The 72089-nt window shown below is 38.9% G+C and overlaps 3 protein-coding genes and 1 long non-coding RNA gene across 4 annotated transcripts in view; 1 reads left to right on the top strand and 3 right to left on the bottom strand.

Moving 5' to 3' along the window:
- Window positions 1–8420, top strand: part of NKAIN3 (sodium/potassium transporting ATPase interacting 3) — a 329017-nt gene extending 320597 nt beyond the window's left edge. The window contains exons 6-7 of the mRNA XM_042835619.1: window positions 5520–5603; window positions 8407–8420. Coding sequence (XP_042691553.1) covers window positions 5520–5603; window positions 8407–8420 — 98 coding nt within the window. The remainder of the gene's footprint in view (window positions 1–5519; window positions 5604–8406) is intronic.
- Window positions 8421–17497: 9077 nt separating this feature from the next.
- Window positions 17498–26460, bottom strand: LOC122171386. Its single transcript, XR_006171992.1, has 3 exons — window positions 23606–26460; window positions 22093–22229; window positions 17498–19371 (listed from the first exon to the last, which is right to left on the bottom strand). It is a non-coding gene; the product is annotated as an uncharacterized LOC122171386 (long non-coding RNA).
- Window positions 26461–30538: 4078 nt separating this feature from the next.
- Window positions 30539–46737, bottom strand: GGH (gamma-glutamyl hydrolase). The gene is given in 14 exon segments (XM_042835606.1): window positions 30539–33038; window positions 34703–34840; window positions 35879–35969; window positions 36074–36180; window positions 36514–36652; window positions 38359–38443; window positions 41949–41999; window positions 43247–43361; window positions 43804–43960; window positions 43963–44021; window positions 44024–44103; window positions 44105–44214; window positions 44217–44459; window positions 46681–46737. Coding segments are annotated over 14 exon segments (1554 nt in total). The 3' UTR covers window positions 30539–32916.
- Window positions 44794–61292, bottom strand: TTPA (alpha tocopherol transfer protein). Its single transcript, XM_042840092.1, has 5 exons — window positions 61083–61292; window positions 53244–53397; window positions 51774–51967; window positions 49179–49289; window positions 44794–47544 (listed from the first exon to the last, which is right to left on the bottom strand). Exons 1-5 carry the CDS (start codon window positions 61275–61277, stop codon window positions 47365–47367), a joined length of 834 nt encoding a protein of 277 aa, XP_042696026.1. The 5' UTR covers window positions 61278–61292; the 3' UTR covers window positions 44794–47364.
- Window positions 61293–72089: the final 10797 nt, after the last annotated feature.

Raw genomic sequence — 72089 nt, 5'->3', positions numbered from 1 at the left:
AGGAAATTCAGCTCCGCCCCCCCACCCTCCCCCCCTGGTCCTTAGCTGTGCCTGCTCTCTATTGCCTCTCAGGCCTGGCTGATTGATGCTCTCCTCTGCAGCCTTGGCTTGAGGAGCTGGTTGCTAGCATCTAGTGATGCCTCTCGCTTGTGTCCTGTGCTGTGCTGTACACAGATAGACACTTAGATATTGTCTTCAAAATAAATAATTGGATCACATACCTGAAGCAAATAGCACCTTGTGAATTAGCAATCAACTGTAAGTGAAATAGATCAATTCCAGTTGGTCCTAGCATCTGTGTTAAATATTTTTTAAATAACTGTGTAGTTTATAGCATCAAACTAAGCAGTAATATAATGGCACACTAATGCATTGCATATATCTTTGAATCATACAACTGAAAAAGATCAGAAACCAGATTCTGACTTCCGTCTCTTCTGAAGCTATTTTAGACACATTTATGTGATCATGTGCTTGAAGAGGGGACTGAAGATGTAGCAGCCTTGTACAGCAGTTTTTATTCTTGACTACTTGATCTGCCATTTCTGTGAACTGGTTGGGTATGAATTGTGAAAAATCACTGGCATTGGTTTTGTTTCAGTGCTATACATACTTAATTGCTAGATGTGATAGTGCTAGAGCTCAGTTGCTAGAATGTGAAGAACTGTCCCTGAAGAATAATCACGAGTGAGTCAAAAGCCTATGAGTGAGAGTTAGAGACTGGGGCAACAAAGGAAGCCTTGTGGTTGGGGTCTCCTACAGGTGTCCTGATCAAGCAGAGCCTGTTGATGAAGCCTTCTTCCTTCAGCTACAAAAGGCATTATGATCGCTACTTTTGTCCTTTAAACAACCTTTCAGCAATCCTGACATCTGCAGGAAAAGTAGCACAGCAAGGTGTAGGTGATCCAAGAGGCTCCTAGAGTGTATCAAGGATGACTTTCTCAACCAGGTAATAGACAACCCCCCCTCCCCCCCACCAGGGGGATGCAGTGCTGGACTTGTTGATCACCACTGATCAGTGACATCAGGATTGTAGGCTGCATGGGCTGTAGTTACCAGGCAGTGGTGGAGTTCTAACTCTTGAGGGATATCAGACAGGCAAAGAGTAAACTCAGGAAAGCCAAATTCCAACTCTTCAGGGAGTTAGTCAACGAATCCCCTGGGAATCTGTCCTCAAGGACAAGGGAGTGCAGCAGAGCTGGCAGATCATTAAGGAAGTGCCCTTTCTTTAGGGCACGAGAGTTCTCCATCCCCAGAATACATTTTCCCCCCTTTAGTCCTCTAATAAATAAGAATCCATTCCTGGCGTCCTGCAATAGAACATGTGGCTCTTCTGCTGCATGACTAGAGCAGCCCAGCTACTCAGTGTGAAGTCTGATAGTACTGGCACCAGATAGCTGGAACAATCTGACTAGTTCAGATAAGGATATAAGAGAAGCATGTTTCTTGACGCTGGAAGACAAATGAAAAAGAGACCTTAGGAAGAATCACAGAATCACCAAGGTTGGAAAAGACCTCCAACAACATCCGGCTACCACCAGTATTTTCCCACTAAAGCAAGTCTCTTCGTACAACATCTAAACAATTCATGAACACTTCCACATATGGTGATACCACCGCCATACTGGGCAGCCCATTCCAGCAGCTGACAACTCTTTTGGAGAATAAATTCTTAATATCCAACTTGAACCTCCTCTGGTGCAACTTGAGGCCATTCCCTCTAGTCCTGTTGCTATTTATGTGGGAGAAAAAAGCAACATTAAATGCTTATCTAAAAAGTTTATATAAAACCACAAGTGCGAATACTAGAAAGTCCAAAGTTTAAACTTCATGCATCTAAGCCTGACAGTTCCCCATTTTTGCTTCCTCTTTCTTGTTGAACTTGGCTCCTTGTCTTACTATCCATCACATACTTTAACTAACTGATTACTTCTGTTCATTTCCTTAATGACCGTGGTTACATTACTATATATGTTATTCACAAAGTCTTAGCACAATGGGAAAAATGCAGTGCAAAAGAGTATTTGGAGACCCATTAATTAAGATAATCTTCTGTACATAAAAAGATCCATGCAAGCAGCTTCTAGCCTTCCCCTGTCCTGGACAGGGGATAGCTGGAGGTGCCATCAATTCTAGCTGTCATTTTGAAGGCTTACCCCTCGTTTATAAAGAGGAGAGGCAAAAATCAAGACCTAAACTATTCTGGGACAAGAGACTGCAGGATTTGTTAGGCATTATACTGTTTCACTGCACTACTCATATTCTGCACTTCCCCCCAGACACACTTAGAATGTAACAGCTTTGAAAGGAGCCATCAGTAATATACCAATGGGCTTACAAGCTCTGGCAGCTGTTTGCACAGGGTTTGCAAGAAGGTCAGAGGAATATTGCCAGAGAAGCTGAATTCCAGATGAGAGGTTAGGATGGGAGGAAGGAATTTTTCAGATCTTTGATTCATCTCCGTCACCTTCAAAAAGAAAGGAAATTTCAACTGGCATATGGGTGAATGCACTGCATTAATAGTAGTAAGGCATTCCTAAATGTCATCTGTCTACAAAAGAATAGCCCTCAAAGTTATTGATGACTGTGGATACACCTTCTTCAGCTAGCAGCGTGTTGCACTTTTCTCACTCAGGGAGGTTATGACAGCTGCTCTTCTGATATGGCCCACGAGTGAATGAACACCATTTTAATGGACTACCCGCAGTGGACAACCAGCACAGATTTGCACTTCCAAGCCCAGCAGGTAGTGAACTCTAAAAAAACATTTCATACTGGCCATGAAGCATCCAGCACAGCTGCAAAGTTGAGGTGACGCAAGGAGAGAAAAATTCTCTGTGAATACAGATCATGTTATGCAGCCAGCTGCTGATAAAATGACGGGTTTCTGCTGTAGTCTGCTATTATCTGTGGGGTGCTAAAAAATCCTCCCCTCAGGATTTTAAGTTTCTCTCTGCATGACTGTAGTTAATGACTGGACTCTATGGGTGTTCCATGCTTAGTGATCGAATATCCCTGCTGATAACATGTTGGTCTTCTAATAAATAAATAAATAAATAAAGGCATAGAATTGTAGAACTCTATGGAAAAAAAAGAAGAAAAAAAAAAAAAGGATGTTTTTTCATTGAACTTACTTCCAGGCAGTTTCTGAAGTTAATTGTTGTAATCCTAGGACTATACAGCAGGTATTATCCATGATCCAGTAGTCAGAAAAGAGCAAAATCAATTATTCAATATCATCCTTGAATCAATGTTTTGCCCTTGGGAAACATATGCAAACATTGCTGCTAACTTTTGTGCTGTTAAACAGGAAGATGTGCACATCCTAAAAATTCAGTCAACATGAAGTTTTATTTAATGTTCTTTTGTGGCTTTAGTTCTAGGAGTCTGCTAGACATAAATGCTGAAAATATCTAGTAAAATCTGTCTGAATCCTTAAAATGAAAAGTATCATACAATTCTAATAACTGGTGATGAATCTTCATATTAAAGAGCTATCAGCCATAAAATAGAGTGCATAATGGAAAACGTCACATTCTGTTCCCATGTGTGATAGAGCAGCTCTTGCCTTGAGAATTATCTTCACATGAATTTCAAGTCAAACTTCAGCTCTTGGATTGCAAAAGAGAAAGTCTCAACTAAGCAGATTTGAACATCTTATCTCCAAACTTTTTTGATGGTGCTATAAAGTGTTTTCTTTGTCAAAAACACATCTATGTTTCCAATCATAAATACATTCTGACTTCATTTCTTTCTCCAGAAGATCTGTTGGTAGAAGAACCGGTTGCTTTAAATTCTCTCCACACTTACAGTTGTGGATTATTCTGGTGATTGCTGAGAGGAGTGATGTGTGATTCTGAAGTGCTGAATTATTTCAAAAACATACTTGCCAACTCCTTTTATCACTTTCTTAGAAAAAAAAAAAATAATAATCCTCAGTAGAGAGCTGGGAAAACTAAAGAATATAAAAAAAAAAAAAAAAAAAGCAAACAAACACAAAAAACCAAAAAAAAACCAAAAAAAAAAAAAAAATAACCCAACAGATTCTGTTACTCTGGAGGCGTGGTTTTTTTCCAAAAAAAAGAAGAATTAGCTGTGGTTTATGTTATACACATAGATATTTTATAAATCAGCTTTTACAAGAATATATCTGCAAACATAGTTCTTGGTCCCATTAGTGCTTAAGTCTTTTTTGATGTTTGGTGTTTTATTTTGTTATGTCATTCTGAAAGAGGGTTGCAACAAGTAAGAAATGCGGTTGAAGGGGTTGATGCAGAGAGGCTAGGGCTGCCACTCACCTAGGCAGACCCTGACCTGGGCTGACACCCAACTGGGCTGGCTGCTCAGCATTGTATCCCGCTCAGGCTGTTTTAAGAAAATAGTCTTGCAAACAAGTTCATGCTTCAAGATGCACTGAAGTGCATCAAGTTAGGTTTTCAGCTAAGCTTTCCCTACCATAGTCTCAAGAGGAGAGAAGATTAAAATGAACAGGAGCATTTTTGCAAATTTTAGAGGGTATTCCATCAGTCCTTCTGTCTCCAAGCCTCATTTCTCTGTCCCCTCTGGATGAGTTTTCTTTTTCTGTTTACCTTATACATATAATTCTCGGGAAGAGGCTATTCATTAGATGCCCATACAGTGATTAGCACGAGGAGTTACATAGGACTTTTATATATGTGTCTGTATATAAATAAGTAAGTAAGTAAGTAAGTAAGTAAGTAAGCCTTCCATGTGAGCAAAGAATCTTCATGTGAATTTGCCAGGTCTACATTGTTTCTGTAAGAAGCCATTCTAAATCAATAAAAATCATCTTCTCCCTGAACTTGATTTTAGATTTCTGGGGTAGCTTGAAAGTGTAGCTTCTGGAAGCTGTCAGAAATCTTAACAAAAATAGCAAGATACAAGACTTAGACTAAAATGTCATTATTTTAAAATCATTATGATCATGAAAGGAACTAAGAACATCTGAAGAGCAGACATCTTCACATTATTTCTAACAGAAATCTTGAGATAAATTGAGAGGATTCCGAAAACAATCCCTGCCCCCAGACGTTCATCCAGAGAAGATTCTGCTGCTTTTCCACATCCAGCTGCCACCTGCTTATTCTCAACTGGTTTTTATTGTTGCCTTACATTCCTGCTAGTCCTTTGGTTTGCAAAAGAAATTAAACACTTCAAAGGAAGTAGAATCTGAATTATGAAATATATGCTGAGATTGCCCTAAAACCAAGAAGCTACATTACTCCACAGCAGAGCTGTGAATTAGCATGCATGCTGACGGGAGCAAGCATGTCTGGTCGTTTCTTTGTCTGGTCAGGCACTGTGCTATGTGGATCTCAACGACAACAGAGCACAGAGCCTTCTGGAAGCCACAGTGTTTTTTGCCTACTTCTTATATTGCAAACCTGTGCATGTGCTTACTTTTATTTTATTTTTTTTTAATAATTTTTCCATACCTATTTTTCATTTGACGTATTTTCATTTCCATTTGTTCATTTCTGGCACTATTGTGTTTTCAGTTGATTTTATAGGCGGACTTGACACATACTCCTACCGACAGCCCCCCCAGGAACATGTTGAGTTAAAGCCTGTAAAGCCTGTAGGTAAGGTTCTGGTCCTGTGGACCACATTAATCCTTCTAACTGGACTGAAAGCTAACCTTCTCCTGACATAATTTTGGCATGAGGTTACTAATAATTTAATTATACTTAGAACTTAATCAAAAATTAATCCACATAAAACATGCTAGTAAGGTCACTATGTCATTGATGACATGTTTGCTAAGGAGAGGATTAAGTGATAGCACCGTGTCTGCCATGTTGTGTCTTGGCTTAACACAAGGAAAGGCTCACAGTGAAGGATGGCAGTGCTTCCCTGCTGACTTTTTAGCAAGAAGAGAGCTGATTTACAGCTGATGCTTCATAAATCTTAATGAGATTAACCCACTTATGGAAAAACAGAAGCTTTTTACATTTGGCCTGAGACTGAGAGAAAAATGTTTGCAGAAAAACTGTGTCAGCTTAAAATCTGTAGTTTCACAGCGACTTCATTATCTCTTTGTTGTCAGTTATTTGCTCCCACCATGGCAATCACAGTTTTCATAGGCATGTCCTACAAAATGTTCTTTGTTATCTGATGATAATTTTGGATACACTTATTTGCATTTTAGTTGGAGTAAATTAAAGGACAGGGAAGTATTATCAGTATTTGAAAGAAGATCTGATTGCCTCAAGTAGATGATATTTCATTACATTATTGTTAAAATAGAAGATACTTATTTGGAAATTCTTTGATGTATTTAAGTAGTTACATTGAAGCCTTCTATCTTTCCATTTACCTTTGGTCCTTTCAAGCTTCTTAAATGTAATACCAAATGATTGCAGATAAATGACTGAACTTGATTTAACAACTTTATTGGTATTTTATTTACCAATCAAGATAATTAGAGACTGAAGGTTTTTCCTCATGTATGCATATGTGCATGTATTTACTGGGAGTCAATCTAAAGAGGCCAATTGCTAACAAAGTGTTTTGAGTGTCCACTTGAACTTTGCTTGAGACTTCACTAATATTTGCATGCTTTTAAAATACATTTTACTCGTGCTGTAGCTTTCAGTTTATAGGAATAAACATGGACAAAATTTCATAAAATCGAGTGGATGAATATTGTAGGATTATGAATGCCCCAAAATGAGAAAAGCCTTATCTCAATGTGACAGTGCATGTTACAACAGTAAGAAATATCACATTAAGACATTAAGACAAAATAACAAGCTGTTTGAGGTGGCATTAAGTATATCACTATGTTGGAATCTGCATTTACATAATATTTCATTTGATGCTGATTTTAATGCATTTTCTTCGGGAAAAGTGACAGCAGAAGGAAGTTTTGACCATTCTTAAGAAGATGTTTGAGACTGGAAAGAGTAATTGTTATCTATGAAGAAGAAAGCCACAGATACAGTATTTACTCCTCTCCATCAAAAAATGTTAGTCTCTTTAATTTTAAAGCTGGTGTGAGGTTAGATATAAAACAGTATGTGAGCAAAATTACTGTAATTAATGGAGATAAAAAACATTTTGAGGAAAGATTTATGTATGCATTCCTTCAAAAGCCATTAGTTTTTGTACAAAAGTCACAGACTATGAGAATTTATTATTTGATAGCAGATTTAGGTTAAATAGCTCAAAGGATCTGGGGGATGCTGGTGAGCCTGCAATACTGGAAAATAAATAGCATCTTCCCATTTCCCACACATGGGACAAACAGAAGTGGAATCTTTTCCCTGAACCATGCAGTTTTCAATTAAAATATGTGGAAGGCAGAAGGGACAAAGGGAGTGGGAAAAATTGTTGTGTTCTTTTTGAGACACATGACACATAGGCTGTAAAGAAGAGTGTTGTGCCTTCAGTTTTGTTTGCTTCAAACACAATATCAACAACCAGGTAACTTGATACTAATTAAAGTTTTTTCTACGTACTGCTAAATGGAAAATAGAGAAGCATGGGAACAAGAAAAAAAAAAACACACAGAACGTTGTATTTTAATTTTGCTTGAGTTTCTTCATTATTACCACAATGTTTTGAAGAAGTTAAAAGTGTTGCGTTTCGGCTTTCACTTTTTTTTTCTTATTATTTTTTAATCTTTATTAGTGAGTTTTACTTTACATTACATTCACTTTACATTACAGTGAGTTACACTTTGCATTGCCATCATTTTTGCTAGGGTAAGTAGGTCTGATCCAGTGCTATTCTAGTTGTAGGCAACCCTGTCTGGACACACACTGAGTTCCCTAATTCCAAAGGAGAAATTGCATTACTAGAACTGTTACTAGCTTGTGAGATTCACAAAGTGTCTGAGAAACTGTCAATTGAGGGGTTACCACTCTGGTAGTTCTGTGTCCTGCCCAATTCACATTCTCTCTTGAGAGTCAGTCCACCAAGGCCATCACAGAATTTCCAAGCTTGCACAAGTGAACATGGCTTACAGGCAGATGTGAGAATACATAGATTCAGCAGGCACATGAATGTATGAGTCCAGCTCAAAAGTATGTTTGTCATCAGATAAAAATCTATAGCCTAATGAGCACATATCTTAGGCTGCTAAAATATATTATACTGAAAAGAGTCTATTATTGTGTGCACTTCCAGCATTTTTCATCAGCAGCAATATTGTTCCCCGCATTTTTTGCTTTCCGGTTATGCGTAATGCAAAGCTACCACTTTGTATCCAGCTACTCATTCGTGACCTTGTATATGAGTCTTACAGCTGAGGCAGCTAGTGATTGGACTTCTTGTTTCATTAGTTATTAACCTGTCAGCTGTTGTGAATTTACAGCTAAAAAATTAGAAGAGGCATAGAACAGGTTTTCATTTGTAACTAATTCATATGTTCTATTTTTTTAGGTCGAACTAAGTAATGAACGTTCAGTCAAGACTTCTGCTGTCGTAGCTGAAGAAACAGATGTCAGAAGACCAACCTTGTGACTCGTCGTTCTGGAAGAAACGCGCTGTCCGTTTCTCACGGCGCGTGGATTGTTCTTCCCACAGGCTCAGTGTCATTATCAGCGTTGTTATTTGGTAGATCCTTGTAGATGACTTGAATTTTTGAATGATTTACTTATATGGACACTTGTAAATTGTAAATTTTTTCTTTTTTAATTTTAATATTTTTACAGCATTTAATGTTAAGGCATGAAAACGAAACCTGTGAAAACTATGAGAAGGCTGCATCTTCCTCAAGGAAGTCAGTATTTTTAACTGATAGAATCATACTGTGCCTGGTAAAAATCATGTCAGTGATTTGGACTCCAAAAAATACAGCAGGAGTTAAATCCTAATGGTGCAAAGGAGCTCATTTCAGTGCTGTATTTTGAAATTCACAGTGTTCATTGCTTGTGTTTTTTTTTTTTTTTGAACTGCGGTATGCAGTAGGCGTAGGTCTATGACTCTACTTGACCAGATGTTCCAGTACAAACGTACTCATCTGATTATTGCAATTCATATATGGCTCCTTCTCCTTCTCTTATCTCTTAGTCTGAGCCCATCAACAGTAGCTGTCTCTGATTCAAAGAGAAATAGAATGACCATACAATCTGTGGATGTCAATCACTAGAAACCCTTAATTCCAGGGTTCTTTAGGTGTCTGTGATTTGCACACTTTTAAACTCTTTTCCTCCCTTCTCCCAGGAAGAAGCCAAGCATGAATGTACAGTATAAGGCACCACCTTCAGCCTTAGAAGCCTCTGGGAAATAATTTTGTTCCTTATTTAGAAGTAAACAAGCAAATCTGAATATGTGTACAAAAATTTGTAAAGTTATTTGTAAATACTTCTAGACAAAGAACATGTATGTAACTGTCGTATTTTGTTTTCTATTCTGTCACCACTAGCATAAAGTGATACACAAAAGCTACTTTCTTTGGGGAACTGGCAATCTTTTTACCAGAACTCTGTGTTTCTTTCTTCTTGATTACTGTTTAAAATACTGTGCACAGTTTTATACACCAGAGTTACATCTCTTCACATAATGTGCCTCAGCATCAGTATAAACTTCATCAGGACTTGGGGGCCATTTCCCTTTTTGTGGTTTCTCATTTTGTGTTTTCTTTGATGGGATTGTCATGAAAAGCATTCTTTCTGATATGCGTGTCTCTGTCTCTCCACTGGAAGCTGAACTAAGGTCCACTAAGTTCTTTCATAAATTTCCTGAATGGTCTTCAGCTAGTAAATTGCGTTCTAACAGCTTTCAGATTCTCAGTTTGCAGTCTTTTCTTGAAGCGTGTCTATCCTATCTTTTCCAGTCTGAGCAGATGTGAAATAGATGAAGACTTGCTTTGATTCTTTCCCTTAGATAGTCTATTTGAGTTAATTAGTGATATGAACCTAATGAGACAGTTAATACAATCTATCGTTTTTAGGTAGAAAGGCTTCTGTGGTTCATCCACCTGTTTTCCAGTTAGTTGAACCAAAAGCCTCACCATCTTTGGAGAAAACATAAACTGAATGTGGATTAACTTTCCCTTCCAGTATGAAGTGTTAAAACAAAATCAACAGAAACAACTGAATAGGACTTTTTCTTAGTATTCTTAGGGCTCAATATACCTCAAACAGTAAGTGTTTTTGTGTAAGGTCAGACTGTGCCAACACCAGGAATGCTGTACATGAAAATAATGCCATCTGTGATCATGTATTTGAATGTTTCTCATATGCTATTTTCTCGACTATTGCAACAGACTCGACATATTTTCTAGACTATTGCAAATTACCAGGTTTGTCCTATCTTGAAGACTTTATCTATGTGAAAAAAATAAATATTTGTCACAAAGCTAATATAAATGCTAACAGTTTAGAGGCTTCACGAAGAAGATTCAATGTGAATTTCTTTGTAGTTGCCATATTCTAATAAGGCAAAAAACATTTTTATCTACTTGTGTAAAGTTTTACTTTTGCTTAGATTATTTCATTTATTTGTATTGTATCTTGAACAACGACAGTGTCTATTCAGCCAGTGCCTACAGCCTTCTGAGTTTGAGATGGCTCCAGAATTTTGGAGACTGGCAAATCTGAGCGCTGTTCAGAACCAAATGGCTTTCAGGAGCTGCCTTGTTTCACCTTTCTCCATTTCAGAGAGTTCACAGTGTGGGCATATAGTACTGATTCCAATGATCAATGCAGTTTGCATATGGGCTTTGCATTTCAGCATTAACTTAATGGCATTAATTGTTATGGGTTGGTAGATAAGAAGCTTTTGACTGAATCCAGTTCTACCATGAGGACCAGAGAGGAGAAAAGGGAAGGAGTACTACATCCTCATCATTTGCACACATTCTCCTTCAGAGCAGAATGCACCCTATTCTGGCAGAGCTTTGGAAGCATCTATTTAATTTTCTACCAAGACAGACATATCTGCTGGATCATGTTTTACAAATTTGTCTGGATATACCTCTTTCTTGCCTTTCTGTTGAACTTCAGATTTTCAGCTTATTGATGAGGAACCATGGGCACACCACAAAAATTCTGCAAAGACAGAACCTGACTGCTTTTCTACCTATCTGATATATTGATCACTTTTTAGCTGGAGAACACTAACTAGCATATTACAAGTAAGCTTAAAATCTTGGAACCCTTACCAGTACAGCAAGTTTCCCATCTGTCTCATTTAGCGAACAGAACAACCCTAATTGAGTGGAATTTGTCTTCATTAGAACAAGTGAAAATGGACACTGCAATGCCAAGGAAAACTGTCTTTCTTTTCTAAATTGAGACACACAAAAAATAGTACCTAGAAATCTGTGAGTGCTGGGAAAAAAAAGATCTTGAGAATAATAAATGGATTTGAGTGTTAATTTCTGTGTCATCCAATGAAGTATACATACTGGCTAATGTTTTGGAAGTCTTGAGAAATAATGCTTTTCTAATACATATGCTTTCAGTAAGGTGATAGGTAACTCCCAGATCAACCAGCAACGTAAGAAATAAGTGCTGACTTTTTAAATAAGCTTGGATAGTTTTCTTAAATTTAACTGCAATTTGCAATTCAGGAAATGGCTGCATTTTTACTGCAAAAAAGAGTTTGCTCATAAAATTTCAGAGCAGATCATCAGTTGGTATAAGCTGTTCCTTGGTGGAATTTGTGTACCATACTATAGCAATTTATAACAGCTCTAAGATTTGCCCTTCAGACTTTTAGATCTTTTTCCCTCCTGGAAGTCTCTGGCTAATTCAAGTTTACAGATAATTAGATTTGCAGTGGTACTTTTTCTGATTACAAAACTGGACACATGACTGCAAAAAGATGGTGCTACATAATCAGTAAAGATTGAGCCAGGTACCAACAGACTTTTAAAAAGCAGCTGATGTTTTTAGCACCTGAGAACGGGAAATGTATGAAGAAGTGTTTGTGAACAGATTTTATCGTGACTGATAAGCCAAGAAGAAGCAGCCAACTATATGCTAGGCTGCATCAAAAGAGGGATGGCCAGAAAGGTGAGGTATGTGATTGATCCCCTCTACTCTGCCCTTGTGATGCCCCATCTAGAGTACTGTGTCTAGGCCTGGGACTGCTGCAACACCATAAAGATAAAGAGCTGTTGGAGTGGGTCTAGAGGACAGCCATAAAGATTATCAGAGGTCTGGAGCACTTCTCCTTTGAAGAAAGGCAGAGGGACCTGGGCTTGTTCAACTTGGAGAAGACTGCAGGGAGACCTCATTGTGGCCTTCCATTATGTGAAAAGAGCTTATATACAGGAGGGAGACTGAATTTTTACATGATGTGATAGTGATAGGACAAGGGGGAATGGCTTTAATCTAGAAGAGGAGAAATTTAATGTAGAAGTAAGGCTGAAATTCTTTATTCAGAGGAAGGTAAAGTTCTGGAAGAGGTTGCCCATAGTGATTGTGGATGCCCCATCCCCTAAGTTGCTCAAGGCCAGGTTGGATGGACCCTGGGCAGTCTGACCCAGTGTCTGTCAACCTTGACCACTGCAGGGAGATGGAACTGGTTGATTTTTTATATCCCTTCCAATACAAGCCATTCTGTGATTATATGATAGAGCGATGATATATTAGAATTGCTGGTGTTGCAGGAGACAACATGGTTGGGCTGTTGTCCACAGCTTTTTCTATCCGTGGAGATTTTTGACTCAAAAAACCCTGAACTTATTACATCTTTTGAAAATCAATCGTGATCTTAAGTTGCTCTCTAAAATACAATAGTTTATTGCCTGTATTTGATAAAGGGTCCTTACAGTGATAGAATATGATACTAACTACTCTAGATGATTTCCAGTAGAGCTGTATCAGTTAAAATCACAGGAATTTTACCTGGTTTTATGCAACGTCTGCTTTCTTTCAGTAGTGCAGCAAATTTCATTAAGAAGATGGTATTCACTATATATTGTTAAAATATTAGAGTTTGAACCTAGAGGTATGGGACTTTGTTAGCATGTCACAAAAATAACTGTTCATTATTAAAACCCTGGGGCAATGCATTTGGGCCACACAAAAGGATTTAGTCCTTCCCCAAGAGTGGCAGATTTTCCCAAAACTAATAGGGGCATCTTTTAGACAGCTTTTAGTGCAAGCTTTCGTTGTTCTTTGCAGCTTCTCAGGTATGAGTCTTCGGTTTCCTCTCTCCATCCAGTTGCCAACTCGAGCATAGCAAAACTTCCATCACCTCCATGCCCCACATGGCTGGTGTGGCCTTTTTCATACTGGCAACTGCTCTGTGCACCCAGCTGTCTGCCTGCCTTTCGTGTGGGGATTATCTGATTTTAGAAAAGCCAGTTCCTTTAACAGCCTTTGACAGCAGCAAACAAAAATTGACATCCCAAACTAATTGGCCTGCCTCCTTGTAGAATCAGTCTCATCTAGTTTAATTATAACAAATTACAACTTAGGAGCTCTTTTGTACACTGAAGAGGTTTCTTTTCAAATTGGTAAAATGTTTCTTCCATCCAAAACTTCCACATCTGCAAGCTGTTTTTTTGTTTTGTTTTGTTTTTCTGAAATAAATTCAGCTCCTACCCACTGTGCTAAATGTCTTGTTAGAATCTGGTTCTTTAGTGCCCTAAATGGTGATGATACCATGTCATTTCTGGCCAGAACTGCCGTTTTTACATCAGAGTGGCAGCACTGTCTCCTTAGGTACCATTTGAGGAATAGTGAGGTACAGCCACATCAGTTGGAGGATTCCCTCATCCATACAACTGTGAAGAAGTGCTCTTTGTCCTCTCTATTCAGGAAGCCAACTATCTCTAAAGCATAACTGGGGAAAAGCCTGAAAGATTAGTTAATTTACACCAAAAGAAGATCACAAATTTTGTGTATAATCAAGAAATTCAGATCTTTACTATTTCCTATCAAGTTCACTGCTGCAGGATTTGCCCCTTAGAATTGTGCTTGTATTATATTCTGGTGATCTGCTTGCAGTATGCCAGAACATCCCTGATCACCTTTGTGTACCAATAGCCTTCTGCTTCACTGTAATGGGTCACAAGGCTTTCCAGGTCTCTAAATACTTGCTTAGCAGCTGAGGACAGAAATCTAGCCTGTCCTGCTTGTTTTCAGCATCTGTGTGTCAGATGTACTTTTTTTTCCCCGGGTTGAAAGGTAATAGCAGATAAATGATGGTTTCTTGCCATAATTTCAATTTCTTTCATACAAATCATAATTCAAATGTTTTTCTTTGATTTTAAACAAATTAAGCATCTGGATTTATTCCTGTCTCTTCATAAGAGTCTGCTCATCAGCCATGCTACACAGCCTCATATATGATAATATTGTGGCGTAGCTGCTATGGCGCGGTCTATTGCCTTTCAATACCAGCAGCAGACTCTGGTGATAGTCTCCCTAAATGTCATCCATGCATAAACAACACTGGGAAAGCAAAAATCATTCTCCTTGTTCGGCTTATTCCCTTGGAACCTAATATCACAGCTTTAAACTTACTTTTTTTTTTTTCCTATTTATTTCACATGAGCCTTATAGCAAATGTTATCAAAATACTCAGGTGAGTCCATGCCAAGCAGACTCACTGAGGTTGAATTATAAGTTGACTGAACGTAACTCCAAGAATAATCTAAATTCTTTTTTTTCCACGGTATTGTGTATCTGCCCAATTAGTAGAGCATCATATTCAAGGAGGGATTACAGCATTTCCTAACACATCACATAACTGGAATGAGAACAGTACTACATGTGAGCAAACAAATCTGCTACCTGCATTGTCCCATATTGTTCAATAACAGGTCACTAGGGTGTATTTATCTCTCTTTATCTGTGTAGCCATAAACAGAACAACAAGCAGGTGTAAAGACCCAAGTGCTGGGGCAGATGAAAGCCAACAACATTGTTTAAATAACCTTGGTCTGATATTCATAAGCCACACACCAATATGTTGTATCTTCTTTGCAAGTAAAGCTGTCTGGCTTAAAGGTTGCAGAGAGATTCTCAGAGAGATTCCCAATCCTTCTGTACCACTCTTACACATACATATTCACATATTGTGTTTTGGTTTATGAAGGCTGTACAATTAAAATAAGTCTGTTTGATCTGAAGCTTTCACGAGCAGTTGTATCTACACTGCTGTAGGGAGTATTCCTCTGGGACACCAAAATTTCTCCTACAGAAACTGTCGCCTGCCCACACCTATGACTCATCCTGGCTAGCAGCTCTGGAGGGAGCCCACAGGAATCCAAAGCGTAGGGAGGAGAAATCAGTCCTGGCAGCCACAGCCAGATCCCAGCTCTAGGCTATATGGCCTGCACCAGCCTGCTGAGAAACAGCCCTGGGACCTCCACCAAATTCCTCCCTGTCTTTTCTGGGAGCTACGTTTAACTGCATATAAACCCAGGCCCTGAGCTGTGCTGTGCTTTTCCCTGGCCAGGGACCTGGCTGACCCTGACTGCTTCCTGGAGTGCTGAGTCCAGCCCTGGGCTCCCCAGTATGAGAGACATAGAGCTATTGGAAAGAGTCCAGTGAAGGTCCATGAAGATGATGAAGGAACAGGAGCATCTTTCCTGTGAGAAAAGTCTGAGAGAACTGGAACTGCTTAGCCTGTATTAGAGGGGTGTGAAGGGGATTTCATCAATGCCTGTAAGTACCCAAGGGGATGGTGCAAAGAGGACAGAGCCAGTCTTTAATCAATGGTGTCCAGTGCCAGGAGAAGAGGCAATGGGCACAAATTGCAACACAGGAGGTACTTTCTGAACACCGGGCAGCACTTCTGTGCTGTGCAGTTGATGGAGCACAGGCTGCCCAGAGGCTGTGTAGTTTCCTTCTTTGAGATCTTCAAAAGCTTCCTGTATGTGGGACTGGGCACCCTGTTCTGCTGCCCCTGTTTGGGCAAGGGTTGTGCCAGACCTCTTCCACCACCAGCCATTCTATGATTCTGTGATCTGAATCACTGTCTCCTAGCTCTGCCTCAGACCTGCCTCATCGTAATCATCTTTTCTGTTTCTCTCTGAATTGTACCACTGTTTTCATTGGACATTAGGGGTCAGGGCCCACCAACTGGTTTCCCCCCCCTCACTAATCATACTTCTCCTACTTCCCCTAACAGAGAATTATGTTACACCTTTGTTCTGACCCCAACTCTTCCACACTTCTCCTCACTCTCTAGGTTGGGAAGGGGACTCTTGTTATTCGACTATGTAAAGTATCCTCCTCTGACACGACAAGATGAACCAGAGAGAGATAGACTGTGTTAGCTGAGGACAAAGGATCTTGGCATGTAGTCCATTTGTTGATTTGTGATATGCCAGGATTTTCCCAAATTTGCCAAAAGCCTTTGCATGCTCTATTTTCACTGGTGACAGGAGACAGGACAAGGGGAAATGGCCTTGAGTTGCACCAGGCTAAGTTTAGGTTGGATATCAGGAAAAATGTATTTACAGAAAGGGTTGTTAAGCACTGGAATAGGCTCCTCAGTTGAGTCACCATCCCTGGATGTGTTTAAAAACCATTTGGATGTGGTGCTCAGGGACATGATTTAGCAGAGGGTTGTTAGTTAGAGTAGTATAGTTAAGTTGTGTTGGACTCGATGATCTTGAAAAGCTTTTCCAACTTGAGCGATTCTATGATTCCATGATTCTATGATTCTATAGATTTTATTTAGGATTAGAAAATATTTGGCCTTCTCAGGCAAGCAAATATGTAAAGCTGTGTTCAAGAGATGAGTTTATGATGCGCGTTTGATGACAAACCCATGTGCAAGAGCACATAAAGATATTATCTTTATCACAGATAAATATATTTATGTGCTCTTATAAAGATGTTACCATCCTAATTTAGATTTCATCTTGTTAAATATTTGATTCAGAAGCATGATTAACAGTTGTGTGAAAAGTATCTGATTTAAAAGACATTCCCCAGACTCTGTCCAGTCAGTAAGAAATTAAACCTCTGACTATTTTAACTTGTTTCTTATTGCAAGAATCTGAAAAGAAAATCAAAAATAGAGAAGGAAGAGAGATCTGGGAAAAGAAATAAATCAGTCTCACAAAAGGGAACTTGATAAAAGCAAACTAGGTAGTTGAAGTAGGAAAAAAAAAGAGAATTTTTTTTTTTTTTTTTTTTTTTTTAACATCACCAGGACTATTTGCTAGAATGAAAATCCCCATAGCACATATGCACACAGACAGGTACCTTTACCATTGCTTTTATCGTACTACAGGGTTTCAAAACCTCTGACTGGTTTTACAGTCTTTCATCATTAAAATTTAATATGCCAAGGACTATGGATTCAAAGGAGTATTAAAAGTTACGATTTAACTGTTGTTCTGCTGTGCACATCATGCCACCTCATGGATAGTGGTAGAAATACCGTGCTCAAGATTGGTATTTCAAAAATAAGCAGTAGAGAAAAAATAATAGCACATCTACATTATTAGTGAATTATCACAAGCCCCATTGGGACCAATCAATACAAAGTGCTAATATGCAATTGTTGAATTATATCTTATACGTAAGGACAAAACACCATAAAACACACCTCCTTTTAAGAGTTGAATATGTTTTATTGCAAACATATTACTAACATAACATTTAGCCCAGATCTGACTTAGTGCCCCAAAGAACTTGTCCTTTCAGACAATTCAGACATTCCCATGTCTGCCTGTTTTTGGTAGGTTAGCTGGAAACACATGGTTATCATCTCCAAAAAGCATCATTTCTTTGTTTCTGTCACTCCAGTAACAGGCAGTATTATTCATTTACAGTTGGATAACTAACACAAAATTCCAGTACTGGTTATGGGCAATATACACTTAAATGTCAGGAATGGATTTCAGAGTGACCTAAAAGCCTTACCTCTAAAAAATCCCAAAAGATGATTTACAATTTGTTCAGAAATTCATAATATACCAGTAACAACTGGATTATATTTTTTTATTGGAATGAATTACACACTGAAACAGCACTTAAAGCCAGGAGGATCGATGGGGCTGCAGCATACAATCCGTTAGATTGTGCCCAGCCTGTCAGCTACACTGAAATCATTTGTTTGTTAAAAGCCATCGGTTGGACTCAGGAATGTGTAGAAGTAGATTCTTTTCACTTAGGTTTATGGATTTTTTTATGAGGAACTTAGAAATTTGGAAGCCCAGTCACCTGACAGGTAATCAACTTCTATATTTGGGTATTCCAATCCCATCCAGGAACAAGCCTGAGAAACATGAAACAAATGTAGTTCTAAATCTTTCCTTTCTTCTTTTGTGATCTTCCAATTCAGCTTCAGGCTGTTCAGAGAATGGTCAACTCCTGAATACCTGAGGAAATCTAAATAGACCAAAAACATATTTAAATGAAAACATTTATTAGTCAGGCATGCATGTTCCTCCCTGATAACTGGAAATGAGGTGTCAAAAATGTAAATCTCTTTTCTATGACCTAGTTAAGTAAAAACCAGATACCCAGTCCAAGACACTTGAGAAATGACTATGCAAAGCTGCAAATAATTCTTCCTTTTTCCTTCATGACAAAGGAGAGAGAAACCTTACTTGGTTTTATCTCTTTTTTTTATAAAGGGAACTAGTAGGTTAACATTGCAAAAGTGAACGTCGACATGAGGAACCTTTTGCACTTTGAAATCCAGCTTTTGTTCTTAGCTGTTAGAAAAAGGGTGTGTGCCTTGCTTTTGATTCAATTTGATCCAGATAGTTTTTCATTCTATCAGTTTTCTTATATCTAGAAAGCCTGCAGATGGGTTCTTTCTCCTTTTTGCTGTGAATGCACTTGGAGCAGTGATCAGCTGTACAAAATTATTGATGCATTTATAGATTGTCTTCATTTTTTTAGCTTGCCAAATTTTATATTTCCAAAAGATTACTTACTGTTCAAATACATTAAAATGTTACTGTCATCAGAAAAAAAAAAAAAAAAGAAAAAAGAAAAAAAAAAAAAGCTGTTTACAGTTATTGGTAAACAAAATGCAGAAAGGCCAGTTTTTATCTTTGCAATGCAAAAACATCTGACCACCCTTAAAGCTCTTTCTGGGGACTATTTAAACAACATTGCAGTAATTACTCCCTACCTTTGAGATGCTTTCTTTCCATCCAGTAGAACTATTACAACTCTGTTCTGTATGATGGATAATTATGCATACAATTACTCAGAATGTTGAATGTGAGGGATCCTTAACAAACAGAGTTTCTGCTTCCAAAATTGCATATAGATGACTTCCTGGCACTGGCTGAAATATCCACCCAAAAGCTGTCTTCTGTTAGCACTCACCTCTTATATAATGGTCTTCAGAATGACTGATGAAAACTTGCCTGGAGCAACACGTTAGTAAATAAATAGTGTGTAGATGCGTCTTTGTCCTCTTGCAGAAGAATGAAGACCCAGCTTCCTCAGTGGATGTGGCTACTTACTGTAATTTAATGCAGATGTTAATTCAGGTCCAAGCTTTACCGGAAACGAAGTAGAAAATGCAGCCCTTCTCTCTTTACGCTAGGAAATTGCACAGTAAGGGTGCTGTGTTTGCAACAGAAACTTCAAGAAAACAGAATGCTCTGGGTTTTTCTGAAGAGCGCTGCTTGGTAGTGAGACCTCAGCCTAATGGCTCAATCTGCACTTGTGGCTGTGACATGGAGTCCTACTCTGAGACCTGGACTGTCATGTTTAAACTCCTGTTACAACATTCCTCTGTTAAATGAGAATGACAATAGTTATGCAGCACTCATCCACAGAAACAATATTTTATTCATGTTTGACTTATTTTAATGTAGTGGAGCCACTGAGTACAAAATATGGTATTTGTTAAACAGCTATACCACTAGCTTCCAGGTCACCTTCTGAGATTCAATTTCCATTGACTCCAGGTGGGAATTGCTATATAATTGCAATGAGAAAGTTGCCAGCAGAGGCCCAAGCCTGAGCCTTGTTTACAAAGCAAACCTGTGCAGGCATCTGTCTCCTCCCTTTGCTTCCAATTCTCTGAAGCCAATCTGATAAGGAAATGACTGAGGTCTGCCCAGTGTTATGTTTACGTATAAAGACGCGGCAGCTGCCTTAACCTTGTTACCTCATGTAGGATAAACTTAGGTAGAATTTTGGGCCCCAAGCACCAGTATTGGTCAAACCAACACTATTGTGTAACTGACACTGACCCCTTTGCATGGTTGTGATCCAGCCAGCTGATACTCCAACCAGCTGGCCTGGTCTGGGAGAAAGCACAGGCCAGAGTTTATTCCCAGTAATCAATATGGATGGATACACCTAAGTTTTAGGTGCCTGTGGATTAGCTGTGCTGGAACATTCAAACAAAAAAATTAGAGCATTTTATTTTCTGCGTGGTCTGACCACAGTGGCAGCTATCCACAACTCGCTGAATAGGTGGTATGTCAACTAAGTTCTCATAGGGGCAGGCATGGTTGTGGTGTCACCACTATGTTGCAAAGCTTCTGTGCTTGGAGCATGCAAAAGTCTCACCACCAGATCCCATGGCAGGAGCAGAAGGCTCGCAATATCCCCAGGTCTCATATCCATTCATATCCCTTCAGAATGGACATAACTCAGGGAGTGTCTTTGTATGTGAATACAGGTGTTGAATTTTGGCTACAATTGAGCTCAGTGTGGGTTGAAGGCTCACAGGCCATAAGGTCTCCCTTGCCTTTTCTTGAACACTTTTTCTTCTCTTTACATACATGAATTTTGAAGAGTACATCAGAGAAGAATACGTAAGAATTCTTCCCTCCATATTCGGTGGGTGGAAGCAATTTAGAATAAAGACATCAGTCATCAAAATAATAACTTCAAGGGCTGTGCAAGGAGCAAAAACCAACAGAAGTACTAGCGGGAAACTAACGGAGAGAGAGGGATTTTTAACTTATATTTAGGTTTTGGATGCCTATGTTTCAAGGTATGTTATGATGGTCTGCAGTCTGATAGTGATGTTGACCACCTTTATATAAAAGGAGAAGGTATTCGTCCTTTATTAAATATGAAGATTATATATAAAAGATTGTGCCACTTTCTTCAAACACAACTTTAATGACTGTTCTTTATAGACAGGACTTCAGTTATGAAGAGCTACACATGAAAGCATATTACTGCGGGGCATGGGGTTATCTTTTTCATTTTCTTATGGATAAATTAGTCAAGCATACCTAAATTCAGGAACTAAGAATAACATGTCGTCATTTACAATACTGGGCTTTATCTTATGTCTCCTTTTCCCACAAGGGAAAAGAGAGAAATGAAAAACAACAGTAATGAAGCCACTTCTGAGGAATGCATTAAGAGACACAAAGAGAAATGTGATATTCTTCGTAAGTGCTACTGATCACTGAAAAAAATGCATAAAAACTTAACTAGGAAATCTGAAAGTCTTCCCACCTTGCCTCCACTTTGGTATTCATTTAAAAAGTAAGTGAGCCACAATAACCCATGTTGCTGTTGACACACCATGAGGTCCTACTGCTCTCGCCAAAAACTTTTTGTTGTGTTAGTCTCTTGTTTTTGCTGGGGACCCTTTGTGTAGGGTTGCAGCCACTATTCTTGGATGTGTCCTTCCTCCCCATTCAGAAATTACACTTGTTGGGCACAATTTTGATCATCATCTGAGGACTCAGGATCCATATTTCTAACGATCTCGTAATCTTTTGGGGAATATGAGCTATCACTTGTGGTGAGTGATAGCTTTGGTCAGGCTATCAGGTTAAGGATATTTGGTGTGAATACACAGGCTGTTAATACAGTTAATCTTAAATCCAGTGTCGCTAGGCACATACACCTCAGACACGGCCTGTTTTATGCTGAGTAGCATGCACTTATTTCAACAACCCTGCAGACAGCTCTCGGTCTTTGGAACTGGCCCCACTGACTGTAATAAAGATGATTACCAGTGATCGCAGCCATAGAAATAGCTGAGTTAGTGCTTGCTGAAGTGACAGTAGCCTGTTCCTTCAGTACACTCAGTGCTCTGCATCACAGTCCTCTTGGGTTAGTGTTTGCATTCTGTATATTAAATAATAAGGTGCGACTTCCATTATTTAACATTCTACCTTCTTCTCATTCTGTGCTGCACAGGAAACTAAAGGATCATTAGGAGAGAAGAGACAGAAAATAAAGTGAAATGCATTGAACTTACATTTTCTTGTTGACTCGTCGTCATTGGCAGTGGGCTGTGGTGCTATGTCCATGCAAATACTGGGACCCAAACAGTGAGGCTGCTGTGTGACCAATAACACAGCAATGTTAACATCACTGTGCTCCTCTGCTGTGTCCCTGTGAGGAGCAAGGAGGAGGGAGAGGTGTACAAGGCTCATTGATCAAAAGGAAAAAATACAGGGAAAATACGAGTGCATGAAATACACTTGTACCCAGTGAGACACTTGGACAGTTTCCACAGATGTCCTTTTCCATCCAGCAGCTTCTATAGCTGCCCATCTACTCTTTCACCTCTTAAGATGCGTCTAGCTCAGTCTACCTCTCATCAGTTTTTGGCCATTCCTACAGTGTGGATGGGAAATGCTGGTGAAGGTAAAGAGCAGCCCAAGTCATACCTTGATTGAGCTGAAAATTGACTGCATGCTTCACAGCTGAGAAGCTGCACATTTCAATCTCCTGTTTGGCAGCAGGACTGTCCCTCCAGTGTAACTGAGAGTGCTGACTGAGGAAGGGCCCATTGGGTCATACTTGCAGGCCCTGTGCAGAGGGTTGGCTTCCACCTTCCTTCTGATGGAGTTCTGATTTCCACTGTGTGATGAAGCCTGGCACAGTGAAATACTTCCTTGCCTGCCAGAATGGTACTTCCTTCCTATTTTTTTCTTGCAGGGAGCTTGGGGAGGCCATGGAATTGGCTCCATTCAATTGGTAGTGTAGGTGCTATTCCACTTGGGTTTGGCTTTCTTACAGTGTTTTTCTGGTAGAATTATCAGCACTGATGGTCAAATGGTAGCTACCTACAGAATATAGGGGTTTCATCCTGTCTTAATTTGTCAGGCTGAGAAGAAAGCATCAACAAATATCTATAACCTTTAGATTTTGCAGTCCAGTGACTGAAGTCTGCAGGTATTTGTTTGAATTAACAATAAAAGTCAACTGGTAAGTCAAATTTCTGAAGTAACTCATAATGTTAACTGACTGCAACTGCCATGTCTTGCTTCTGCTTGCATCCAGGACCTAAGGGCTAGTTTCTCTGATGGCACTGATGTATTCCTTCTCATTTCCATATGTTTGCTGTATTACAGCAGTCGCCTTAGCAAATCCCAGCATACTTGTTACTACGCAATGACTTCCAGCTGGCGGAAGGCATAGCAGGAAAAAAGAAAATGCCATCAGGGGAAGAGAGGCAGCTCAGCACCAGCCATGTGGCAGGTCTGGCCAAAGCCAGCCCAGGCTGGTCATACTCTCGTATCTCCTTACCACTATAATTGTGCCTGGGAAGAGGTTTTTGGCTCTGCTCATCATTACAGGAGGGAAATGGGCTGGGACATGGTACTGGGGAGTGTGATGGCAAGGATAGAGGATGCAGTCAAAGTGTGCAGCCTGGATGCTTGCTGAAGTGAAGCCTCCCCTGAGCTGCCTAGGTTGCAAGTCAGCAAACAGGGTTGTATCTTTCTTTTCAAACTCTCCATATGCTTTCACACTCTTGCACTTACTCTGGCAATGCTGGACAGTGACATTCAGCATCCAGAACTCTGGCTCTGTAGTCCATTGGCTGTGCAAGGGCCCCATCTCCAGGTGGAAATGTCTGCAATGCACTGAGAAAATAACATCAGTGAGAAGGACCCATCCTGGTCGCAGAGCCTCAGTCAGGGTTATTTAGTACCAAGGCAGTCTGCAGCGTAGCTGTGATGATCAAAATTGACCTGCTGCAGACAAAAGAGAAAAGAAGATTGGGCCATAATCAGAAGTGTCTAGAAAGCATGAGGTTTTTCTACTGGAAAATTTCATGAGCAAATTTCCATAGTTAATGGCATCAAATGAGAAGGCTTTGCAGATGCATATTATAGCAAGGTTCAATAAATGTGAGAACAGCAGATGGCTTATATACATCTGAGGAGTTTTTTAATATTTAACAAATAAATGAAGATTGGAGAGGAGTGTCAGTCACACATCTTGTTGCATGTTTAATCAGGCAGCTGAGATGTCCCAAATTTTAATTGTCTTAATTTTTTAGTACTCCAAACTAATTTCAGATTGCATAAATGAAACTCTTTAATTTTTCTTGACTGGTTTGAAGTATTGGTATCTGTATTATAATTTATCAGTAAGTTCTACAGGACACAGAGAACAAGACAACTACCAAAAATCCTGATACTTTATAAAGCATGAAATCGTGTTTCTTTTTAATTACTTCTCATTTAATTAATCATCCATCTGTTTGGATTATATTCTTCAGTACTACAGTCATGAGTTTGAAAACATGCAATGAATTCACAGCAAGCTTATCAGGAAGCTGTGTTAGAAGAATTAAAAAATTATGTTTTTGCTGATTTAAAGGCTGCAGCACAGTCCATAAGAAAAATGACCATTTATCCCTTCATTTACCATGTAGGGTCATCCATCTTTTAACTAAGTGCTGAATATAACCATAAAGTTTTATTCTTTTTTTTTTTTTTTTTTTTTTTTTTTTTTCTCATGGTAATGGCATTGTATAAAAACGCTCTTCCTCTTCGACCTGCGGGCAACTGGTGCCAGGAGAAGTCTACTTTGAGATATCCATAGCAGAAAGTAGGTTCATTAGGTGCACAAATTTCTGCAAGCTTTGTTAGCAAAGTCACTGCAGGGATGAGTACTCTGGAAAACTGCCCGAGAGGTTTATTGTGACCGCCACCATCATTCTTTAGCCAAACAGCCATAAGGCAGCAGTAGGGAAGCTTGGCTGCTCCTAGGAGGGAAATCCACGCAGAGGAGGATGGGGAAGTTGCCACTGCAAACCTGGCTGTTCACCTCTTCATAGATCATGGAAAAGACAGCAAATTGAAATAGAAAGCAGTAGGGTGCTAAAAGCCTCGGACGAATCACTATTAAGCACTGCTACACTGTAAAAGTCCAAGCAGCAGCAGAGAAAAAAAATCCCATCCATTTGGACAACAAAATAATATTTCTGAATATAAATCTCTTCATTGTGCTGTATAGGTATTAAATTTCTCTCCCATGGAAAACTAAGGAAGACAGAACATTATCTGAAACTTCATGACCTTTCTGAATATCACATTAAACCCCTTACATTGTTCATAATGAATGACATAAATATATGGCATGTTTGCGCATCCATCTGCATTCACTGTCATGGCGCTGTTGAAAATGAGACTGTTGGGCTTCCTCTGCATTTTGGAAGGTGAAACTCTGCTAGGTTGTTTGACTGAGTTGTAACAGATCAGGTGTGGTTTGTGAGATTTGTCGAACTCAATCTGCCACGTGACTAGTCATTTGTATTTTTCACCTACATAATCCTGTGGTCAAACTGACAGGGGCAAACAAATGGCAGAATAAAACATTGCTGGATTTGATAATGATTCAGTCCAGATTTTGACCGTATAGCTGAGGTGCACTGAACACCTGACAAGGCAAGGCCCCCTCATGTAACCAACACCATCTGCGCTGAGCCTTTGCAGGGGCAGTTTCTAAAAGGGAATTTTATGAACCAGCCTGGGCTGCCTTCAGTGAGACATTTTAGGACTCCCAGTAAGCCCCGCTGTTCACACACATGTCATTAGGAAAATCAGTGTACATATATTTTCATTTGCACCCTAATTATTCCCCACTTGCTGCCCTAAGGTGTGGCTAAAAGCCACGGTACAACCACAGTGCGAGTTTCACCTCTTTCTCAGCTAGAACAGTTGGAAATCAGTCTAGATTCGTTAATTTCACTTGCCTCCCTGGGTGTGGAAAATGAAGAAGAAACTGCTGATTCTGAGTGGGTTTCTTAGGGAAGGCTTGCAAACACAACGAAAAGAGGGCAAGAGAAGACTGAAAATGCGTGAGTATGAATGAGTACAAATTCCTTATTTTAAAACAAAGCAGACAATGAGGTTCTTCAGATTACCCTTTTGTAGTTAGATTTGTTTGGAAGGCTGTATGTTGTTCTAAATAAAGGTCTGAATGCAATGAGGCCTCTAAGTATTGAAAGGACTAATTTCATCCAAGGCCAAAATGTGTCTGGCCAAACAAAAAACAAAACAAACAAAAGTTTGGAGTACTTTCTCCACGGTGAAAAGAAAGACTTCTGTATCCTTATGGTCAACAGGTTGCCCATGAGCCAGCAGTGTGTCCTTGTGTCCAAGAAATCAGTGATATCCTGGGGTGTATTAAAAAGAGCATGGCCAGCAGGTAGAGAGAGATAATCTTCCCCCTTTACTCTGCCCCAGTGAGGCCACACGGAGTACAGTGCCCAGTTCTGGTCTCTCCAGTTCAAGAAAGACAAGGGAGATTCTAGAGAGAGTCAGAGAGTGCTATAAAGATGATCATAGAATCATGGAATCTCTCAAGTTGGAAAAGATCTCAAAGATCACTGAGTCCGACTACAACCTAACCATACTACCCTAACTCTAACAATCCTCCACTAAATCATGTCCCTTAGCACCACATCCAGATGGTTTTTAAACACATTCAGGGATGGTGACTCCATCCCTGGAAGCCTCTATTGTTCTTGGGAGGTACATATTCATACGTTAATAGTACTCTGTCCAATTACTTTGATGATCTAAAACTACTATTTCTAGAATTTACTCATTTCAGCCTTTTGTTTTGCTAACTTTTCTCATTTACAGAAAGCTCACTTGCAAGGGATGTTAGTTTCACTGTTTTCTGAGCATTACAAAGAAGGGATGTGAGTTCTTAGCTTAAAATTGGAACTAATGCCTTGTTCAAGAGTTCTTTGAAGTAGTGATATTTTTTTCATACGGTTTGGACTTCTTGGGTGAAAGGTTCTTTGAAATTTTTGGTTATATAAGAACTTATGGGGAAAGCTGGCTCTTAAAACATACTGTCTCTATTATGAAACTGTTGTAAACATTATGAGGAAGTGATGAAACCTAGAATAGTATCCTGATCAACAGATGGCCCTGGGTAGGATATTCTTCACTATTCGTCCTACAAATAAGCACTGTTGTGTGAAAAAGACCTGCCCTGGGGAGAGACATAAGGCTAACAAGGGAAGGTAATCAATCACTACACAGTATCTGTCAATCTGTCTTCATGTAAGCACTCAAACCAAAATAATCTGAACAGACATTTAGAAACCTTAATGGGATGTGAAAGCTAGCCAAGTCACATTGCTTCTCTGATAGCACCACCAGTAAATACGTGCAAGTATAATTCACAGAAGGAAAAAAAAAAAACAGATAAATTTAAACAAATTAATTGCCATGATGCAAGCAACTGTGAGAACTTTTTGTGTATATCCTCCCACCTCAAACACAAACATTCTCAAGTATGCAATTGCATGTCATTTCAGCTGTGTAATTACACATTGTTTCTCTCTCCCCAGGACTCACTACATAAAATGGTAATGTTGGAATAACAAACAACTATGAACCCATTCATGTCCATTTTTCTTGCTTTTTCAAAATGTCCCCATACTTTTATCACTGTTCAAAGAAAAAAAAAATCTCTAGTATGCTATTAATTTTTTTTAATGAAAGACTGCAGAGAAACATGGTACAATCTACCCTTCCATATCTTTGCTGAGTGGTGTCTGTGGCAATGAATAAGGCTGCACTAAGGATGCACTGTCCCCTTCTCCTTGGCTTTACTCCTCCTCTACTTGGCTCTTGTGAGGCCCCATCTGCAGTACTGCGTCCAGGCCTGGGGCCCACAGTACAGGAAGGACGTGGAGCTCTTGGAGTGGATCCAGAGGAGGGCCACTAAGATGATCACAGGAGCACCTCTCTGTGAGGAAAGGTTGAGGGAACTGGGTTTGTTTAGCTTGGAAAAGAGAAGGCCACATAGAGACCTCATTGCAGCCTTCCAGTACTTGAAGGGAGCACATAAACAGGAGGGGGAATGGCCATTTACAAGAGGGAATGGTTTCAAACTGAAACAGGGGAGGCTTAGGTTAGATATTAGGAGGAAGTTTTTCACACAGAGGGTGGTGATGCACTGGAACAGGTTGCCCAAGGAGGCTGTGGATGCCCCATCCCTGGAGGCATTCAAGGCCAGGCTGGATGTGGCTCTGGGCAGCCTGGTCTGCTTGTTGGTGACCCTGCACATAGCAGGGGTTGAAACTCGATGATCATTGTGGTCCTTTTCAACCAAGGCCATTCTATGATTCTATGAATTGAAAAGTTAAAAATTAGCCCCAGAAACAAGCTAGTTAGCACTAAAATGGGAATAGTCACAGACAGTTCCTCTCAGCTTTCAATTCATGGTCTTGCTGGGGAATTTCACACAGCCAGCTAGCTCAGAAGTGGTGTTTTGTGGATTTTGTTTATTTTGGTTGCATTTTTATTTGGTGTATTTCTTCTCCTAGAAAGCAACTTGTGGTTTAGGATCTTACTCTTTTAAACTGTATTTAGATCATCTATTCTGGATGCTTCTTCCCCATAATATCTTCCTTGCCTAAAGGAATCCATAGTGGTCTTTCCTACCTCCAAGGCAAATGTTTTCTGAGTTCAGGTTTTCAGAGATTTCTGTTTAAACTCTTATGGTTTGTAAGAGTTCATTTCTTATTCATAGAAAAGAAAGAACCAAGACAGATTTGGGAGCTACAGTGGAGGAAATATCACCTGAAAATAGGAACCTCATTCCAGTCATCTCCATGTAATGCTCAAAATTTTCAATATTCACTGGAATTACAATTTAATCTCAGCTCAGGTAATACTCTCCTCTTGTACCCTCTTTTCTTCTCCTGCTCTGCCAATCAGTCGTGCCTGTCTTATTCTGTCTACTCCAGTCTTCCCCCACGTGCTCAATATACTGGTGCATATGTAGACACCCCAATAAGTATCCTATTTAATATAACACGACTTTCAATACACCGTTATGCCTGATTAAGAAATGGCAAATGAACTACCGGTTGACGTGGGCCATCTCGTGGTAGAAGTGGAATACTACAAAGGAAACCATTTCAAACTTTTCCTCCTGAAAGACACTTCAATATGATTTGCAAAACACACAGAGTTACTTTGCTGATCAATAATTTTCCCCTACATTGCAATAAGATGATTAGGCTCACAAGCCATTCTCTGAATAAGCTGAGAATTTGGCCACAGATTCTTTTTCTTCTCTCAAGCATTAATCTTGAAAACTACCAGTTAGAGTTTCCGAAAAATGAAAAACCATGTTGTAAATCAGTGAGAGCAGAAAAAAAGGTCTTCTGAAACGTCTTATGAACAATTTTAAGCCTTCCGTTGGGTGGGCAGCAGAAAATTCTGTGTCCCAACACTTCTATTTTTGACTGGAAAAGATATTTTAAGGAATGGACAGAAACTCTGACTGAATTCCACAGACAGCAGCTGCTTTGTTTATATCAATGGAGTTTCAGGGCTGTGAGAGCACCCTCCAGCTCTGTAACCTGCTCTCACCTTCACAGTGGTTGGGCTGTCCATGCAAGGCCAGCTTTGACACTGTGTTTCTGGGATGAACTTGCTGCAGAAGTCTGTGCAAGAAAGATCATTAGCAACCTTGTGCAAAGTTTCTGTGCCTTGGCTCAGCAGCTGTATTTAAGTGTCTCTAAGCTCAGACCTTGGTCCCTGTGTCAGAGCTATGCTGTAGGTATCCCTGTGCTTTGCCATAGAACTCACCTTGATGCTGATTGCTGATGTGTCTTGCTGGCTTGAATTTGAACATGACCAGTCACTCCAGACCTGTCTAGCAGCCTCTAGACTGAGGCTGACCCTGACTGTTGCCACTAAGCTTGTTTCACTTTCCTTATTCATTTTCCTCTAAAAGAAGTCACCATCCTGCCAGCTTTTCTGTCAGCTTCCCTGGTGGGGCAGCCCTTTTCATTTCCTTATTCTGGCAATGATCTACAACAGAAACACTCAGTTTGGATCATACGAACAACTGTCTTATCTGCTTCCAATGACAACTAACCTTCAACATAATTCCATCATATGCATTTTCATCTCAAAAACCACAGCTCACCCAACTGTTTCAGCATCCCCTCATTTGCCTCCAGTCTGATTATCACCCAGTCACCAGTAAGCAAAAGAGTAAGTTTCTGGACTGAAAGTTAGCCATCACACTTAGCAGCTCTGTAAGTCCATATACAGCATATAAGCAGCAGTTTTGCAGAAACGAAGTGACTTCAGAAATTCAGAATATATGAAGGTAAACATTATCATTCTGTGTACTCCACTTACAGTTCCAAGAAGGAAACAGAGATTAATGACTGCATACTTTCTAGGACTAACTTACCATAGACAACTTCCTCACATTCAACATTACAACAGAGAAACGGTTCCCAAAACTATGCCAAGTGGACACAGGCTAGAGCAGCCTCCTGATTTGTGACTATCACAGTACGTCCAGAAATGGAGAATCATAAAAATTCATTGCTTTGATAATAAACATGGATGGAAGGAAAAAAGTGAATTAACATTAATGCCTTATCCTCAGTACATAACAGAGAACACAAATGCACATCTACTTGAATTAACTTTATTTAGACTATCATAGAAAAAAGAATCGCTGATAGCACCAAAAAAGACTTCACAAGATAAAGGATGTAAAGAAAAGCCACATACAAGTTCATCATAAATACACTGCTCTCTTACCATATTACACACAATATTCCTTGAAGTTGCATTCTTAAGAACTAATTACTCCTAAAGCAGTCAGCAGACACTTCACTTGCCAAGTTGGTCCCTGTTTTTAAAGCTAAATCCTGCCCTTCTTACTCAGGCAAATCCTTAGAGTTATTCTAAAGAACTCAGTCTGAATAAAAAACAGACAGCTAGACTCTTTTTGTAAATATCTCAGCTGCTACATCTATATGCAACTGTAGAGCAAGATTGTCTTTTACACTGGATCTACCTGGGAACCAATAAATATAGTTAACAGTTATTCACATGAAAAAAGTTCAATTTACTGAATTTGGCAAATGTAGAAATAATCTGCACTATAACACATCTAAGCTTGTGATTACAAAGCAGTGTTCATACAGTAGTCGCAGTTAATGTTTGTTTATATTATTTTAATTGATGCATTTCATATTCTCTATCTTACACAGCTGTTTCATCAAAAAGAACAAGCTAGAGAGTCCTTTAATTAAAAACCCTGAGAAACATGGCAGCTGTATTCAGATATGGTACAAAGCAGATATGCTTTAAACGTAATGTCTCCTATTTTATTATGTGGCCCCACAGAGGCAGATGGTGGTGTTGTAGTAGTAGAGGTTAAGCCTTCCCACCAATATTCCCAAATATTTTGTTGCTGTGGGACACATGGCAACAGAGAAGCAGTCTGACTGCTGGCATCTGACATGCAAGTACGAAGCAAAGGGTTGGAATTAAATCCCTGAAAAATCGCACCCATAGACATTTATTGATTCTTGCCAAATGTTTATGGAGCCCAGCGATTACATAGTGAGGCAGCGGGTGCACTTCAGCAGTGGTGACAGCAACATGAAAGAACATATTCCAGACAGCCATGCACAGCTGTCATATCACAAAGGGAAGAGCATCTCAATTAGCTCATCTGTGTAAATCAGCACACAACTATGACTGTGTTGAAAAATAGTATTTCATAGTGTTGTTCTGCTGTTTGTATCAATCTATTGTTATTTCCATGTAAATAAATAGGAGGCATTACTTCTGGATTGATGTACTGGAAAGTTTAAGGTATTACAAAACAGAGCTGAGGTATGAATCTATTTTTTTCCATAAACTCCAAGTCCCCACTGATGTTAACATGGAAACTGTGCAAGAAAGTAGAATTACAGTTGATTGTCTTATCTTAGTTTCTGAACACAATATAAAATTTTCACTAATAGAACCAAATGCAACATTATGCCAACATCAAGTTTTCTAATTGGCCTTTTTTTTTTTTTCTTATTCCAGCTATTATTAACTATCCAACAAAACACAAGCAGATTGTCTTCACTTAATTAATGGAAAACTACCTTTAACTACAATGAGAATTCTACTCAGCAACTACAGAAAAACTTAGAGTGTGTATAAAGCAAAAGTTAGGTTGACATTCTTCTACAGACCTCTGTTTCTCTGTGTGTATCTCCCATCTGCTCATAGCAGTTACTCTCAAACAGGCTCTTCGAATACATATAAAATGGAATTTGAAAAGAGCAGAAAGTGGAAACAGAACATAACTATGCTCTTCACACTTACTTATTTTTACCTGATATTTGCAACACCTAATTTAAAATGCATCTTCACATTTACGTAGAACTCACAAGGTATAAGCTCTCTGAACAACACTGAATGTACAACACAAAGTTTCAGAAATCAGGTAAAACACATCCTTTCCATGTCTCTTTGCTACCACGTTTACTTATGATTTTGAACAATTTTTCGAATAACAAAATAATCCTTCTCAAGAACTTGGTTACACAGACAAATTTACGAGCCTAAGATCCAAGGTCTCATTTGTTAAATCATTTGAAAAGGATAGGATTTTACTCTACAATATACCTAAAGATCTAGTGCTATTACAGTACACAACATTTTACAGAGATAATCTCCATATTTTGAAATAAGAATGCAAAACTTTTCCTTGTACTAAACCTGAAAATGTTCAAATTCATACGTAAAATCAAAAAACTTTTCCCAGAAGAAAAATGTATTTTTCAGTAGCAATGAAGTATAACCCAGGACTATTATGATTTAGAATGTAAAATTTTAGATTAGTGGTCCAATAGTACAGAAGAAACACAGGATAAGTTATTGTAAAATAAGATAATTATTCTGTCTTCCTGTCACATACATTGCATTATATCAGCTTAATTATGCAACGCAGGCAAATAATTCTATTTACCAATAGCAATGCCACACCTCTGACAAGATACTCAATCAAAAAAATAGACTTGCTGGAATGAAGAAAACGTTCCTGTATAAATCGGAGTATAATTATAAATCAATTCTTTTGTTTCTTCACCTTCACTGGGGAAACGGTGCAGGTTCTTCCGGGCTGTAAAACATTTCAGAAGTACAGATCACTTTACAGCTATCAGCCTCGACAGTATCTTTGTTAGCAAATTATTCTGTGTTCATAACAGCAAACAAAATTACAGCAATTAATATTAGAAGAATCATCAAGATACAGGTTCAGAAAGTTGTTTACAGCAGTATTTCATTAGTGAGGAGGGACAAATTCAACTGTTAATGTAAAATTCAGGCTATAGAATAAGGTATATTCATGAGCTATTGGCAGTATCTATCAGAGACAGCAATACTGATAACACTGGAAGAAATGCATCAGAGCATCAGCCTACTCAAAGATGCAGTGCAAATATGGTCTTTGTTGCTAAGGACAATAAAAACTAAATCCTGCTCTGGTTCGTCATGTTGGCAACTCTACACATGTTAAAATTAGTTACAGATGGATATGAAAGTGATATTAAAAGAGTGGCTTAATTATACACATATCTATGTTCTCTTAATTTTTGTCAGTTGAAAAGAGTTTACGTTTTTCACTGTTTGTGCATATATGTACACAAATTCATATGCACTGCATCTCAACAGGAAGAAGTTAACAGAAGAGCTTCCACATTTGCTTGGATAATAGCCATAGTAGCGTTACTTCTGCTTACAAAATATATGATGCTCTAACTGCACTACAAAAACAATTAAATGGACGTATTTTATACCTTTTCTTTTTTATCCCATAAGAATCTTATTAAAACCAATAAAATACAGGAAGCTTATGGACACTGTCAAGGGATTTCATGTTATTTTTCTACCTTTATGGAAAGCAGCGTAACACTACAGTATGCAAGGAAATAGCCTTAAAACTTGTAAGTATAAACACGACTTTTATTTCTACAGACTCATTGACTATGTCAGCACACATTTTGCCTATTTTAAATCACTGTCCCTTTCTCCAATTTGGTTGCTCTTTTCATAAGAATCATAGAATGCTTTGAGTTGGAAGAGACCTTTAAGATCATCTAGTTCCAACCCCTTGCTATAGGCAGGGACACCTCTCTCAAGACCAGGTTGCCCAAAGCCCATTCAGCCTGGCCTTGACTGCTTCCAGGGAGGGAGCATCCACAACCTCACTGGGAAACCTGTTCTGTAAGTCAAGAAATCAAACCTAGAGTCCAAACACAGTTTGGCTATTGATTATGTTTTTTATATTCCCAGTCAAACAATTGAGACAACTTCATGAACAGCCAGAAATCAGTATTTCAGCAGAATGGTGTAGGAAGCATTGATAAGTGTATCATCAAGTTTGATCACTTCAAGTACTTCTGTATTTGTAGAGTATTTAATGATAGCAAACATATCACAATGGTAACTTGTTTTAGAACTGAGGATGTGTCTAGAATTATGAATGGATCATTTTTTTTCATGTTAAAGTCTTTGTGCAAGGGAAGATATGACATTACAACATCATTATGACATCATGAGATAGTTCAAAACAGAAGAAAATCACTGCAAAGGCAAGACTTTTGGCCCAGACTACTGAAAAGGTTTGGTCTACTTCTGCTACAGCAGTCGGCCTTTTAATGCCACTTTCACAAATCCATTCTATTTCCCTTACTTTTTATAAGCCTAAATAAAGGTTGCAGAGTAAGCTTTTCAGTAAGCAGTAAGAGGTACTTGACTTATATTTACAAACAATAAACTTACCTTCATTAACAAAGAAGTCAGCTATGTAATATGCAGCTCTTACAGCTGATGAGGAATGTGGAATGCCTGATGAGTTCTTCCATTCAAAAGGATTTTTTTCTGGATGCCACTGGACACCATAAATTGGGTATTTGTATGCTGCAACAAACACATTTTCCATCAAAGCATAAAAGCGAGATCTACACCTGAAGAGTGATGTGTTTAGTCTTACTGAAAAACAAAGTCAAAGGACAAGCTACAAAAAACCCTCACTTATCAACAGCTTCACAAAAGCTTAAAGAGCAAGCTGAAACAGGTCCAACTATCAGGATCTTCTTGAAGGCCCAGTCAAACCAGAGGAAGCTCCCATTTGGTCCATACCAGGAAGAAGCCAGTCCTTATGTCTTGCATAAAAAACAAAGCCACAGCAGGTGATGACTGCTCTGTGATAAAAACTGCTTGCAGGCACAAGATATGTTATCATTAGCCTGATTACATCTTCTGATCAAACTGCTATTCTCCTCTTCTTCTAGAGGACTGACAGCATGCCATACAGAAGAATCCCATAGGCTGACAGCTGGGCCTTATTGTAGAGGTGCTAGTCATGCACTAATCAAAATAAATCCCTCTCTAATGAGCTAATATGTTTTCTTTAAGATGAGCAAACCTGGCGGAAAACATATGTAACATGCGGTAGGGAAAGCAAAAGGATTTTGGAGAACAATTACCAGTATTGGTGTCAAAGCAATGAGAGAAATTGCTGTTATTTCAGTATCATGAATTGTCCTCCCTGTACTCAAATGGGCAATAAGGCATCGTGAGGAGGCATGCATAAGCAGACAGACAACAAGGAGGATGCAACAGAGGTACACTAGGGGTTAGGCTATTATAAGATGAGTGCTATACACTTTGTACCACAGTACTGGAATATTCCAGTGTTGAAGTGTCATAGCACATCTGGAAGGGGAATAATGAGTGAAAGAAGTAGTTAAGCTCAAAAATATGTACTCAAAAGAAAAACTTTCTCTGCAAACACTACAACCATCACAGGCAGAGTACAGACAGAGCCAGCACTCACCCTGCCATTCCAACAGTAAGCTTGCACTACAAAACAGCATAAATGCCACCACACCTCCAAAACTGCTGAAGAAATACTTTCTTTCAGTCATATTTTAGAAAGGAAATTCATTTTCCTACCTTCCATGGTAGATATAAATTCCACTTCATCATCAGTGTTAGTGGTCAGAATATTATAGAAATTATAAAGCTTTTCATTCTTTGTGAAATTCTGCAGTATGAAGGAAAGAAAATAAAGATATGTTATCTGTTTCTTTATTTCTAGTTTAGACAGAGAGAATGCATTTGTGTTTGTGAGGTAAAACAATCAAATACCTCCATGGAAATGCTCCACATGTGAAAGTTTGATGTTAATGGCTCAGTAGCAAAGGCATGTAGCAAATCACTGGGAATATTCTTGAATAATCTACTTTGTTTTGCAGCTGTCACAAAGAAAAAACAGATACTGTCCATTATCCAAGCTGCTAACAGGCTGTCTATTACTGAATAGGAAACACATTTAATAAAACACTACTTTGAAACAAACTGTCAGGTTTCTGTGGTAAAACTTCACAATTTAAGAATGTACTGCAAAGAAATTAAAAAAAAAAAACAAACAGTGAGATAAATCCAGAGTTGTATAGACTTTATAAAAGTTTGGTCAAATTAATAAGAAAGTATTAATCATCAAACATTCAGCCTTGTGTATTTTTCACAAACAAAACCACAATACCTCTCAGCAAAACTCAGACATGAGATGTAGAGGGATTTCTCACCTGATGTAAAGTTCAAAGGGAGTGAAAAACCATTTGTTTTGGTATTAACAAGTAAAATTTCACCACTTGTGAGGTATGTCAGCAACTCGTGTCCAAGACATGTTCCCCATACTGGGAAATAATCTCCTTTATCATTAGCCTTCAAAATAAACAACAACAAAATAAAGTACTGAAGATTTACAGAAAGAAAAACGAGCAGAACTTCCTATTCTTTTCACTTTCACCTCTGTAGATGAGAAATAAAACTACTACAGCAGTACAAACTACCAAACAGTTGTAACAGTTCAGCAATTGAAATAACCACATCAAATGCCTTAGTTTTTCTCTAAAAAACTTAAAAAAAAAAAAAAAAAAAAAAAAAGCAAACATCAGTCTGGATGATACGGGTATATTAAAAACCCCATAACAATAGCACAGCCTATTACATACCTGCTAGTGTATTGTTGATTATGGTAACTCACCTTACATTTGTAAAACTGCTAATATTTTATAGTGCTAATCAAGTCTGAAAAGATGAAAATTAAAATACACAATCACCAATACTAGCACAGGAAAAAAAAAAGAGATGAGTAAGCATTACACATGAAGAAGTGAAAATTATTTTCTGTCTTTTAGTCACCTTAAGGGCACGTATCAACCAGTAAGCCTGACTCTTTGGTCATAAATTTATGACATACACAATTTGTTGTGAAATGTCAATAGAATTTCGTAATAGTCCTGCAAACACTAACAAGAAACCGCAAGAAACCACCGCCCCAAGCTGCACTTCACACCATGAGCAGTTTTGTAGAGACAAATGAGATCACTAGTTTTATAAAATTCAGGTTGAAGGTGACAGATGAGTAATCAACTATGAAAAAAGACAAGAGACAGATGATAGAAGAGCAACATTGATATCATAGTGACTGAGCAGTAGGAAACTGGTGCACTGAGCTGAAGCTGACTAGTTTTGTGGATGCCTGTGCTTTCCTGGTCTGATCTCCATCCCTTTCAACAATACACTCTTAGAAGACAGTAAACTTTTACTTCAAAATATGTTTATTACCTAGAAAAAAAAAAAAAAAAAGAATCTCTTATGCTCAGAGAGAATTAAATTTTCCATAAGGATTCAGAGCCTTCCTGATGTTCCTTGAAAGAAACAGCTTTCCCACAAATTCAATCTTTTCCTAAAAAAAGCTAATGATGAGCAATAAAAAGTACTTCATACCACCTTTCACATGCTTTTTGTCATGTTGTAAGTTAAATTAATGTTAACTTCAGAAAATCTGTTGTATTTACAGCTACCAGTGAGATAACATGCTAAAATAGACATTTTACATGCATCTTCAAAGATGTATTTGAATCTACTTACATATAAGAATATAGGTGCTTCACTAACTGTAGAATATATGTTAGGAGAAGCTTTAACGTTACACGATTGTAGACTGAATTGTTAGAGAGCCTCTCTGGAATTCCTTCGGAGTCTAAGTCTTATTTATGAGAGGTTTACTAGTAATTACATTTAGGTGGATCTTTGTTCTGTATTTAATGTCCCTGGATACTTTGTGCTTTTGCAAAGCTTTATCGTTACTTTATTGCAGGTTCAGAACAGCAATGAAGCCCCTAGTTACAGTAAATAAACGATGACTGGAATTTAAGACGACGACACCACATATAACATGAGAGGGTGTCAGATGTCCGAATCTTAAGCTTTGAAATGATTTTTTAAGTAGAAGCTAGCAACGAGATACTTATTATCAGGGTTATGGTTAACACATTGGATGCCAGTGGGAAACTAGAATATGAGCCTCCTTGTCGTTTTGATTTTTGAACAGCGACAAGAACAGACTGTTCCTTAGTAATTACCTCTAATGCCTTGCGGTAAAATATCTTAGCAACCCTGGAATATTCTGAAGTCCTAAGATTCACACCACCTCCTGGAAAAAGTACCCTGAAAGGCAACATCCAAGAATATGATTAGCAACAGTGAATAACAGCAATCGAATTAAAACCTGGACAGTGAAAAGAGAGAAAAGTCTGACAGTGGCTTTAAGGTTCTGGATTAGGACATCTAGGTTTCCGAAATCTATAAATGGGTATCCAAGGTTCCACCATGAACCGGAGGGATCTAGTCAGAAAAGTCAATGGCAATTCAAATGCATTTTCAAGAGAAGACACTCAACTGGCTGGGAGGCTGAATAGCCCAGTAGGCTTATTGTACTGATGTGCTATTAATTATGTGAGTTTAGACAGCTATCACATATATAGTTACATTAGTCTTTTTCATTTGCATTATCCTTGTCTTTTACTGAATCACATTCTAAAATTTTGTATTCTTATACTAATAAATAATTATTAGCAAAAAGACATGACCAAAAATAGCATAGAGAGAGGTGAAAAAAACAGAGAATACATGAAACAGAGATACTTCTGCTACTATACAAAAGAGTTGTCTGCAATGACTCCATCAAACCCTACCCTCACTCCAAGCTGCCTTTTCCTAAATTATAAAATCCTGGCCCTATTCTCAATTCATCCTATTCCATTTAAGTAGAGACAAATTTATGAAGAAAGGTAGAGAAAACTGAGCTTATTTAGCTTGGAGAAGAGAAGGCCCCAAGGAGACCTTATTGTGGCCTTCCAGTACTTGAAGGAAGCATATAAACAGGAGGGGGAATGGCTGTTTACGAGGGTGGATAGTGACAGAACAAGGAGGAATAGCTTTAAACTGAGACAAGGGTGGATTAGGATAGATATTAGGAAGAAGTTTTTCACACAGAGGATGGTGACGCACAGGAACAGGTTGCCCAAGGAGGTTGTGGATGCCCCATCCCTGGAGGCATTCAAGGCCAGGCTGGATGTGGCTCTGGGCAGCCTGGTCTGGTGGATGGTGACCCTGCACATAGCAGGGGGGTTGAAACTCGATGATCATTGTGGTCCTTGTCAACCCAGGCCATTCTGTGATTCTATGAAATTGTACCCCTTCTTATGGAAGATCAAAAAGTTCCCAATAAAAAGTGAAAAAGTATGCTTGGCCGTAACCTTTGGTCACAGAGGATCTAATTTAGCTAAATAAGACAAAGTAATCTCAGAGACTATTTAAAAAACAAATAGTGTGCAATCTTTTTCCTCCATAAAAATAAATTTAAAAAAATACAAAAAAAACAACTGTAGCTAATCTTTGTGTGGCTTCCCAGCTACAAAAACCACAAAAGCCTAAGACTTCATATAGTCTAACAGGTTTCATACATGCAAATGATGACATGCACAATCAAGTACTTCTATCAGTAGGTAAATTAAGTCTCTTCCAGATAAAACTGGAAATAATCAAGTGATCTCTTTAACCCACCATAGTGGGAACTCAACTGGATTTACTAGTGCTACCCCCATCAGCCACTGAGTTTTCACAAAAACAGCTGAAGGATTCCTCAGCATTTCTGAGCTCTGGAAACAGTAACTGGTAACTTGCTCTAGCTACTTGTTAGTATCTCAGTGATATATTTCATCCGATCCTAAGCATCTACAAAGTGAGTGAATATGCACTTAAAACTCCTGGGACTGGGTTTACTTCAAGGCAAGCAATTCACAGGATCCTGCAAAAACCATCAAATATTTTCTAGAAAAGTAAAGGTGTATTCACAAAAGCATAAATTATTCTCTAGCTTGAATTTAGAAAAATGAATATAGCTAAACAGGACAAATTATAGACTTCTACAGAGATTTGTTTAGACAAATATGATGATCCTCATATGGAAGAGGTGGGAAATTCATTTCACCTGTTCCTTCTGTTAATCATAAACTGGCCAACATTAATTTAAAAACAAAACCAAAACAAAACAACTGACATTTCTGCTAGTACAAGATGGAAGATGGAAGTAACTCATTAAGCAACAATGATAATGGCTTGTTATTGTGATAGGCAGGTCAAAATGCAGCTGCCTGCATTCTACAATCTCTCACTGATTAGAGGTGATGATGTTCACCATGGATTTCAAAGGCTGTCTCAGAAAAACAAGGCTATACTCATAAAATTCTACCTCTGCTATAGTAACTTCCATGGTCTTAAGATGAAGGCATTTAATTATAAAGAATTTCCAACTGCAAAAAACCTCAAGCTAAGGTCTCACAACATGAAAGATCAATCTACTTCTTTCTTATACAAAGTTCCCACAGTACAGAGTCCTTCCCCGCACAGATCCTATTTGTTACTTATGCATGACTGTATTACGGAAGCCACGAGCTGACAGTGGAATGTAATGAGAGGAAATATAGATCATTCTTACCCACCTACATAGCACAGACCCAACTGTCAACCTCAGCAAAGACAGAAGGATAAAAGAACAAGATCTATTTGCCTAATACTCCACTAAGCACTGACAAAGACTGGGGGGTAGAAAGGAGATTCCACTGCTTATAGTCCCTCTGATATGAAAAGATCACTCGTGAAAAAGTGATGAAATTACTCATTTTGTCTCCAGTACAAGAAGACACAGGGAAGAAAGCACAATTGCCTTACTCTTCCTTTTTTTAGAACACTCTGAAAATCCACATCTTAATGTGTAGGGAATGCTGTGGGGCATAAGATGACACAGCTCTCCACTGATAGCCACTGCTCTAAACATGCAAGTTTTAGTCATGCTGATTAATATCGTGATGTGCATAAGATGTATGAAAATATTAATGGTCTAAGATGTTCATCTCATGACTACAAGTAGACCAAGCATGCTCTATGGGATCACACACAAAACTACTGCAGTGTAGCACGATTTTCCTTAGATCACAATTAAAAATGTGTTAAACTAGATCACATGCGGAAAACATGGAAAAGAGACACACAGGACAGTTACCAAAGGTCAGCTGACAATTTGGAATATGTTTGTCTAACAAGAGACTTAAGAGACTTAAGCCTCAGAAACAGGGCAGGCAAGATGGACCATTAAAGGCAGAAAGAGCCCAAAGAGAAAAGTGTAGAAGAGAATGGAAATCAGAAGCCTTGATGCTGGAGGAACTTGGAGAGTACTGAAAGAGAATGGAAGAAGAGAGAAGATAGGGTTGGAGCAGAGAAGACTGAGTGATGACACACCCAGCACAACGTATTACATTTCAAAATCAAGGTGATCGCTTAAAGGAGAATGAGAGAAAAAAGGAAATGACCTACTTCACTTATAAAGAATAAACCCATGGTTAACCTCTGTCACTCCACTTCCGACTATCTGCATTGGGGAATGCTAATATGAGTCCTGACAGTGTTACAGATAATCTGACATGCTCCAAATGGAAGAAAATGGAGCAGATCTACATGGGATGAAACAGTGCTCTGTCTTAGAACAGATTCATATGTCAGCACAAGCTTGCAAGAGAGCAAAAAGACAACATCCTTGAGAAAAAAGCAGATTGAAAAAAAAAAAAAAAAGAATTACCAGTATTTCAACAGAAAAACAATGCTCAAAACTTACCCATTAATAGAGTGGAATATTTTATCATATTCTTCATCTGAAAGATTTAATCTGAAATACCAGGAAAATAATTACAAAACACATAGCATATATATAAATATATACGTATAAAACCATTAAAATACCATATTATATACTATATATATTACTGAACTGAAAGAAGAAGTATAGAAAATATACAAAAAGTATGGTTTAAACATTCAAAATAAAATAGTCCAAGCGCAAATGAAACAGGAACCTGTCAGGTATGGTTCAGGATTAGATATTGAGACCCCTTTGCAACTGATCATTAACATTTACATAAATGGTATGGCTATTATTTCCTGCAAACTGGCCACTCCGGTTTCTGATTGATCCCAAGATGTGCAGAACTGCAAACAGTTGGTCACACCCATTCTTCAGAAAAGACTGACAGGTGGAAAGATCATTAAACATCAGGAAAACAGTACGATGGCTCTACACTCACGCAAAATGTATACACTGCGTATATTCAGTGTCCAGCTTTGCAGTATCTAACTAAGCTTAAAAAATTGGAAGCATCCATTCAGTGTGTGATCAGCAAAACTTCTGGTCAGCAACCATTCTGAAAGCTCCACTAGCTACATGAGGAACACCAGCATAAAATTCAGGCACTTCACCATTGTCCTTACTGGTCTGTGTGGGTACATCCCATTACGATTTTTTTGATGCTCCATTAGTGTCATTTGTATGATTCTCACTTTAACATCTGACAACAATGCATTTACTACTCTAGAACCAACTGCTGGCTATGAAGCACATCAGTTCTTCTACTTACTCTATTAGTTTTTACTCAGGAACCAAACTATTACACAGTAGGATGTCAGTGACCCACACTTTGAGCAAAACTGGGCTTGGATTTCTTCAAGGACAGTCCTTCTACATTACTTCAATTCTCGGACGACAGGATGACAGAATGTGACAAAAGATAGAATTTCCCCAGATGTGTGTGTTTGTTTGACAATACACATTAGACTGAACATAACAACTTCAAAAAACCACTAAGGTGAACTAGGGAGGGGTAACTTCACAAATTAAAAAAAAAAAAAAAAGAGAGAAATTGGGAGGAAAAAAAAAAAAAAAAGACTTTTGTAAAAAGAAATATTAACAATTACACATTCCAGCCTACTGCTATCCTGATTTTTAAAACAGCTCACAAATTGTGGCTTTGAATAATAGTTGATGAGCTGTAAACACTCAGAAAATCTGCACTACTGCTGCCTGGGCGTCCAATAGCCTTACATTAACTGTTACCCACTTCAGGAGATACAAAAACCCACCTTACTGGCACGATGCGGGCACCAGCAGACTCCAAGAACTTCACATACGAAGCCGCAATATACGAACTTCCGAATTTGTGGAACTCATCAAAGTGACATTCCTGCGACAGTATCCCTGAGAGGTCCAAGAGAGAAAATCAGCACGTCAAGAAATGTTTCATGCAACTGTTGGGCACAGAAAGAAAAATTAGACTACAATTTCTCACTCCCCACCCCACCCCCCCTCATTACAGCATTACGTGCGCTGTCCAATGACAAATAGTGGGACAGTGGGAATCAGTCACACTGCCCGGTCACAAGGCACCTAGCAAATATGTTTCACCTAACTCCCCTCTTTTACCTACGCAGTAACAACTTCTCTTAAATAAGTCCCATTTTGAGACTCTGCTGAAGTACGTACAGCACTGCGGGTCTCAGCAACAAAGAGTTCAGCAGTGAGAGCTCGCTCAGTCTAACCACCATTTCGCGACTTTCACGCCACGGAAGCCCGCAGGGTTTCGGTTTTAGTAGCTACGTGTGGAGAATCAACGCGTAGATGTCACCCGGCCGCCCCTTACCGACGATGGGCCTCTCGTTGGGCTCCGGCTCGTGGCCGCGCGGGGCGAGCGAGGCGGCGGTGGCACAGCGGAGCAGGAGCAGGAGGACGGCGCCGGCCGAGAGCGGAGCGAGCCCCGCTACGCGCCCCATCGCCACTCGACCGCTGCCGCTCCGAACAGACAGTTCCGCGACCGGCCGCGGGGCACGCTGGGAAATGGAGTTCCGCCGGCCCCGCCGCCGGGCACCGGGCGAAGCGGGGGCTTTTGTCGCCCTTCTCCTCACGCTGAGCGAGAGGAGGCGGCCGTGCGCCCGCGGAGGCCGGGTGGGCAGCATTCTCTAGCCGCCCTCCGGCTTCCCAGCGGCCTAGGCGCTGAGGGCTGAGCTGTCAACCGCTTCTCGCGGCCGCCGTAGCTTAACAAGAGCAAGCAGCGCGCTTGCAGCCCGGAAGGCCAACGCTACCCGTGGCTGCATCGCTAGAGGGGTGACCAGCAGGGAGAGGGAAGGGATTGTCCCCTCTGTTCTGCGCACGTGAAGTTTTGCGTCCAGACCTGGGGGCCCCAGACACAGGAAAAGCGTGGAAATGTTGCAGTGGGCCCGGAGGAGAGCCACAAAGATGATCCTCTGATCTGTGCCCCTCTCCTACAACGACTGGCTGAGGGAGCTGGGCTTGTTCAGCCTAGAGGAGAGAAGGCTGCGAGAAAGACACCGTTGCAGGCTTCCAGTACTTAAAAGGGAGTGTATGAACAGAAGGGAGACTGACTTTTTACATGATTTGATAGTGATAGGGCGGGGGGAAACAGGACAAGAGGGAATAGGCAGCTTGAGCTGGTGGTGGCAACCCTACCACCCATGATGGGATGTCAGAACCACGTGGTCTGAGATCCCTTCCAACTCAAGTCTTGCTATGATACTGTGGTTTCACCAGCAGGAGTCAAAAACCGGTAACGCTTAATGAAAGTAATTCCTGTGTCACTGAAAAGTAACTAAAGCTCTTCAAAACAGGAGACTGGTTGAACTAGAAAGGTTTATTAATATAATTATGTTAACATGTAAAAAAAAAAAATTTAAATGTGCATTAAATCGTGCTTATAGGCAGTAGCAGCATTTAACAGCAAGTTTATTTTTTAAAGGCACTCCTGGTCTTGTTAGAGAAGAATAAGGCACGTGCAAATTTTTGTTTATTTACTTTGCAGCTGACCTACCTCCAAACATCACACTTTCCCTTTTATTATGCAAATGTCCTGATTATTTTATGTCATTAGCAGCAGCAACAGTTGTTCCTTGTCCAGAATTTCTAAGTTCTACTTTACATGTAAACATTACAAATAATTAACAGTTCATGAAGAAACAACTGTACTCAGTGCTCTACTGCATTACATACTCATGTTACCATTTAATAATAGGTTCAGGATATTTTTGAACATATTCAGGACTTCATTGATATACTATAGTTCAAATAAAGATAAAAGCCACACATTTTTTCTCTACATACACAATCAAATGAACTAAGTTTCTTTCTGTTAAAATAAAATAGCAACAGTAGGAGATTGGTTTCGCAGAACCTGATCACAGGAGCATGGTTCATTCCTTTACATGGTATACATTCAAGGATTAAAACAGAGAGCATAACGTTAGTGCAATAACTTCAGTTCTCTGACTCATAAATGACTTGGAACTTGAGTTATACACCTGAAGAACTGCCAAATGACTACTTATTTTCTTATAAAAATAATCACTTCAACTATTTAAAGAGCTTTTTCATATCACAAAATAGTTCAATCAGATAAAAATAAAGATGTGAAATACATGAATATATGAAAAATATTTATCTGAATTTAGGCTCTGCATCAAAGATATCCTGAAAGAAAAGAATGATAATGCACTTGAGGAAATAAGATAACTGAAAAAGGAAAATCCTTGTCAGTTTCAAAGGAATTTTCTATCTGACATTGACTTTAGGTAGCAAAGGAAACTATGACCAACACATACTGTGCAGGCCTTTCACAGATGCTGTACATGCTAATAAAAAATAGCTTCTGGTGGCTTTTTCAATAATGAAGTATCAGTGATAGAGATGCTTCTGATTTCACACAATATTCTCTTTTCTCTCTCCTAAATATATATTAATACAGCATCCCAGCGTCCTACAGATTTTAAAATAACACAAGTTAGCATTTCTAGCTACCTGAGAAGGACATCGTTACGGTGAATGTTTATACGGAATGCTAAATATTTTAACACTTATGTGAACACTCTCTGGCTTGTTATAAAACTGATACAAACTGAGTATACAAACTCCAGCAGTTGGTGTATTAACAGAAATTTTAACAACAACAACAACAAAAAAGCATACAAAAAAAAAAACAAAACCAGTGAAAAATAAATTATCATTTGAGATTATTGAATCTTGGGGAATGTAGGATGATACAGCTTTGTAATACAAGCAGCAGTTAAACATGGATCATGTCCCTTTAAAAATCTATTTTCCATAAGTACAGACTTTTTTCATTATAAATACAGAAGAGGACTCATCAGAAATTAGTAACAAATTTTTCCAGTGTCCAACACTATATAGGCAAGTTGCCAATCACTTTTCTGACAGTAAGAATCTCCTAGGCATCTCCTAGGCTAAGGTCCAAAGCACCCTTAAACCACACAGCAGTTATTTCTAAGTTTCTGATCTACGAAGAATCTAGATCTTGCAGGGTGAAGATCTGCTTCACTTTGCAAGACAGATATTACAGCCAGCGAAGAGCAGTTGACCTCCGTAGCAATCTACAACAGGAATTAAGTGTTCACATTACTTAGTTGCTTATAGCTTATCCACAGGCATTATCTCTTTGAAGAAAGAAAATCAAAATTCAATTTTATTTTATTTTTTTTTTTAACTCTCTGACCAGTTCCTCCTGACTCACACTCTCCTTTGAAGGATATGTGTATGGCATTTTCCTCATCTTCCCCACGAATCCCCACGATTACTGTGTCAATTAGTGCAAAAAGGGAGGCTGCATAAGCAGCACAAAGATAACAAATGTTTCAGTATTGATGACTAATTCATAATTTGACTGTGTAATCTTAGCAGCACAAACTAACAAAACAGCCATTTCCCTGAGAACTGATTTGAAAAGCAGGCCCCTACTTGTAAATTAGGCCTGTATTCATACTTCTGCATCTAGTCTACCCCATCTATATTCTGTTCTACTTTAATTACTTGGCTTTGTATCTTATCATCTTGACAAGCCAAGATAGAACAACTAAGCATAAGGTTCTGGACTGCATTAATATAGATGAGTTGTCTTCCAAGACTTAGCAGGAGCAGTATCAATACCTGATATACAATGTACAATGTACTGGTGAAGTTGGCATGCAACTTCACCAGTTACAAACATGTAGAAATCATTAGTCTACTCAGACATACATATTGATATACTCCAGTTAGTATAAAAGTGCAGTCATTGTAATTCTGCTCTGAAAAGACATTCTGCTTTCATTTACTATGATTTCAAGTTTACAAGAAAGATTTTATATTGAATTTATTTCCACTTCCAGTCTTCAGGAATTGATAGAATACTCTCATAAGTTTATTCATGGGCAATCAGAGAAATGCTCTGGAGATACTCTGCAGATGCCATTATGAAGTCGGTCCATTCCTTGGCCAGCTCTTCAAAGGGGACTCCTTCCCCCCCATATTCCTGAGGGAGAATGCTGACTGGAAAGTGTTCAGTCAGACTCTGCATGTAGTTACTTCCATGCATATATACCTAAAACAAAATATGAAAAAGCATTTACTTCAGTATGAATTCTAGACTCACGAGTAAAAACAGACAGCAAATGAATGCAATACAAGCACTTAAGATTGGTTCCACTAAACAAGTGTTCACAATGAGCTCCTTCAGTGAGGCAGTACAGTTTAAGTCCAAAACTCACTACACCCATATAGCTAAAATCTGTACCGGGGGGACTGGGGTTTGGTCTAGTCCTGAGGTGTGTCCTGTACTTGCTTATCAGTCATTCCAGGGGAAAAAAAAGTGCACAGCACCTGGCCATTACTATCTGGTCCTGCTACACACATTAGAAGGCAACATTATGTACAAGGAATGTAGGTTCAAACAAGTGCCAAGGATATTCAGAAGAAACTATCCTCTGACTTATATTACAGTCCACGTAATTCAGTTCTAATTAAATCAGATCCCGGACTGCTCTCCTCCAGTTTAACCTTTGAATGGTGTAGTTTTGGTTGCTATTTTCCTGCTTTATTAGAGCTAACTTGAAGCGCTCTTCATTACTTTTGGTCAAAAAAACACCTTTTATAGGTTTCTTATTAACAGTTGACAAGAATGTTCTGATTATTAACACCATTCGTTGACAATTTCTCACTGTCATCCGTAGACAGAGTATCTAGAGATCTGGGACCTATTTCTTGCTAATTCTGCAGAAGATATGCTGAGTGATCTTAAGCAAGTTATTTAAACCCCCTGTTACTGTATTTTTCAGTCGTTAGAGTAGTGACAGAATCACAGAATGGCCAGGGTTGGAAGGGACCTCAAGGATCATGAATCTCCAATCCCCCTGCCACATGCAGGGCAAACAACCTCTCCATTTAATACCAGACCAGGCTGCCCAGGGCCCCACCCAACCTGGCCTTGAACACCTCCAGGGACGGGGCATCCACAACCTCTCTGAGCAGCCTGTTCCAGCACCTCACCACTCTCTCTGTAAAGAACTTCCCCGATATCCAACCTAAATCTTCCCTCCCTCAACTTAAAACCATTTCCCCTTGTCCTGCTGTTATCTACCCTTTCAAAGAGTTGATTCCCCTCCTGTCTGTAGGCTCCCTTTAGGTACTGAAATGCTGTAATGAGGTCACTCTGCAGCCTTCTTTTCTCCAGGCTGAGAAAAGCCCAGCTCTCTCAGCCTGTCTTTGTAGGGGAGGTGCTCCCCTGATCATCTTTGTGCCTCTCCTCTGGACCCTCTCCAACAGCTCCCTGTCCTTCTTGTACTGGGGAATCCAGACCTGGACACAGTACTCCAGATGGGGCCTCACAAGAGCAGAGTAGAGGGGGACAATCACCTCCCTGTCCCTGCTGGCCACCCCTCTTCTGATGGAGCCCAGGATACCATTTGCTTTCTGAGCTGCACGAGCACACTACTGGCTCACGTTAAGCTTTTCATCCATCAGGCCCCCCAGGTCTTTCTCTGCAGGGCTGAGTGACAACAGCAACTGTTACATTATTGATAACTGCAGATGTTTTACAGATAGATTACAGGGGCCACTATAGTACTAAAGCGATTTACTAAAATGATTTTTCCTCTTCAAAGTTCAGATCTTAAGGGAAGTGTCGTAGATTGTTGCGTAGGGGTTTTGTGGTAGAAATAAATGTTTGTGTGCACTCACCCGTTGCTTTATTTTTTCAGTGAGAAAAGGCTTAATTAGAGCGAAGACTGGATGGAACAATAAAGGCTCATTAATCAAGTGGATACCTCGAACTTTTAGTGGAAAGGAATCCTGTCAAGAACACATGAAAAAAAGCATGAGAAAAAGGAATTATTTAAAAGATTCTATTGTGAAAGACAAGTCTGAAACTATCTAGTCTTCCTCCAAGTATTCCTCCTAGCCTTGCTAATTCTTGCAGTGTGGAGTACTCCTAGTTCACACTGATTAAGAAATTACATTTTGTTCTTCTCACTAGGAGAGAAGAAAAATTAACAAGGAAAGGCAGACTATAAAAGCAACAACAAATTCCACATCATAAGTAATGTATACAAAGCTTTGTCTCAGCTTTTCTTCTGAGGTACAGTAGCAAAGATCCTGCTACTACTTTACCAAAAAGCTATCTAGCCATGTGTTTTCACTGGCAACTCTGGGAAGTTTCCACACCCCAGAGAAGAATATATAGATATAAAAACAGCAAAATCAGTGGTTGTAAGTTAAATATAGAGAGGAGTTTTGAAATTAGTGAATTTGCCCAAGCCTGAAATTCAACTTTACAGCAAGATTACTGTGATAATCATAGAATGGTTTGGGTTGGAAGGGATCTTTAATATCATCTAGTTCCAATCCCCCAGCTATAGGCAGAGACAAACCCTATAATAAAAGTTGAATCTCCCATACGCCCTCATAATTTGAAATACTACTAGTTGGGTTCAAGTTTCACATAGAAGTCCCACAACTTCTCGACCTGAAAGGAAATAACAACAGTGTACAAGGACAGTATTATGCAACAGGGGAAGAATAACTCCCGTAAAATCCCTCGTGATACTACTATGCTGCAACTGGTGCTTATAAAAATGGCTATATCATACACTCTTCTATGGATAAGAAAAAAACCCACACATTTCTTCAATGCAAATCCTATTAAACTTTAATGTATTATAAAGACCTTAAATCTGTCAGATTTTAGGCTTACTGCACGTTATTATCATTTGTTTACAGCCTACTGTTTTCTTCTTCACCAAAGAATTTGTTTTTGCCTCAAGGTAACTGATATTCATCAAGATGATGTCACCTACTGATGTTACTATAGTTTCTACTCTGTATTACATTTATTTCCTTTCTATTAACGTGTTTCTCCACACAATACAGCAATTTGCAAGAAAGACACATTTCACAAGAAAAACTTAGGGTAAAAGCCAAGGTTCCTAAATTTTTACTTATAAGCATATTGACCACTAAAAACAACCTTTAGATGAAACATACAAACCCACCTAGAATGATGAAGAGGATCCAAAAAAGAAAAAAAAAAAAAAAAAAAGAAAAATCAATTGAGCTTACTCTTGTTCTAAGAAAACAACACTGGAAATGCAATCCTTTTTCTGTCTTTTTTCAATTGCTATAACACTTAGAAACTTGAAAAACATACAACAAACAAACCTGTAGTAAGATAGAACCATTCTATTCAAAGAATATTCTCATTGAAGGTAATGGATTGAAACCTTCAGGTTTAATTGCAAATCCTATTCTATTTCCTTTTTGCTCTCAATTTCAAAGTTATAAAATTACTAACAACTTGTTTACTACCTCAGAAATCAGCAGAAACACTCTCATCTGTTGTTCTCATGGAATTGGCCCAGGATCACATAAACATCAATATTTTTCTTACTTTAGATGAAAAAAAATTGTAATACTCGCTGGTTTCCTTCTACAGCAGAGATCAAGAAGGAAGAGCTGATGAAATTCTGATGCTATTAGCTCGCTGACTAAGCTCTGAATTACCCTCAGATACAAACCTTGCCAAACCAAAGCAAGATTTGATTATTGAGAGATTATCTCCCTAGCCCGTTTCTACATCATAGGTTAACAGTTTTATCATTACTGATTTTCAGCTTAACTTCTGAAGGAAAGTAGGATTATATGACAACAGTGTAGCTTGCCTGCCAATTCTCTGTCTCTTTCCTCTCTTTTTATTCAAATCCATTGTCAAAATTCAACTGAATTTGACAGAAAGGAAAAAGTCTTAGAGACAGTAAGGTTCCTACAAGTTTTGTGAAAATGAGGTGAGGTAACAACGAGTTGCACAAAATAACTCATCGGGAAACAAAAGCAAAATAAATGCCACATGCTGTTGGGAACAGATGAATGTCTTCTAGTATCATCCATACTTGCCAACAAGTACTACTCACTTGGTCTGAACTGCACTTAACGCATGCTATTTTTCATCTTCTATAAGTCTCAAGGAAAAAAAAAGAAAAACTTTGAACAGATCCTTGCAAAAGTAGGCTTTATCTGCTCAAGAAATTCTTGTATTGTAACAGGTCAGTGGAATTTTAATAATATATCAGAGGTTAAAGGGCATTTGCTGCCATACAAGAGCATACTTAAGTCAAAATAAGCAAAGCATGTGCCTGAGTTATCTGACTTTTCGCAGATATAAAATTTTGTTCTTTCAAACTTCATGACCTCTAAGAAGGTCTACAGAAGGAAAAACTTCAGATGGAAGAAAAATAGGGAGTTATAGCAGTGAAGCAGCATAAAGCAGTATGTTATACTTACTGTGAGCACAGCAGCAATTTTCTTGGCCACTGCTGGACTGATCTGAAATGCATGAGCAAATCTCCACCCTTGAAGATCAAAGATAGTCTTGACTCCATTCCTCTGAGTCTCAATCTCCTTTACAATGAGTTCAGACGTGATCAGACTGACACGAAACACATCGTATGCCGTAAATAATGTGGGATCCCATTGTCCTGAGGAATTAGTACATTGCACTGCATAATCACAAGCATACACCTGTACTTTCACTTCCTACTGCTTCTCATATACTTCTCAGGGAAAAGTAAACATTCAGTATCAAAAATTCTGAAATAAACAGATTTGCCAGTGCAGAAATTCTCTTCTGTGCTTGCTCTCTCACTCATCTTTCACACTAATTTTATAAATGACACAAGAGTGGAGTATGTTGCTACAATTGTAGCCTCCAGTACAAGGCTTTGCCACAAACAGCTTAAGACAATAACAGTCCCATTAGCAGAAACCAAAGGGAAGCATGGCATAGCTCAAAGGGGCTAATCACTGGCTATGGGCTTCAGGAACTCTAAAAGAAAAACACAGATCATCAATCCACATAATTTTACTTCAATACAGTAATACCACCAATTCACCTCAGTGAATTCCATTTGCTTTTTTGAGACCTGAGCAAATAATTGCATGGGATAAGCCTTCACACTGGGCTCAATCTTTGGAGAGCACAGCTTTGCAAAGAAAAACATTTCATTCTACTAGACCAGACAACATTAAAACAATTATTTGAAAGCTGGTAACAATAATTTCTCTGTACAACATGTGGCAACATGTGATTTATTGTTATTGTTATTATTATTATTATTATTATTATTAAGACCTTAGGGAATGCATCAAAGCAAACTGAAGATCTTCAGGGCATAATTTATACAGGGTTCTCCAGCTGTATCTAAATGGTGAAGACTCGGCGAACTCATCTGCATCTAAGCTAGATGTTGATACATTAGGTGTACTTTTTTCCATTCTTTCTTTCCCCTCTGTACTGCATCTCCACCACACTCAGAACACAGATTTTAGAATTCCCATGGAAACAAAATTACTGTTTGGAAACTTGAGACCAAATAATTACATCTTCTTGTAAGTTTTAGGCTTTTAACCTTAGTAGTTTTTTGATGCAAACAAGAATTCTACTTAACAGAAAAGCTTCAGAAAAGAATGCATAACTTTAGCCATACTAGAATCAAATGATATAATTATTACTGCTCAATAAACACATCTTTATGTTAACCTAAAAGTATTTCTAACAAGGGAGAATAATTACTACCTTTCTAGTTAAGAGATTCTCATGTTACCTTCCATTTTATCAACACCTGATGTTACATCTATTAGATACTTGTATTTTACTGCTGAAATTGTGATAATTTACAAACAAAGAAAAAACAAACAAAAAAGAATTAGTAGAAGAGCTAGTGTAAAATGGGTCCAAGAAATACTGTCACTCACCAATTCTGTATATTAGAACTTTGCTTCCAGATGGGTCTCTTGATCTCAAAACTCCATGATAGCCAGCATGCAATAGACCAAGGACAGAAGATGGCTGCAAATCTGCACTTATTTCTGGGCATTCAATTCTCCACTTCTGGTAATTCTTCAGTAACTGGAAAAAAGTCAGTGTGTAAGATACCCATCAGGTACTACATAAAAAAGCACAGATAAGAACCATATTTTCAATATGTGGTCACAGCCAGAGGTTTAATTCATTAAATCAGCTGTCATTTCATTGTGTATTCAAAGCAAATTGCTCAGAGAAGCAGAAGGCTGTTACACAACAAATTAGTGAGTTGTTATGTATTTAGAATCGTCAACTCATTAATGGAATACAGTTATTACTTTGTGTTAGAAAAGAAAATTGGGCTAAGTAGAAATCACCAGTAGTTTCAACTTTAAAAGCATTAAAAAAATAATAGTAATAGAAAAGAGTTCTCAGGTTACATTTAGGATTATTCAGTTTGATAACTCATCTGAATCATACAAGTTTTGTTGACCTTGCAAAAGACGTGCTTACTTCATACATACATTTATTAATAATTTCATTTTACCATTTGACATACACATGGTCATCAGCATATATGAAGCACATTTTCAAAATCCTCCTACTCCTTAGATAAGGCAAAATACAAGTGTAGTGGAGCCTTCACTTCCTTTATCTATCGGACAATTTTCCTCCCTCAGAATGGAAATAATGTATACCTGTTTTACTACAAGAGAGATCCTGTCCATTGTGAGGAACACAGCTGCTCTTGTTTCTAGGGCTGGAAGGAGGCAACATACGCTAGCGCTAGTGAAGGATGGGGAGGGCTATATGTTGAAATGGAATGGTCTAACTCTTAAGGAACAGACAGTTAAAGGAGTTTCTTTCTGAGGAAACATCTAGCTAGCAGAATTATTGTGAGAAGTTATTGTAGGTAGAGATGGATAGTTAAAAATTAAATTGGTGACGTGCTAGTTCCAAAGTCTTATTACAGTTTTCCTTTTAAAATAAAGAAGTTAAGTGGTGGTGAAGAAAAGGAGCAGGAATTGTCTGCAACTGAAGTTATTTATGACATTCTGAATAGGTAGGTAGGAAGCTTTGCAAGACTGTCTTCTGTTCATCAGCGATGATCTGCCTCTGCTCTATCACTGCGCTAAGTTGTCCAGCGCTGAGTTTGAAGAACAGAGCGATTACTCTGGCTATCTAAATGCAAAATTTTGTATTGAAATGTCCCAGACAACTACAGTTTGAACTCCTATCATTTTCAAAGGAGCTAAATGAATCAGAATTTTTCAGTACCTTGTATCACAAGAAAAGAAAATCAAAGATAAGTTTAAAATCTTAAAGGTAGAATAGACAGGCTACTCTTTCAAATGGTTACATTCAACAGCAAAAGTAATCTGATCCTCAGTATAGTTTCATGCATTAAACATGCTCACAGAAATGAAAACATCAACCAACTCTCCTTTAATTCTGTTAATTCATATTTACTTATTTCTAAATTATACCATATTCCATAACAGAAGCTAGAACTAGAATTAAAAGAACTGTCAGCTCCTATTAATAAAACATAACCTTTAATAAAACCCCAAACTTCTTATATCTATGCAAGGATCATTTTCTTCATTGTCTTCATAGAAAGAATGGCAGGAAGGAACCTCAATGGATACTGAATTCATCCCTTGGAATACCACAGTATCAGCTAGGTTGGTAATGCAAAACCTGTGAATCACCATTGCATACCTCATAGCTTGTTTATGTTACACAGTTAACATTAGTAATTTCTAACCATCTCCTTTGTTTTCAAGTTTATTATATTGTTTCATACAAACAAGTTTTCCTCAGCTTAAGCCTATTCCTAGACAAAACTGTTTGTTAAAATAATTTACGTACAAATAGGTGATGCACTGATCCGCAATTATCTGTATAATTTCTGGAAATATTGCCTGTAAGTATGTACTTGTAGGTACAAAACTGGGACAGTCCATCTGCCACACCAGAATCCCATCTGACTTGGAAACAAGCCAACTGATAAAAGCCTTACTCTAGACCAAACACTGTAAACAGAAACACTTAACTGCTAACATATTGTACTAAAAGTCTTTTGACCTCATATAATTGGGCTAATGTAAACAAACAGAGCAGGAAGTGAAGGAAACCAATTTGTGGAAAAGAAATTCACTGATTGCAAAGATAGGCCAGAAGAGGTACAACAATTATTTCACTCTGCTGGAATTTGACTCCTTACACAGGGCACTGTGGAACAATCCCAAACAGTGTGCCAACCAGACAGCACTGTTTACATACTGTGATATTTTCCTTCATCTTTCCAACACAGACACTGAAACAACAGCAAAAAACACACAAACAACCACAGAAGTACTATCCAAACATCTTCTGCTTCATAGTCTGTCCCTTCTAACATCAGGTGCACACCATCAAAATGAACCTACTTAACAATCACATATTATAAGCAGTTCTTTGAAGAGCTGCCGGCCAAAAAATCAAGATGAGAATAAATATAGGTTCATCCAATACCCTGAATAATCCCAGCTTTCAGTTAGTTTCTTCTTTTCATGAACATTAACACTTTCCTAGACAGAAACATCAAACCCTCAAATTCTGGACCTGAGAAGAAAAGGAATACTGTTCACAAACTGCGACACGCTAAAGATACTTACAAAAAACATAATTTATCTACTGATTGTCCATGACTGAATAAACACAGAGTTAAAACACTTATGACTTCCTCTATGGCATGATACTTTTTCACAGACATAGCTAAGTTCCAAACATTCTTCCCTTTTCCAGAAAGCCACAAAGTGCTCAAATGAATAGTTCTGATCTTAAAAACTATCCTATCTAATTTACCTGAAATGATGACTTAGTTCTGAACTAAAGATCAGCATGAGATAACCTTCCATAGCATTCACAGCTAATTTGGAGCTATTTTCTGTGAACAACCACTTTCTCAGCTACTGGACATTTGCAAGTCACACAGAGCCACTTACATGAGTAATTATTAATAATTGAATACAAAAATTAGCAGTGGATTTTACAGTTTTACTTGATTTTGAAAATTCCTAAATTAACACTGCTTAAAGACAGAAATCAATATAGAATATTTAAAAGATAGGAAAATGTTTTTTGCTTTTTTTTTTTTTTTTTTTGGTAAAGATAGCAAAGAAAAGTGCAAGTTTTATTCATAATAATCAGCCTGAATGCAGAAGATAAATAAACCTAACATAATCAGGAGAAACAAAAGCATTCATTACAATCAAAATGACTCATGCATTCACAAGAAAAAACATCTGTATATAATTATTTGTATATATAAACTGAATAACTTACTTAAAAATCTGTCGAGCATCTGAAAACAGATGCAAGATAATTTGATAATGAGCAAAGCTGGATGAAAAACTCCAGTGTCTGGAGTTAAGCATCGAGAGATTTTTCCCAAGGTCTTTTGGGGATAGTTCCAGATTTCTTAACATCAGAGATAGCAGTGTTACTGATTAATTCACATTTCAGATGACATAAAATAAAGAGAACTTAGTACTTGTAATTAAAAGAACTAGAAAATAATTTATCTTATAAAAATTAATGTATGTAACCAATTATTTTTCCTGATTGATAACTATCCATATTAACAAAGGTGCAAGATTAAGTTTCAACTGTGCCAATAGCTGTAACAGCACATGCTATGTTCAGGGAAAAACGTTTTTTAATTACAATCTTTGATGGAGTAACCAACAGTTTAAACTTAAGGATAGAAACATATAAATGCATATACACACACATTGATGCTGGTGTTTCAGTGTTGCACTTCTACTGAATTTAAAAACACTCATTCTTCTCCCTGTAGTATAATTCATGTCAAGTACAAGACAGTATCCCAAGCTCACTGAGAATCAGCTTCATCCCAGAGTTGCAGGATGTAACACAAGGCAATATAAAATGCACTAAACAAAAATATGTATGGAGGAAAGAGGCTGCTCGTTCTCCAGATTTCACATATCACCACTGAACCCAAGCGCCAGCACTTTTGATCACAGGAAGTCAAACATACTCACGTAGCTGGCACATTAAAAAGGACTAAAATCATTGCTTTATTTCAATTAATGCTGACCCATGGCCCTGCATTGCAGTTTAATTCTTTTGCAGCATTAAAATCTGATTCCTGCTTTTATCTCTCACAGGGATTACAAAGGCATAAGTAAAAGAAGCTAAAACAATACACCACCACTCCTCCTCAGTGTTAGTTTTGGGGGGATGTAAGCCCTGCCCACAAGTTTCACTGGATGGGAAAACATCTTACTGGCATGTTCAAGGCTTCACGTGTTATGTCACAGTTGTTGTTAGCCCTTGTCAAAGGACCTTCTTCACACTCCTGGAAACAAATCTGTCAGGATTTTACGAAGGATTTAAGGATTACAGGCATTCTCACTGGTAACATTCACACATTTTAAATCTTATAGCAGAAAATATTTGCTTAATTTCACCTCTTCTTCTGGGAGTATTTACTTAAGTAATTAGGGATCATGCATTCCTCTCCAGCCACTTTCAAAAGTAAGGAATGTAGCCAATCTTTCCTCTGATTCAAAAATGCAGGAAAATAATTTTCTTCTATTTCAAGAACAGTGCTGCTGAGCTTACTTAGATATATCACTAACTTCAAAACATGCACACTTCCAGTTGTTTGAGTTCTTCAGCTCCAACTAGCTATTTCAGCAGTGGATTTTTTTCTAGGATGACATACAGAAATAGTTTAGTACTTTAAAGCAAGTCTGGAACTGCTAGAAGAAAAATGTAAAAGATTTCTGTTCCAGTAAGTGATTCTGAAATGGAATCACCCTCTGATTATTTTCTGGAAGATTTCCAAATGTTGATAAACCAACTCCTGAGAGGCCAATAATCAGATATATGAGTTACATATTAACCTGGCATGCATCACAAAACAGTTCAGTAACCGAACTCATAATTCATATTCAAAGCTAAATATAAGCCCATAGTAAGAAGAATGTGGAATGTGGAGAAGAGCTTCCATTCTTTTGGTCACAGACACTGGTGAGCCACAGACTCTGATCATGCCTACAAGTCTACAAGTACCATGCAGTAGTGCCATTTTCCAGGTGGGAAAAATTATGTTGTACCAGACTGAACTCTAAGCTGAGAGGGAATATCTGTCTGGGCAGGAGGGGTCACCCACCATCTAGACAGATGACGGGAGGAGACTGTCTAGGATGAAGCAAAAACGTAACCTCATCGCATGAGGTCTCATTTGTGTTTGATGAATCTTTTTCTTACAATCACCACTGACTTTTGCATAATAATCCTCTTGGGCTTTTCTAGAATATACCGATTGCAGACAAACACATTTATTTATTTATCTATTTATTTATTTCTGTTTTCTTCCCGTGCTGCTTCTGAAGAGCTAGACATCAATGTCAGCTGGCATGTGGAATATTAAATACACATGGAAAAAGAAATCTGTGGAAAGATTCAACATGTGATTTTCTTAAATGCTGAAAACTCTTAGAACACATATGTATTCAAACAAGAATTTGAGAGTTAGGAATCAAAAGAGACCCAGGGATTCCAAAGAGATTATAAAATGCCTTGACAGTAGGGCCCCAGTCCTAGCGAGCTGATTCTCACAAAGAGTATAAAAAAGAAAAATAAAAACCTACTACTCTGGAGACTCCATCTCTAAACCTGGCTTAGATACCACACTCTTGAAGACTAGTCACAAAAATCACAAGAGGGACCCACAAAGATCACTGAGTCCAATTCCTTGATCCACAGTGGACCACGCAAAATCAAACCCTATGTATGAGACTTTTGTCCAAACGTTCCTTGAACTCCATCAGTTTGGTGCAAATACCACTGTCCTGAGGATACTGCTCCAGGGCCTGACCACAAGCTGGTGAAGAATCTTTTCCTAACATCCAACTTGCCCTTCCTCTCACTCCATGTAGTCCTATCTACAGCACATCTAACAACAACTCCCTCAGAAGAGGGGTGGCCAGCAGGGACAGGGAGGTGATTGTCCCCCTCTACTCTGCTCTTGTGAGGCCACATCTGGAGTACTGTGTCCAGGTCTGGAGCCCCCAGTACAAGAAAGACAGGTATCTGTTGTAGAAAGTTCAGAGCAGAGCCACAAAGATGATCAGGGGACTGGAGCACCTCCCCTACAAAGACAGGCTGAGAGAGTTGGGCTTCTTCAGCCTGGAGAAAAGGCTGCTGCAGGGTGACCTCATTGCAGCCTTTCAATACCTAAAGGGAACCTACAAGCAGGAGGGGAATCAACTCTTTGAAAGGGTAGATAACAGCAGGACAAGGGAAAATGATTTTAAGTTGAGGGAGGGAAGATTTAGGTTGGATGTCAGGGGGAAGTTCTTTACAGAGTGGTGAGGTGATGGGACAGGGTGCCCAGAGAGGTTGTGGATGCCCTGTCCCTAGAAGTGTTCAAGGCCAGGTTGGATGGGGCCTTGGGCAGCCTGGTCTGGTATTAAATGGAGAGGTTGTTTGCCCTGCATGTTGCAGGGGGATTGGAGATTCACGATCCTTGAGATCCCTTCCAACCCTGGCCATTCTGTGATTCTGTAACTACACTCAAGAAAGTGCAGAAAACTATGGGCCAAACTCTTGAGCGCCACTGCCATGTCTACTTCCAGCACTTCCAATTTCCAGTACTACAACACAAGCTGGAGAATGTATCACTTTCATGAATCTCTACTTTTTGGAAGCCAGCAATATAGGAGGGAAAAAAAAAAAAAAGAGGGCAGGGCTTTGCTGGGAAAAAAAAAGGAAAAGAAAGGTAGAGCCCTACCTTTCTAGACATTTGATATAAGCCCTGTTATGAACTTAGAGCAACAATGAGATGCATGAACAGCCAAAGGAATCTGTCTTGACTTGCTCATTCTTCTGCTGAGATTTAAAGCTGTCACACAAACCTCATGAAAAGAACATACAATATAATTAAAGCTAATTACTGTTAAGAGCATCATTCAATTTCTAGCGTTCTTTTTTACCACCTTGATCATACACTATATTTACGTGCAAACAGTCTTCAGTTACACTGACACACAATGCTGAACTTGGAAGGTCGACAGCATACAGAAGCAGAAAATAAAAGGTAAGCTGTGTTGGGCAACATTATGTCAACAGCATCAAGTTCCATTAAAACACAGCTTACAGTTGGCACAAGCTTTTGCCCTGGAAAGATTTGGAAATACTTTCTGTTGAGATGAATTAGTGGTTATCGATCTTTCTGTAAAAAAGAAATGATAACACTCTGTACTTTTGACTGCTGAAAACAGGCATGCAATGTCTTTATGGCAACAAGCCATACAACAGATAGGAATGGAACAAAACTCGCCAAAGCCTGCTAAATTACCAAACTCTAAGAGAAAGAGAAATTTCACAGACAGAAACCTGTAGCAAAACTAGGAGACATACGAGTTACTAATAGCCCGAGCAGGAAAAGCAAGGTAACGATGCCCTTGGAAGGATGCTGTTAGCTGAGCTGTGACCTTACTGCAGGTACAAGAACCTTTGCCAGTGGGATCGCACCAAGCTACCGGCCGCGCTGCGCGTCTTCCCGTCTTTGCTCTGTAGGTGTGCAGATGAGCAATGCGCTACAACCCAAATGCCCTGCTTGACCCACCTGGCAGTACGCTTCACCCACTCAAATGCCTGCTGCGGGCTCCCAACACCCTCAGGAGCATCACTGCCCACCCGAGCACACCCAAGGGCTAGGCAGCTGAAACAAGCACCCCGGTGTCCCGAGGGCTCCCGCTTCCCCTTACCCTCCAGGCCAGATCCAGGTTGAAGTCTCGGGCTCGCAGGAACCTCACTAGAAAGGCGTCGCTGAGCGGCTGCGGCCAGCGCTGCCCGGGCTCTGCCTCCGCCCGCTGTCGCAGTTCGGCCACGGCCCCGCGCACCGGCGCCGAGTGGTCGGGAAGCTCGTCCAGCCGCTGCGCCATGCCTGTCCCCGGCCCCATCAGGAGGCACCAAGCAAAAACCCGGCCCAGCCCGGCTGCCTCCGCCCCCGGCCGGGCTTAACTCCTCCGCACCCTCCTGGGCGAGGGCGGGAGGAAAACGGGCGGTCCCGCCTGGTCCGGTTGACCTCGTCACCAACCAGGTTATTTATTCATTTATTAACTTTTATGAACTTCACCAGCGTTTAGATTTTTAGACTTTAACTCATCTCATACACTGTTTTGTATTTCTTTTATTTTATTGCTTATAGTCCCATAAGAGGATCTCTGCCCATTCCTGTCCCCTAGGGGTATAGGGGTGACATGCGATAGCACCTTCTGGGGGTGTCTCTGGGCGCTGAGTGCCTGCACCACTCTCCTGATGCTGCTTCTGGGGGAAAAATAAAATCTTGGAGCACCCAATCATAGAATCATCAAGGTTGGAAAAGACCACCAAGATCATCTAGTCAACCTTTGATCCATCACCACCCTCTCCACTAACCAAGTCCCTCAGTGCCACATTTACACATTTCTTGAGCACCTCTTGGGATGGTGATTCCACCACCTCTTTGGCACTCTGTTCCAATATTTCACCACTCATTCTGAGAAGAAATTTTTTCCTAATGTCCAACCTGAACATCGTCTGGTACAATCTGAGGTCATTCCCCTCTAATTTTACCTGGGAGACTGACATCCACCTCATCACAACCTCCTTTCAGGCAGTTGTAGAGAGTGATAAGGTCTCCCCTGCTCCTCCTCAAGGCTAACTGCCCCAGCTCCCTCAGCTGCTCCCCATAAGACTTGTGCTCCAGAACCTTCAGAGATTTGTTGCCCTTCTCTATATATGCTCCAGAGCCTCAATGTCTTCCTGTAACGAGGGGCCCGAAACTGAATGCAGTGCTCGAGGTGCAGCCCAGTGATGAAAATATATATTCAGTCTGCATGAGGAAGCTAATTCAACTTTGCTGGCCAGCAGCAAGCTCCAGTTAATGAAGGCAAAGAGTTCACTGCTCCCAATGGTATTTTTATTGTAGCCATTTCCTTTGATTAAGCTTCCTTTGAGATTTCTTGCCCTGCTTAGGTTAAAAGCCTCATCACTTAACATACCATTCATGAGGACTATTAAAAAGCTTACAAAACTTTGTTCTGTATTATCTTCCTCTTCTCTGTGTGCAGATACACTTCATATTTGCTTACTTTTTGATCATACCTGTTTGGACTCTTCCATACTGCTGAAATGTCTGCAGGCATCCCCCTCAGTTTTTTGAATGCATCCAAAGCTACCTAACAAAATTCAGGTGGATAAAAAGGACCATGAATAGTCTTTCCAAAAAGAGGGTACAGCAAGAACTCACAAGGGGACTGAACAGGAAATGAGCTTCAAGGGAACTGAACAGGGAAAAAGTGTTGCAGCAAATGGTACAAGCTCAGAAATGGAACTGAAGGCTGAGTGGAGGTGAGCAGGAGAATGGCAGGGAGGAGAAAGGCTCCAGGAAGTATGGAGCCACCCAAGATCAAGAGGGAAAAGCAAGCTGGGAATATAAGAAGAAACAAAGAATGAGAAGAGGTCATACATTGCTTTTAAATGTCTTTTCCTAATTTTGAAGTGCTTATTTTTCTTATCAGTGTTCAGATGTGGCACTGAGGGATGTGTTTTAGTAGGTTTGGTGATGATGGGTTGGCAGTTGGACCAGATTATCTCAGTGGTCTTTTCCTACCTTGATGATTCTTTGATTCTTACAACTTAGAGTTTGGCCCATAAAACATGAAAGGTGAGAAAATAGAGATACCTCTTACTACATCTGTCAGCTGAGCAACTCATAACTTTTAACTTGCTTTTTTACGAAGTTCAGATTGCAGTGTTGGGTCTGTTTGACCAATGTTTGTTTTATCACCTGTTTCAGTGATTTCCAGTAAGACTGAGTTGCAAAAATATCTGCACATTTAATGTTTCTATTAAATCCCATGAGTGAATGTGAGTCTGTGGCACTAGTTACAGCTCCTGCCTCTGACAGAGATGTATCATCACATGTTGAATACCTGACCTTTCACCTGAGTAATTAGGACCTGTTGCAAGAGGAGGTTTGTAGGTTGTTTTTGTTTTGTTTAGTTACATCTGAAAAAGAGCTCAAAGGCTTGAAAGCTCTTAGTAACTTAAATGTACCTGTTTGTAAACATTACCTTGTTTATGTCCTTGGACTCTGACGATTACAAAGACTTGAAACTGTCAGTATCTCTTGGAGGCTGGAATTTGGTGTATCCCAGCAACAAGCAGGCTTTCCAAAGATATCTGGAATTTGTACTCCTTCTGAAGAAAACTCAAATTTGTGTAAAGCCTGAATTCTAACTTTAACGGGTCTTCTGTGGCAAATGCTCAAGCGTTGTGTAGCCAGCTATCTTAGTAAAACACACAGAAATGTAGATAGATATTTTACATATCTATATAGAAGATGTCAGAAATACCATCTTTCTGGAGCTGAAAGAATTCACCTCTATCTGCTTAAGCTGATTTTTCTTTAGCTGTCCTCCCATGCAAAGACTTGCAGCACATCCCACAATTTCCCATCCAGTTGTACCAAAGATCTCACGAGCTTACTCGGAAAATGGGCAGTGCAGCTTTGGGTCTGCTGCCACCATGAGCACAGAAATGAAGACTTGGGGCATACTGTAGTGCTGCAAGCAGACTTTAAGTTGTTCCAGAGATTTCACAGACATGATCTATGACTCAAAAATTGCTTTCCTTGCCTTTACGATGTCTTTTAGAAATCTATTTTTTATTTTATTTTTTTAAGTGGGACAAGCTTCCAATGAAATCCACTGTCAGATCAGTGGGACCAGCAGTTTGTCATGAGTCTGTTCACTGAGAATACTTTGGAATATTACTTTTTCACTAAGGATAGAAGAAAGAAATCTTTCGAGCTAAGCAAAACAGAATTGATGAATCATTACTTTATCTGAAGGCTGACAGTTTTGTACAGATTAAAAACCAAAAAACAAGTAGAATAGCTGTCATCCTTTTCTGAATTGATGCAATAGGAATGCTGCAGCAAGGAGCAATACTGCAGAGGGTGTTAGCCTCTCAGTGCAACTTAAATCCAAGGTTTATCAGCTCTGGGTGCTGCAGTAATTCATCTCTGATTTTTGCCTGAATTTCTCCGTCATTCATCTTTGTTGTTGTTTTCATATTCACTGTCAGCATTGCTCGAAACTTTGGCAAAATTCTTCCTATTGTCATAGGCCTTAAATCTGTAATATTCTCTATATAGCAGGCTTGATAGGGGTCAGAAGAAAAAAAAAGAGGGAAAAATGTATATTATAAGCACAACCCAATCAAGTTTTACAATTCTGCTCTGTAAGACACTGTAATCCTTGGTGTGTGTAAGAGATGATGAAAAACATCAACAGTGAGGAACTGGAAAGGTAACTCAAGGGATGAGCATTGATGGGGTGAGATTTTGATCCTGCTGCCTTGCTCTAGCAAGAGTATGAATCACCTGCACTGAACCAAGGTGCAGAAGTGATGGTTTATATACTGCCAGATCTATTGGCAATCCCTCAGAGTCTACATGTGTCGAGCAAGCAAGAAGGGCTATGGCTTGCTGTGCCACATGGTTGGGAGACCATGTATCACATTATGTGTACTTAAAGAAATGGAAGAAAAGCTATGTATGTTCCCCTCACTCTGCTGTCTCTTCCCTTCTTCCACATAAATCTGTGCCTGTAATTGTTGGAAAAGATTTGCCCATCAGCTGCATATTCAATTAAAGAATTCAGGCTTTAATTTCATTTTTCACCATTTTCTACCTATCCTTTATTTTTCTTTGAAGTTTGCCTAACTAATTTCAGTGTATTTTCACCACAGAACTTCTGTAAACTGTGGGTGAGTAAGTAAAAAAAAATAAAAGACAAACTGGTAAACAACAGCTCTTCAGCAAATTTTTCATTATTCCCTGGTCTGTACATTTCACAACCTCTGTCTGTGTCTGTGTGTTCAGTCTGGCTGGCTGCAGTGTCCCTGCCTGGGACCTATGCTCATGATTTTATGATTTTTTTGCTGCTTTTGCAGCTTGTCAGTATTTCTATTGTATAAACATAGAAGTGATAAAGTTGCAAACTCAGATTTCTGGAGCTGACAATCATTGAAAAGCTGAGAGCAAAATCAGCAAACAGAATCAATACAGTAAGTATTTGTGCTTCTATATGCCTTGAAATTCTCCCCGCATCCATTATGGGCCTATAGTTATTGCCTTCAGCAGCCCTTTACGGGTTATGATTTGCTGTAGCAAGTTCTAATTTCTTTTGCCTTTACTGGCAAATACTCACTAAAAGCGTGTTGTTTCAAGGTGTGGTTCTCTGCTTCCTTGCAACTCTTGCAACTCCTTAGTTCTGTTGACTTTTTGATCCTATTTGTGGTATGCGGCAGTATACACAAGGTAATAAATACAAGTCTTGGCACAGAAGCAGCATCTGCTGCTCTGACAGCAGATTTTTGCCTGAGAAGAGCTGGGTTCTTGAAAAAGGAGGTTTTTAGCAGGGAGTAGGGCTTCTGACACCAAGCTCTGTAGGAGTGCCCATCTCAGACTCTGCTCTAATTTCTGTCATTAAAACATAGCTTCTGGAGGAGGAGGGAATAAGTTGTTTCATGTTAAATGCCCACTTGATGGTTAGAACATTGGCCAAGACTATAAAAACTCCAGGATAGATGCCCTAAATCCACTTCCAAACACTTGTGTCCAAAAAAAGTGTCTTAAATGCTGTAAAACAATACTGTGAGAACACACTGTCCCTTAGCTCTAGTACATGTCTTTCATTAAGATTATTTGTGTCTCAGTGTGTAGTAAGATGAACCTGACTGGGCAACAGAGTAACCAGAGGAACTCTGCTCTAGAGTTCTAAGAACTGTATACATACAGAAATATTCAGAAGGAGGGACTGCAGAGTAGTTTTCTCATCAGGGAATAAATTTGGCTGTTGCAATGTAAGCTGCTAGAGTAGTTAAGGAAGCTTGGAGGCAGTATGAAAATTTCAAAGGAACAGAAAAATGTTACTTTCGTCATTCAGAAAGGGGACATCTTGGGAAAAAATAAAACATTTTCAGCAATTGCTGACAAAATGGTACTTTCGAAAAAAGAAAATTTTAAAATATAATTTAACACACTGAAAATACTGTAATGTATACAGTAATTAAGTTTGCATTGGAATTAAAACTCTAAATTCTACAAAGAGAGAAAAGTATATCTCTCACAAAGATTTTCATCTCCGAAATAGAAAGAAAGCACAGATAGTAATTTAACACTAGAGAAAATGGCAGATTGTTGAGGATACAGATTAAACAGTTTTCTAGGTTATAATAGGAAAACACTGAGATATGCATTAAAAAGCTACAGTCTGCTACTGATGGCGTTGTTGAAATCTTATAACAAGAATATTCTTGTACAGATTAATTCTTACAATCAACATGTCATTTACAATGCAGAAAATGCAGTACTGCAATTTCTGTCTTTTCTTTTTCCTTTTTGAAGAAAAAATACGTTTTAAGAGTTTTCTCTCATGAAAACTGGATTTTTAAAATTATTTTTTAATTGTGGTGTTAATCAGTTCCATTAACAGACGTTTTTGGAACAGGCTGCCCAGAGAATCTGTGCAGTTACCATCCCTGGAGGTGATAAAAAAACATGTAGATATGGCACTGAGGGATGTGGTTAGTGGGCATGGTGGGGATTGGCTGGCAGTTGGGCTAGATGATCTTACAGGTCTTTTCCTGTAAGATCCCATTAAATCCTTAATGATTTAATGACTCTCTTCTAACAAGCAGTTCTAGGATACAGCAGGCCAAACAGAAGTTACTAAACCACCATCCTATTTGAAACAATGGGCATCTTTTCTCCTAGACAAGCTCTGTGCTGCCAAAATGTATGTGCTATGACCAGAATCAGGCTACTTTAACAAACTACTGTGTGGAACCTGTGCCTCATTTATGCTATGCCTCAACTAACCCAGTAGCCAAAGCCATCACATCTCCTTACAAACTAAATACTAATGCAACAAGCAGGCTTCACCCCTACTGCTAACAAGGTTTGTGAAGTGAGATGGGTTGCTGCCTCACTAAATGAATAAAAATAATTTTCTTCACATAGAATTTACCTTATCACAACTGTGGATACTTTGGTAAGAATCAGCCATCAAGAAAAGCTGTGACTTTTCTGGAAAATGGTTGATTCCAGATAGGTAAAACACTGTTTAAAACTCTCTATAAACACACTTCCTAAATAAACTTTTGAGTCAGTAAGATATATAGCTACTCCTTGGCCCTATTTTTTCCTCCTAACACTGGATTAACAACTGGTCTATGCTGCCTCCAATTGGTTTTGATTCAACTGTTTAAGGTAAGCAGTTGACAACCTAATTTCATTTTAATGTCAGCTTCTCAGTTTACAGATGGAGGTCAGTCATTTCTACTGGGTTTCACAGTGTACTTTTGTTGAACATACCCACTGCCCTGTTGACATAAAGCTTAAACTTGGAGGATAAGAAATGTTACTCGTGTGAACTAAGACAAGACTACTTTCCATCCCCTGCTTGTGGCGTGTCTCCAGTCTGGATTGGAGGGCCTTGTACAGAGTAGTCACCAATGTTCAACTGGGCAAATCTTCAGTACAGGGGCCACATCTTTTATTTGTTGACCAATTTATTTATCTTTGCAGGATAGCAAAATTGTGGAGGAACGATATTTCAAAATTTCTGTTGATGTTATTTTCAGAGGAAATGCATGTTTTCCAAGAGTGTTTTTTCAGAAGATGTATTGAGAACCTACTGTTCAGTAAACAACTTGTTTTAGACAGGTGAAAGTTACAAAGCTTAGTTTCCCTGTACCTGTGATTCAAGTTTGAACCATCCAGAACAATGCAGAACTTCACAGGTTTTGAACTGCACGGAGATGACTGGTCCACTTAGGCAGACATGAGAGGATTGAGGAGAGCTAAGCTCATGCTTCTCTTCGGGAGAGAGTATGGAATTTATTACTTTCATAGTTCTTATGATTTGGAAGAGCTTAATATCTTTGGGCCTTCTTGTTGAATGTAGTCATTGTTAGCTGTCAGATTCTGATCAGAAGAGATAGATCAGAGACTGACAAACAGGTAGGCAACATGGTCTCATAAAGTGCATTTATTTATATGCGAAACTGTGAATTGTGTGCTGGTGGGTGGGATTTTCAAAAGTTCTTGGGGCCCAGAATGGAAAATTCATTTGTGTCCGTCATCTTAACCAGGATAAAATGACAATTAGATACCTAAGTCACTTTAAAGTCCTATCATAAATGACAAGAATAGGATTTGCTATATCATTGGAGTAGTCTTAATCTCACTTGCTATATTTAAAGTGGTAGACAATAGGAGTTTTAGTGCTGTTTTAGGAATCTATCATTCTATAAAGCTTACATAAAACCAAGAATAGCACCTGAAAACCTTGAAAAAGTGAAGTTAAAATATCAGATGTCTTCATTCACATTCAGTGTTAAAATGATGTCCAGAAAACAAGGCTTCAGATTAGAGCAAAATATTTAACATTGAGGCAAAATTCCTAGAAGTTCTTACTCTGATCCAATCAAATAAAAATACATGCTTAGTAAGGGATGTCCCATTTTCTATGATGGGTTATGGCCATGGGGCTGCTCCAAAAGTAATGTCTCCTGTTTTATTATTTTGGCCCACAGCATCAGTGGTAGTTGTTGGTAGTATGGCAGTAGAGGTTGAGCCTTCCCACCAATATTCCATTACATTTTGTTGTCAGGTAACAGATGGTAGCAGAAGGGCGGTCTGTTAAAATGGCATCTGACATGGAAATGCATATGTAAAGGCATATCATTGAATTCTTCCATGCAGAAAAAATGGGGCCCACTGACATTCATCAACAGTTGGTGAATATCTATGGAGACCAAAAAGTAGATGTGAGCACAGGGAGGAGGTAGGTGGTGCATTTCAGCAGTGGCAACAGCAATGTGAAAGACAAGCCACGTTCCAGACAGCCATGAACAGCTGTCACACTATGAAATGAAGAGCATCTTGACAAGCTCATCTGCATGAACAAGGCTAGAGAAGAAGACAACGTTTCTCTTTCAACACAACAACAAGCCCAATAGCAGTTTGAAGACCATGGAGCACACTGGCAGTCTTGACTGGACTGCTTTACCATGCCCATCGAACAGTCTGGATTTCATACCTCCTGACTTCTGTCTTTCCAGGCCAATGAAAGATGGACTGTATGGGCAACATTTTCCCAACATTAATGCCATTATAGCAGCTGTGAAATAGTGGATCACCTCCATTGGTGCAAATTTTTATGAGAGTGGCATGCAAGCTTTTGTTCATCATTCGCAAAATATGTACAGCTAACAGTGGTTACTAAGTTAAAAAATGATGTTTTGTAGCTGAGAATTTGCTCTATCAAATAGTGCTAGTGTACTTTTTCTATCTGTTGTAGTTTCCTTGGAAATAAATGGGAGGCATTACTTTCACTGTGACATTAGAGAAGATGACCAGTGAAATGCTGCAAACACAGTAAAGACAAAATTTCATTTACTTCTACACATGAGGTCAGCAGCAAGGAGTCATATGTCTTGTTAGGTAAGCTGTACTGACACTGCCAAGACCCGTGAGCAAACTCTGACTGATAACTGTGTTGCAAAAAGGATTGCAGAGGAAAGTGGGTAGAGTGACTATGACTGTAGATCTGATACCAGATACACAAGACTGATATGCACCACTACACAAATTAATTTCCTGTATTCAAATGGAAAGCAGATATGATCAGTGAGTCCAGAATCTCACCCTCAGTACTTTTTTTCCACTTAAATTGCTTTTTAAAATGAATACTAATTAGCTTTAAAGTGTTATTTTTTTAAACTGAGAACAAACAGTTCTTATATGTTTTTTAAATAACTAAATTAGACTGTAGATATAAATAAATCCCTCCAAAAGACAACCATCCAGTTACTCCATTACAAGATTACAAATTTGCTTTAATGTTATGCTGGAAAAAAATGAAGGCAAAATCTATGAGAGCATACTGTGTCAAAATATTTGTGTTTGAATTTAAAATGTCAGATTTATATTTAGATATCACACTTGCAGTGACTAGACAGTCAACATTGTACATTTCAGGAGCAAACTAAGTCCAAATTGGTATATCTCTGTGAAAGTAGATTGGCACGTCTCTGAAAACTTTGAGTTCAAATAGGAATAAATTCTGCAAAAAAAGAAAAAAATGTTCTGAGCAGTTTTACTGTAAAATGTAAATGAATATTCAAAGTGCTTAAACTGGCACAAAGTACAGAAAGAGAATAAAACACTTCTGAAGCTATTAAGCTTATCATGAAGCCTATTTCTGGGAACTCACAAAGAAGTTGAACAGAGACTAAGCAGTACAGTTTAACTCATTTACTTTCTAAGCATTAGGGCATTATTTACCCATCTTCCAGACAGTAAAACCAAAGCTAATAAATAACCACATTGCATAATCTTTCCTTGCTACTGTCAGGGAAGTCCTGTTTACACAAACTCTTGCCTGACAAGTAAAAAAATATTTGAGTTCTTGAATGACATATAAACTTTAATCCAGGTTGGCATTCACTAGACAGTCACTGACTCGACAAATTTAATAAATAAATTACATATTTTTATTCTTGATATTCTTTACATATTTCTTCAGTCTTAATCATATTCAAAGTCTTTATAGTAGTGCCATTACAGAAACATAATAGACCCACTTCTATCTACTGTCACCATTTTCCATTTGGGCATGAATTAGTGAGAGGACAGAACTATCCCTAGGCACTGAAGCAGCCTTCCCCTGCAAATTCCTTGCTGCTGTCCAGGCAGGGGAACTTGCTGTGATGTCAGTGAAAGTAAATGAAAGGCATAAGCACAGAAGAAAAGAGGAGGTATTTTCATAGGATCGTAGAATCACAGAATCATAGACTGTCTTAAGTTGGAAGGGACTTGAAAGATCAACAAGCTCTGACTTGCCTGGGCAGGACTGTAACCCACCAGCTCAGGCTGCCCAGGACCTCATCCAACCTGGCCTTGAATATCTTCAGAGATGGGATATCCACAGCTTCTCTGGACATCCACAATTTCTTTTTGGCTTAAGCATTTCATGAAGTGGTTAAGCCAAAAAGGAGCTTGTGACTCCTGAAAAACACTGAAGATGAATAACATTAAGCATGCGATGATGCTAATATTACTATTGTTGATGTTCCTGCATTACATTATCTCCTGAGCTTTTGTGTAGACATGGAACAAAAAGATGTCCCTGGTCTCTGACAGCCTGCATCTACATATAAAAATGATGTAAAAAGACAGAGTTGGACAGCGGATAAGAAAAAAAGAAGACTATATGAACAAAACACAAGCCTAAATTATTGCATGTCTGCAACCTAGTTCTTGAGAAGCCTGGAAGTGTCCAAGAAAACAACTTCAAGGAGGAAATGAAAGGAGGAAAAGGAGGATATTTTTCCAAATATTGAAGGCAAAAGGAGGCTAGCACTTAGTTTTAGCTCACTGGTATACAGTAAAACTTGTTGCCATAAGTTAGATGATAACAGTGAAAAAAGCTTTGATTCGAAGAAAAGTAGCATAGTTTTGATGTGAGAAATGGGATTATAGGAACACATAGAAAGATGAACAGGAAGCAATCTTTAGAGCATCCTTGTGGAATAGCTGTGATTAGAACAAGACTGCACTTCACAAGACCAATAAAGTGTCTCAGTAAATGAGACAAGCATACTACGAATGAGAACACCAGCTTTGTGAACAGACAAAAAGTTCTATCCTAGAC

This window comes from Centrocercus urophasianus, unplaced genomic scaffold (assembly GCF_019232065.1).
Source record: "Centrocercus urophasianus isolate 14NV4802_14NV808 unplaced genomic scaffold, USGS_Curo_1.0 seq_11, whole genome shotgun sequence".
Lineage (NCBI taxonomy): Eukaryota > Metazoa > Chordata > Aves > Galliformes > Phasianidae > Centrocercus > Centrocercus urophasianus.
Note: the sequence above shows the minus strand (reverse complement) of the source record. Positions and strands in the feature narration are given on the sequence as shown.

Excerpts from the sequence above, each read along its gene's own strand:
- TTPA (XM_042840092.1), bottom strand. The coding sequence starts at position 61,277 with ATGGGGCCGGGGACAGGCATGGCGCAGCGGCTGGACGAGCTTCCCGAC. Across the intron at positions 51,968-53,243 it reads AGTTCTAATATACAGAATTG|GACAATGGGATCCCACATTA; the intron begins GTGAGTGACAGT and ends CTAATTCCTCAG. Across the intron at positions 49,290-51,773 it reads AAATTGCTGCTGTGCTCACA|GATTCCTTTCCACTAAAAGT; the intron begins GTAAGTATAACA and ends TGTTCTTGACAG.